Genomic DNA, 72,089 nt, shown 5'->3' with positions numbered 1-72,089 from the left:
GAACTGTCACTATCTAACGTATCATCTCTAGATCGCTAAGCGATCGTGCGTAAGATAATATATAAAATATATAAAAACCCAGCTAGTTCCTCTGGCAGTGAAATCCGTTTTGACTCTACCGTCGTCTCATATCGTAAGTTTACATTATAAGGAAGATAAGATTTCATCGCTAATGTCCCTTAATGTCTTTGAATGAAAACGTGTATCTTTTACTATACTCATGCGTATCTTATAGCTCAGAATGACAGACGTCACGATCCTTGCAACTATGAATTAATTTGGGCGGCTATATGCCGACACGCGTCCGGAACGGTAAAACGGCTTGGGCGACTATGTGCCGACACTCGCCCCCAAAGACTTAAAGAGTCTCGATTTGTTTGCGAAGGACGACAATGTGAATAACAAATTAACAGCTCGACAGAATGGAAAACTAACATAGATTTCGTTTCCCTCATAGAGGTATGCGCATTTCAACCCGTTCAAAAAAGCCGGAAACTTTTTTTTTGGTTTTTTTTTAAGAATGAGGTGGTTTAAAATACCTGTTGCATCATCAAAGCTACCGTCGCAGCAATGGTATATCCGGAGACTAAAAAACTCTCCCTCACTTGGAACCGTCGTCCAGCCTGGAACCGTTTTCGCATTACTTCAGAGTGGCGATCCATCTTCTTCTTTACAAAGGTCTGGGCCTATGTGTTTGCATCCAGGTCTCACTTTTTATCAGGAGAATTCTTTTCGCAAAATCACTGATGATCTCCCACATTTCCTCGCTATTTAGCATCTTGTCAATTACATTTTCAGTGATCATGTGACCGATTGCATTCTCCAGCGTTCAACGTTCTTGTTTCCAACGCATGCATTGGAAGAATGTATGTTCGGCGTCATCTTCGGCGGTATCCTCTTATATGACCCTTTGACCGTGAACACACTCACAATATTAGGCCGATAACAGACTCTTCTCAAACCCGCGAATTCTGAGCAAACTCCAGGATCCATCTTTAAGATGTGGTTTATTTAAGTGATGGTCACAGCCAGATTTGTCAAGCACGCTCACTATAAGAAATAACTCTTTGAATTATTTTCACAATTAATATCTTGGACGTCGACATCGAACTCATAACCTTCGAAATACTTGCCAATATCGCATGCACTCGCATACTCGACGCGCTCCCGCCAATTATATTTTCTGATCTGCGTGAAAGTGGAAATTTCATTAAGCTACGTACAACACACAACGTACAACTTGCAACATGTAACACAAGCTCGTGCGACAACCGCTGCGCATACCTCTGCTTGGTTAGTTGCTGTTTTTATTCACAGTTGTGTTGTTGCTTTTGTTGCTATAGTATAACAGTGCTAGTGTCCAAGCATCGGAGGTCACACACAAATTTCCACAATGGTTTTGGTTATGCACTGTACCTGCCCCTTTTTGGCTGCTATTGTTGTTTTTTTTTTTGTTGTTATGGTTGCAAATTGTAAATTAAAATTTAATTTCGCACAGTTACTCGTGCAACGTGTGGTAATTCCCATTAGTTCACACCCACAAAGTGTCCGCAAAGTGAAGGTCACTTTTTGGTGTGAAAGTTTACAAAAATTCCAATGTTTGGAGTTGGGAATTGGAAAACGGGGAAGTGTTGGGCATTATAAATTGTGTTAACCGAGTTTTGTGGTTTTCAGGATGACATGGAATTTTGTGGTAGTTCTGAAGTGCGACTGCAGTTTTGACATTATTTAGTTACTTTTCTAATTCGTTGTTAATTCAGTACAATTTTGGAAATGGGTTCCATTAGAATTCTGAGATGAGCAAATTGTACATATAGATACGATGCCTGATGAGGTACGAGAGATATGAGGTAGCGAACTTTACCTTTTGACTGGATTAAGAGTTAGGCATTTTAGTGAGGAAAATGTATCAAATGTATCAATCCAGAAGGAAAGAAGTTGAAGCGAATACTTAAATTTCCACAGCAAGTCAATATATTTCATATATTTACAATAAAAGGCCTTTGATAAATTTGTATCATATATTCATGGATATCTGTAGAAAACAGTACATATGATAAGGAGTATTTTGTGGCAGCGCAATCTCTGAACATTGCAAGTTCAAAGGTCATAAGCTTCTACGATTTTAGTAAAATTTTCATAGCATTTGGTAGATTGCATTAAAAATGTTAGCAGACCCCTTAAATTCATCAAACTCAGGTAGCAAATAAAGGAAGCAGCTGGTATAAATAAAAATATGCAAATAAACAGCTGCAAAAGAGCTGCCAAAAATGACATTTGCTTGGAAGCACTTCATGGGTAAAACCGCATTCACGCAGGGCAATTTTTGCTGCTTTAACTCGTTACTTGTGATACTTGTGCCCTGTCAACACCCTTTGTGTTCTCGTTCTACTTAATGTTGGTGTTGACTGTAGACTAAAACCATTGCCAGGTGTGTGCGGTGGGCGTTTACGTCCTTCGTTGGTTGCGCAACTTGATGTGTTTCCACAAATCGAAGGGCTTGCAGTTTTATGCTGCAACCGAATGGCAGATTGTTTCTTATGAGGAGCGTTTTCAGGGCAGAAATACTCTCAAAGGTTTCCCACTGCTTGCCGAGGCAGTCCTGAATAAGGGGTACTTTTGAAAAAATGCAGAAAAACTTTAAAAACAAAAAATCAGATGTACCTACCAAATTCGGCTTGGAATTACATATTTTAATGCTCAATCAACGGCAAGAGGAGGATCTGCCATGAAGTGTAGTCATTAATACAATTTCACTAAAATAACTCCGAATCGCGGATTGTAGATGCAGAGACCAGGCGAAGTGCAAAATTAGCAGAACGTTATGGCCCACCTACAACCTCAAGCAATAGTCGACATTGGCAAAGATGAAACGACAGGACGCCTGGAGATTAACGGCAGTCATAACAGGCTTTTGATCTGTTGGAGAACAAGCAGCCAAAATGGGCATCCCTCACAATACAGACAATCACTGTTGTAAACAACCGGAAAAAAGGAAACAATCTTCCACTTCCTCCGCGAACTCCATGCCCTATGGAAGGACGGAATGTTAACCCTGGGCAATCCGCTGTTCGAGAGTCTCGAACAACTGTCTGGTTCAGATGTCAACAACCTAATGAGGTCCTTAAACCGCACTGACTGGATATAGTCATGCCATAAATCACTGTTAAACAAGTTGGTAACAAGAATGTGGCAACAAAATGGTGTTGAAGCGCTAGTTGGATTCCAGACAAATCACCACTTAAACCAACCACCCAATCAACGGTAACATAAGTTTCCGCTCTCGTAAAAGAGGTGCCGCTGCTGATACTATTTTTGTATTTTGAAGGTCTATATGTGAGGTCTTGAACGCAGTATTTGGCATTCTTTTGAAGCGTAAATATCTTTTTTTATCTAGCGTCAAAAATGTATTCGTTCTTACCGAAAAAACAGCCTTTGAGGGAAGCCATCCTTCATTATTACCTTTTAAAGGACAGTGCAGCTGACACGTGTCGTATATTGCTCAATATTTACGATAATCCCGCTCTATCAAATACAACTTCTAAAGAGTGGATGACGTTTCCGAAGTGGCAACTTTGACGTGAATGATAAAGATCGCGAAGGGACACCGAAAAAATTCGAAGATACTCAACTACAACAATTATTGAATGAACCCTTGATGATTTGTCTAAAGAGTTGTATGTTGACAGATCAACCGTCGGTAAACGTTTGCACGCGATGGGAATGGTCCAGAAAGCAAATAACTGGGTTCCACATCAGTTGAAGGAGAGGGATATCGAGTGACGTTTGGTGACGTGTGAGATGCTTCTTGAGCAGCAGAAAAGAAACGGTTTTCTGCATCGCATCGTCACTGGCGATGAAAAATGAATGTATTAAGATAACCCTAAGCGTCGAAAATGTTGGAGCCTGTCAGGTGAACCAGGTCCATCGAAAGCGAATAAAAATATTCATGACTCGAAGGTTATGTTGTGCATCTGGTGGGATCAGAAGGGTGTCATCTATTCTGAACTTCTTAAACCATCTGAAACCACCACTGGCGATCGTTACCGACAGCCTCCAATGAGTTTGCATCGAGCTCTCAAAGAAAAGCGGCCGGAATGGGACGGTACGAGTAGACGGTAGACATGACAAACTGACTTTGCTGCATGACAACGTCAGGCCACACGTTACTATATCGGTCCAGAAAAATTAAGAGGGTCTTGGGAAATCTTACCTCAGCTGCCGTATTCCCCAGACATTGCACATTCGGATTACCATCTGTTCCGATCAATGCAGTCAGCCCTTATTGGAGACCGGTTCACTTCTTACGAGAGCATCGCAAAGTGGCTCAATGAATGGATCAAGTCAAAATAACACGAATTTTTCGTCAGAGGAATCCGTATGCTGCCGGAAAGATGGAGTAAAGTTGTAGTTTCCAATGGCATATACTTCACATAATATCATATTTTATGTAATCTTTTAAATAATTCGTAACTTTGACGATGAAGGGACGGAAACTTATGCCCATACATCAGAGCAACTACGCAAATTTTCAACCCTTTTAAGGGGTAAAGTCATCCCCTAACTACCTAAACTCTTGTAAACTAATTTATTTGAAGGAGAAACTTAGAATATTCACCGGAAAAATTAAAAAAAATTATCCATACGTTTATGAGATCGTTGAATCGGAATTCATTGACCGTTTGTCTTTGTGGGGTCAATTTGTCAAGGTCACACCGCAAAATGTTTTTTTTTTCTACCAAGTCGAACCTCCCCCCCATTGCGTGGCGGCCCTCTCACTGTGCTCTTAACGAGAAAGATCAACAACAAGAACAACATTCTTCAAATAGAGAACCATTTTTTAAGTTCAAAATATTCAAATTATCAATTTCAAATTAAGGGAATTAGAAAAAAAAAATATTAATTAAAGTGATTTAGAAAAAAAGCAATAAAAAGTATATTATACGAGTATTCAGCACAATCTCAAAACTTGTTTCACACCAATAAAATAATAGATCAAATAATAAAACAATATGTTAATATTTGGTGTGACCACCTGCAGTTTCTATTACCGATTGTAACCTGCTGGACATTGATGAAATTAGGTTTTTTAGGTCACATTCTTTTGAAATCTTTTCCAATTTCTCTTTGAGGCACCATATCAAGTTGTTTTTGTTGGATACCTTTTTGTCACTTTTATGGCTATAAAATTTCAATTGGGTTTATGTCTGGGCGATGGAAAAGGAGCAATTATAAAGCAGCCATATGCAAGGCCTATACAAGACTTGGGCTTAGATATAATTGCGATAACAATTTATTTAGATTTTTTGGATTAGTAAGTACAAATTTTTGCACACCTTGCTTCAAATTGTTACGAAATATGTTTAAAAAAATTTCTTTCATTAACACCTTCATCACAAATACAACCCAATACCGTCGCATATAGCTTTCCAAAATTCAATGTGGGAATAATGCTATGATTTTGTAAGGCTGTTCGCGACTCTCTCCAAACTCTGTTAGGTCCATCGATGTTATATAGCAATATTTTTGTCTCATTACAGAAACAAACATCATCCCAATATTGCATTGAGTGCGAAACATGAGTTAGGGCAAAAGAAAGAAAGATAGTAATGAGTTTTCCCGACACTTCTTGATGAAAATTTGTATTTTAACCCTCCGTTGGGTTAACCCGATTCTGGCCAGATTGGCTTTGGACGTAAATTTAACATATTTCTATTATAGCTAACGACTTGACCATCAGGTATTTTACTAAAATTTAAATTTCTATTGATTTTTGGATATAACATAGAGGATATAACCTAAAGGATCCCCGAACAGGACGCAAAAAAGGTGTCCAACGGAGGGTTAAGAGTATTCTTCAAACTGTTTCATGACCTACTTTCACACCCTGACTGTCTTCCAAATCTGCGGCGATCATTCTAAGGTAGCGTTGCGGTTATTCGTCAATTTGTTTCACTATTAAACTTTCAGTCCTTGGTTTGAGCTTTTTTGGTCTTCCATTGGAGTGTTTAGACGATAACCGATTTTCGTTTTCTGCAGCATTTTTAATGTTGCCTTGCATTAATAGAATACATACCAGCCGTTTGTTTTGCTGATGTTAATTTTTTCTTCTTCTTCCTTGCTTTTATCCCATTTCACGTGGGGTCAGCTCTCCTAGTACGTAATCTCCAGACTCTTCGATCCTGGCTCATGTCCGTGTCAAATTCACATGTTTCATATCACTTTCTATTTGCTTCGTCCGTGTATGTTGTGGTCGACCTGGCTTTCTCCGTGCCATGGCGCTGTTTAACAAGTTTTTGTCATATCTGATTTAGGTTTCCTCTGGACCTGCCCATACCAGCGAAGACACTTTCTTGTATTTTATATTTAATCGGCGCGATTTTAAGACTTCCACGAATGAATCGATTAGGTTATTTATCCAGCATGGTGCCTGAGGTTCACCAATCCAACATTTTCAACATTTGTGAAAAGAATTATGAGACAAACTGTATGCGTATAAATATGTATAATTATCATATGCGATCCATTATCATAAGACCAGACTTGCTTTCGAATTCGACTGACGTTAGTTGCACGCCAAAATGTTTCGTTATTGATAACCTTAAATTAAATTTATTTTAGTTTCCACTTTCATACTTTAATGAAATCCAAAGTCTACTCCAGAGGAGTAGTAATAAGTTGTGATAATAAGTAATAATGACAAAATATTTCCTCACATTTTATATGATATTACAAAAAATGGGTAGTTTGTTATGTTAGTATCACAGGTACACTACAAGTAGTACTAGATTGCCGTTTTAATACCATAATACAGACACTACCTGTGAAAAATTACAAAGAAGAAAAATAGAAACGTGATCTGGGCTGCAGAACTCCCTCAAGCTCTTTCCAAAGGCACCCCTTAATCGCATATCCACCACACCCGGAATCATGCGCACAGCTTTTGCAATGGGGGTTGCACGGAAGGCCACACTTCTCCGAATGAGTTCCGATTACCCAGTGACCGGCGAATACCGCTACGAACTTGGAAATTGAATGGCAGAGGCTCCTCAGCATCATAAGCGTGCTGCTTCTCTTCTACTGAGGTCAAAGTGATTTTGAGATAGCGCACGATACGACTCCATCTGTCTTGCGCGTTTTTAAAGAATAAATTTTGCAGTTTCTCTTTAACAACGATCAAGAAGACACCGGTGGCTTGGACGGGGACAACTGAAACCGGTTCTGTCGACACCTTCCTGACAAGTTCATCGGCAATTTCATTTCCTTCTATGTTCCTGTGCCCAGGAACCCAGATAAGGGAAATGTTTCCTGCACGTTCCAGACCTTTGAGTTCCTCCTTACAGGAGTTTACCAGAAGAAAGCTACAATACGTCGATCACAGGGCCTTGATTGCAACTTGGCTATCGGAAAATATATTTATGACTCCATCACAAAAGCGATCCCTAAACATTTTGCATGCCTGCAGGATCGCGAAAACCTCTGCGCGAAACACATTACTAGTTTTCAGCAGTTAAAAGGAAACTGAAATATTGACTGATTTAGAGATGATCCCCGCTTCAGCTCCAGATCCAGATCTTGGAACCGTCCGCGAAAACAGAAGTACTTATGACCGAGCAGACTCCCCCTCCTTCCCATCTAGCCTGCTTGGAAAGGTAGCCCTAGCACAACCCTCAAAACCCTGCTTGCGGATGCAGAGATCTATACGAAGTACAGTGAAGGAAAGAAAAACCTGCTTCAAAACTTCCCCTACAGGAGATTACCTCCAGAGGCCTTCCATCTAATAGCACGCTGAGCAACCATGCATTGAACTTGAAGATCAATGGGAGTAAGTGCGGAATTAGGTTAACTGCGACTTGTTTTGCACGACTCATTGATGCCAATACAAGCAGTCCTCTGCACTCTCTCTAGTTTAGTGGTGTTACATACCTCCCGAAGAGCTACCAACCAAACTAAGCAACCAAAAGTCAAAATTGGCAGAGCCACTACTAACAGAATACAAGTAGTAATTTCACGCCAAGCTTCCCTTCAACATTTTTTAGGAAAATTTCTTTTGCGTCCAAATATTGCCGTTTGAATTTTTAAAGTTCTTCAATAGAAATCGATAATTTCAATTATAACTCTTAAAAATTTTACAGGAGTAAACGATATACTCCAGCCTAATCACTTTTAAAATCATCCAATAATGCGCCAAATCCTATTTAAATTCAGTCTGGTGCAATCTTCCAAATCTCATCGCTCTTATCACTCCCATTAAAACAAAAAGGAATCATTTAAAGTGCTTCACTTTTTACGCACACACACATGCGCACACTGCTATTTACTTCTGTAAACAATCAACAAAAGCACACGAGGTTACCCTACTCAAGTAGAAGCGTAAACAACCAGATAAATAACAACAAAGTGACAACACACTGGAGGACAAACTCCCCCAGAAAGTAGCAGCTCAGCATGAAGTTCACACACTCAAGCCCACAATGTAAACGAGCTAAGGGAGGAGTTGGGCGCTGGGTGAAAGTATCGTATAACAGCGACGCTGACAGCGACACGACGGTAAAGCAAACAAATCTTTCTGGCGGCAACCGCAAACGCCACAGACAGACACCCCAGAGACACACCGAGAACGAGCTGTGCATAGACGTCGAGGCCAAAGTATGTTAGTGTAGTGAAAGCTCGCTGAGGGGAAGTCACTTTCTTCGTCATCGTATTAATCTAATCCGACCAATTGAAATTCTTACGCAATCACTTGACATCAACGCAAAGTGATTCCTGAGCAAAACAAAAAGAAGTGGATAAAGAATGAGGAATGAAGAGTGAAAGGAAGCTAGCGGGTTGGCGGCCAGTGGTTGCTTGGAAGAAGATAAGAGAAGAAAAATCGCCAAAGCCACGAAATCACAGAAAACTATTGATGAAAAAATATAGAAAAGAAAACGGTTTAAATCTATAAATATATTTGTATATGTATGTGTGTTCTCCTTAAAAAAACTCAAAATGTCAATACTGGAAGTGCGAACCACTGCCGGACATTTGCCACCTTTAATTGGGGCTATTATTTAGCATTTATAGCCCATTAAAGCGAAGGCGTTCGACACAATCTCTTGAAATGCGTTTTAAATATTTTATAACCGACACTTTTAAGCACAATTTTCTTGGCAATTTGTTGATGCCAATTTGTTGGGAATGTTGCATTGTCGTCATGGCCCAAATTTGCTGTAAATTGCGTTGTGGCAAAACTTTATCCTTGGCTTCTAACAAATACGCACAAAGACACTTTTCATCATATAGTTAGAGCATTACAAATGCACACACACACACACACAGTTACATATTAACTGTTCGCCTGCTCGTAAACTTAGAGGCATTTAAATGCTTTCACCAGCCATAATCGCCTTCACAAATTGGTCTTTATTTGCATCTTAAATGGTGTTAAAAACTTTTTTGGCAACATATTGCAACAATTTACTTTACATATATATGTGTGTATGCATGTATGTGGGTGTGTAACTACTCGTTGCAGAAAGCAGTGCAGAAAACTTTTGAAGGAAGAGCAGGCAGAGCGAGCAAGGAGAGAAGAAAGAGAAAGGAATTGGTGTGCCTGAAGGCGGAACGAACGGCGGTTATTCGCATGAAATCTATGAATGAAACTATTACTTATGAGGTTGGTTAAGTGCAATGGAGAAGGAACCTAGGGATTAAAGCCGTCTTTTAAAAATTTGTTTCCTATTTGTATTGAAGTGTTAGTGCTCTGCGTTAGCTAGAACCAGATTGAAATGCTTAGGAGCTCTACAATATGGAAAATTAGAATGCCTCTCAGGGTTAGGCCTTCGGAGTTTACTTAGATTCGCAACAGACGCAGACGTATTACTAGACGTCACTACAAAGAAACGTAAATGTCAATCTGATAACGCTAAGGACCAATCAGTCCATGTAATGACTTTCAGCCAGCCAAGTCAGCCACACCTAACCTACTTATTCATCATTGTTAGCTCAACAACCCGGTCCAGGTCTTGGCTTGCGGTAACATTTGTCTCCAGTTTGATTTAGCCCTCGCTACCAAATAGCTCAGCGAAACGATTTACGCCATCCAACCATCGGAGTTAAAAGTTTACAAAATTTAAGTATTAATAATTTAGACATTTTGGGATATTCGCTTAGATCAGTTGGTCCATTTCAAATTGAACCATTTTAACCACATTTTAAAACTATTTTCGAACTATATTTTCTATATGCTTGAAATCATGTTCGGCACCAACAAAAAGTAAATTAATTCACTATAATTCTTTGCGGTCGTAGTAGGGGGTTGATGCGTGACTTTTAAAGATAGTAATTCAACAAGAAATGGCAACAACAAATCGAAATCTTAAGCATATAAATGCAGACGATTTTTTTTTTTTTTTGTTCTCATTTTTATTGTAACTAGTTAACAAAAATAAACTAACGAACAATTTTCTTCGGTTTTTGTATGATACAATTAATATGATGGTGCTTTGCACAAAACTTGCAAAGGAGTTGATTACTGCACGAGGTGGTGCGGCTTTTTGCGTTTCAGCCTTACAAACCATTTATGTTGGTCAGTGAGGGCTGAGGCTTCGCTGTTGACATGATGAGATAGCCTATTTATATGAGATAGGGCATTTTTTTAATTACGACGGCAACTGGTTCTATGCCGAGATCGCGTTCGAGATCGCTGATGCGTACATACCAGGGCGCGTTAGTAGCGCATCGCAAAATTTTATTCTGGAACCTTTGAATTTGACGTATGTTGCTGGAGCTTGAGCAACCCCATAGTTGTATCCCATACGTCCAAATTGGTTTAAGTATTTGCTTGTAGAGAAGTACTTTATTGTTTATGGATAAAGCAGATGTTTTACCCATAAGCCAATACATGTTTCTGAATTTAATATCGAGTTCTTCTCTTTTCTTCTTTACGTGAGAAATCCATCTCAGTTTAGTGTCAAGAGTCATACCCAGGTATTTAGCCGTGTTATGATATGGGATTTGCACTCCATTTATATATAGTGGGAGATATCTGATTTTATTGTACGTAAAATCAATATGAACGGATTTGGTTTCATTTAGTTTTATTCGCCAAGTAACTGTCCACTCATATATTCTGTTTAAATGTTTTTGAAGATTTGCAGTTGACTCAATTTGTGTATTTCCAACTGACAAGATAGCGGTGTCGTCTGCAAACGTTGCTATGACGCAGTTCTGATTGGTAGGCAAATCGGATGTGAAAACTAGATAAAGGATGGGCCCCAGAACGCTACCCTGTGGGACACCAGCTTTAAATTCTTTCAGGTCAGAATACGTGTCGTCGTATTTAATTCGAAAGAAACGATCGGATAGATAGGATTTTAAAATGTTATGATATTGGATTGGTAATAGCTTTTTTGTTTTGTTGAGAAGGCCATCGTGACATACCTTATCGAAAGCCTTAGATACATCTAGGAAGACAGCTGAGCAGACTTTTTTCTTTTCGAAGGCATTTTCTATAACTTGAGTTAGCCTGTGAACTTGATCGATTGACGAATGTTTTGGGCGAAAGCCAAATTGATGCGCTGGTATCAGATTCCTCTGCTCAATAATATTGTTAAGGCGTTTGGCAAGTAGTTTTTCCAATAGTTTTGACAAAATGGGTAGGAGGGATATAGGCCGATATGATGAGACGTCGTGTGCTGGCTTTCCTGGCTTGTTGACCATGATCACCTCGGCAGTTTTCCAGTATATAGGGATGTGTTTCAATCTGATTATAGCATTCATAATTTTGGTTATTTGCCAGAAGATGCAGTGAGATACGCGGACGATATAGCGGCAGTCATACCAGCCCGGGGCAATTAGAACGCTAGGAGGAAGCTGAATCAATAAGGACACACATATGGCTTGAAGATCATGGACTAAAACTCGCTACACTCAACATCGAAGTCATTGTAATGACACGAGGTCACATGCCACTCGAGGTTAGCACGTAAATAGGCGACACGTCCCTAATGACCCAAAAAGTAGTGAAATCCTTAGGTATTTAACTTGACTGCAGTCTTACTTTATGTGCCCAATTACAGCATGCGGGTACCAAAGCAGGAAAGCTTACGGGAATGCTAAGCTGATTAATAGCAAATATCGGTGAGCCAACATAGATCTGGCAATCTTTTGAAAACGCTCTTGTCAACGGTAGCACGCGGTCAGCAGCCATAAAAATACTATTTTCACAGATGGGAAAATGTTCACTGTTGAAGACGTTTTTAATAAGCAAAACGACAAAATCTATGCCAAATCTTCTAAAGACGCAAAAAATGATGTTCCAAGGGTTCAACGTGGCTATGTAGGTTCGAATGCCCGTGCATGAGACACAACAATTATAATTATAGGAGACGTTTTTTCCTAATAGCGATCACTTCCCTGCAGGCAATAGCAAACCTCTGAGTGTATTTCTGCCATCAAAAACCTCCTAAAAAATATCTGCCGTTCGGAGTCGGCTTAAAACTGTAGGTCCCTTGATTTGTGTAAAGATATAAAGACGCATACCACTCAAAATATTACAGGAACAACTCGGCCAAACACCGAATAAAGGTTGTAGGCGGTTTTTATTTATATTTATCATATATATAAATTTCAAAGCAGGCCACTTATCTGTTGGATAATTTTCTTGTATTTTTAGGATCAATTTTATTTGCACAAATACTTATATTGGACCAAAAGCTCCGCTGTTAAAGCTATAAACACGGTAAATAAAGGAAAATATACATTTTTAAGCCCTAACAAAAGCTCTGCCAGCAGCCGAAAATGTAAATATTTCCAGTTTAAAAGAAGCATCTCCCACCTTCACCGAAGGTTTTTGAACTATCGACAGAAGCAAAGAGTCCCCGTTATGTGCTAGTGGAGTACGTTAAAGAATATTCTGCCATTAATTCCAAATCTTTGTCAGGTCAACTATTTCTCGAAAAGAAGGTGTGAAATGGTGCTAATGATGCAGATAATAATTCTGTTCTAAATGGTAAGTGTAGTTTTGCTGGCAGCACCGGTCGAATGGAGTATAAACAAAAAGTGTCGTATTCAACAACGGCTTATTCGTTATGTCTATTGGATGTACGATAACCAAATCGACAATACTACCCAATAATGTGTGCGAAACACTGGGCTTATAGTTGAAGTGCGAAATAGCTTTTGTTACCACATCCTGCTCTCTAGTGTCACCACATCCTGCAGTGCCACTCGTCAGGTTAAAAAATAACGTATCAAAAAAATTAAAATATTAAAAATAATGGAATAAGTAGGCTGATTGCATTACATCAATTTAAAATTCATTTCAATTCACTTAGAACTATTTTTTGAATCGAATAAAAAATAATTGGAGAAGCACATAAAAATTTCATTTTTTACATTTTGGAGAACGCTCAATCTTCTTCTTCTTCTTTATATATAAAAACTACTCAAAAACTGCAGGACCGATTATTATAAAAATTGGTATATATGTATATGTATTTTTCCACGGAGGTTTTTAGAATATGCAAATTGCCGCCACTCGCCACCAGGTGGCACTGCACAGTAGCAACTTCTGCCTCGTTCAACCGATTGTCAAAACAATTAGTATGATCATGTATTTTTACACAGAGGAAACGAATATGACATGTTCATAGATGTAACTCGCCACCAGGTGATTGAAGACATATATGTGACAATCGCTAACAAGGCACTGGTGCAACTGGAAATGCCTGCTTCAAACCGACCTGGAAAAAACCTTTTCAATCGTGATTCTGAACTGGGGACATTCGTTAGAACAAATCTTCCGCAGTTGATTCCAGAACAACGCATTGCGCTTGACAGAATTATGCGTGCAGTAACAGAACAAAGAGGTGGACTGTTTTTCATAGATACACCCGGTAGTACAGGGAAATTTTGACAACCAAACGATCACAAAATAATATTACACTGGCAATTGCATCATCTGGAATTGCGGCAACTCTTTTGGATGGTAGCCGAACAGCGGATTTAGCATTGAAACTGCCGTTGACTTTGTAAAATGCCGAGGCACCAATATGTAACACCAGCAAAAACTCTGGATTGGGAAAAGTACTCCAAGCGTGTCAAATTATCATATGGGACGAATGTACAATGTCTCACAAGAAAGCATTGGAAGCGCTTGATCGTATACGATTTGAGAGGATACAGACGGATCTTCGGTGGCTCATTCATTTTATTGTCTGGTAATTTTCGACAAACACTACCCATTATACCACGTTCAACACCCGCTGATGAACTTAATGCATGTCTTAAATCATCAGTTCTATGGCGTCATTTACAGAAATTGACTTTGAAATGACTATTGGATATTGGAAATGGGCGAATGGAAATTGATGAATCTACACAATGTATTACCCTACCAGCAAATTTCTGTAAGATCAAAGAAAGCATCGACGAATTGGTGCAAAAAGTTTTCCCAAACATTGCACATAACTAGAAAAACCATCAGTGGCTCAGTACGCGTGCTACATTAGGGGGCGTCCATAAATTACGTGAGATGTTTAAGGGGGGAGGGGGTCGAGTCAAATCTCATCTAATCTTACGTTGGAGAGAGGGGGCGGTCTCGGCAAATAATACGCAATTTTTTTTCTGATTGAAACAAAAAAAAAATTATACTATTTTGGTCCTTTATCCAGATTGTACATGCTTAAGATTTAATCTTAAGCGTAATGGTAGTATGATTAAGATCATTCACTAATTCGTACGAAAGAAAATAATTTCATTCATACTTCGACGTTATATATTACTGCTGTCAAACCACCATATTTGTTTTATACCAAATAGCTCAACTTAATCTGAATTTACGGTACAGTGTAGCCATTCGTTTGTTTTCGCGCCACTATCAGCCGAACGTGCGACTCGATGAACACGAGCGTACAGCTGAGTGGCAGCGATGCACGGACAGGTTCCAACCTTCTTTGTTTAGAGATAGCCAATATTTACTCCAGGTACATTGCAGTTGATTCATATCAAATTTTTATGCGTGCCTATTTTATGTTTTTTTTAGTTTTTTAACGAGCGCGAATGTCAACAAATTTTTATTAAGATTTACAAAGGGAAATTGTTTTTAATTTTTTTTTAGGTTGTGAAATGCGATGATCAGAACTGCTGCAGCCCACGCGGGAGTGATCTGCATATGATTCTTCACGACCGTTTTCTGTCACCTCCATACCCTATCACTTAGGTTGATTGACGTTTGAAATTCCAGACTTTAAAGAACATGACGGAAAGTCATTTTCTCCATTTCTAATACGCCTACCGATTCAACCGCTGAATGCCTTTATCAGCACGCCTTATGATCTCTATTGCCCAAGTATACGAGTTGATTTAGAGAAAATATGCTGCAGCACATGCGATATTTACTTCGCATCTATCACAAGAGCTGCAGAGCACAGGCGAGCAGCTCACATTGCACCAGCTAAGCAAGCGCGTATGTACCGCAAAGTGCGACCCGCACGGATTGTCGCAAGACGAGCTAATGAGTTACTGTGCGCAAGCGTCAACGGCTTAGAGTGGCTAGATCAGAACGAAGTTGAAGGAGCAGATGATTTTACTGAAAATCATATGGACATGTTGAGCCCAATAGTCTCTCTTGAAACCGCGCATGATTCTCCATGGACTGAATTAGAGTAGATATTCTTTTTTTAATCGCAGTAGTTACGATTTAAGTCTTCTATTGTTAAATTTTTATTACACTTATAACTCTGAGCAATATTGATTACTAGTCTTAACTAGTCGTAAATAAAAGCTCGAAGCAATTTTTTTTTCTTTTTACAATACCAATCTAACGCGTTTACATAAGAAACCCACATTTTGAAAAATCTCACGTTAGATTGGGGGATGGGGGAGGGGGTTGAATAAAATCTCACGCCATCTCATCAGGGGGGGAGGGGGGGCAGAATATTGAAAAAAACACCTCACGTAATTTATGGACGCCCCCTTAGCAGCCAAAAACATCGATGTCAATACCATCATCTTCACCATTCAGCATGGAATACCCAGTGAAACGACAACATATAAGTCCATCGATACTGAGAACATCAACACCTCGAGAATCAAGACGAGGTTGTCAACTATCCAGCTGAATTCTTGAATTCGCTTGATTTGTCAGACATTCCGCCGCACCTTCTTACATTGAAAATTGGTGTACCCATCATTCTTCTTCGAAACATAAATCCACCACGACTTTGCAACGGAACCAGACTCTCAGTCAAGAAAATGATGAACAATGTTATCGAGGCAACAATTTTGACGGGAAAATTCAAAGGTGAAGACGTACTGTTGTCACGTATCCCAATAATCCCGACAGATATGTCATTCGAATTCAAACGTTTATGACTACTCGTATTAACAAAGCACTAGAGTGTGTGGATTAAATTTGGAGAAGTCATGCTTCTCACATGGACAGCTCTATTTGGCTTGCTCACGTGTCGGAAAACCTTCTGATTTATTCGTCTACGCACCAGATGGAAAAACAAGAAATATTGTGTACGCCATAGCACTTCAATAAACATCGAATTGAAACTAAACTTTGTAATGTCACAATTTTTTCGAAATAAACAAAATCAATTAAATGGCTTAGAATGAATTGAATATTTGTGCACTGATTTTTCTTTAAAGTTATTTTTCTTAAAATTTGGTTAGTTGTTGGCATAGCAACGCGCGCCGGGTACAACTCGTGTTTAATATATTTCAAAGTTTACTATTTTGTCATAAAAAATGTTCGTTATGTATAAAAATGCTTTGAACACAAATACATTTTTACCATTTAAAATAGTTTTACCTTTTGTATGCCCAGGAGTGTCTTTACATTCCTCGTAAAACACCACAAACAAGTTTGTCCTGCTGCATCGCTACTTCGGCACACCTACATATGTATGTATATTCATTGCGCAAAAGTCACAAACTTATCGAAAATTCACATGCAACAAGAAAGTTTGCTTGAAAGAAAATCATTCCTTCTACGGCTGCGTAAAAACTAATTGTAAAATGATTCTATGTGTATGGGAGGTCCAATTTTGAACAATTGGTAGATATAAATCCATATAATTGTTTTATGCAGAAACTTTAATGCAAGACAAATAAATTATTGCATTCAAGAGGAAGGATTCATGCGCACGAAGACTTTCAAGCATAAAACTACCTCAAAATCGTCATCCGCTCTGCATTCAAAGCTATACAAAACTGACAACAGAGACTGAAAGTGTATTAAATTATATTAATTTTAACAATGTATGCGAAACTCCATTCATCATTCATTCCACAAACTTTCAACTACAACATAGACATGGTTTTCTACGGCAGTACCTCTTTGCCCCCTTTACACACACACACACATAACACTAATGGTGATAATTATAATTAAAATTACACCAATAAAGTTTTAAAAGCGTGTGAGAGTATATGGCCATATAGGCGGGGAAATATTTTAACTTGCAATGTTCACTACCTGTAGTAGAAGCACGCTTTTAGGCGCACATATTTCTAACGCGCAAATAGGATTAAAACTACCTGGCGTATACGTAACAGCCGCCGCATGTGTTTTGTGCTTGTTTTTAGCATATGGGCTGCGCTGTCGACTACCAGTTATGTGTTAATCCTGTGTTCTAATAACTAAAACAACAAATGTAAACAAAGAAAGTCGCATTATGACAAAGCGCATTAGACGCACATTAACGCACTCGTATGCTTTTATGAGGCCCCTTACGCGGCGTAGTGTCGCGTTGTTGTGCGCCAAGTTGTTCTATTATGTTGTCATAATCAAAAGTCAAAGTCGACAACATCAGCTGTCTAAATGTAGGAAGCAGCCAAACGTGAAGGTAAATATGACATATTCTTGCTTATAATTATATTATTAAAAAAAATTTTCAAACACCTTTTATTTTGCCACTCTTTTCTGAAATACGCCGACTGCCTGTTTCCTGCTACTGACATAAGAGAGCTTATTAGAGATGTTTCCTCTGCAGCGGTGTGTTTGTATATGGGAAGATATTATTAGGCTCCTTCTTTGTGGAATTAATAAATTTTTTTGTAAATATAAAGTAAACGCTAATGAAATTATGCCTATATATGTAAGGTGTGCTGGTAGAGAGCGGATATAGACCCGTTATATGGGTCGTCAAGAAAAATCCGAAAAACTTTTAAGGGGGCACGTAGCTTTGGTAATAGGTCCAAATTTTGATAAAGTGACATATTTTTAGTTTATTGTTTTCTGATTGACAGGGTGGGCCAAGTTTCTCGATAGTCCGTGCCATTTTTCGAAACTTGAAATTTGGCGCTAACCGCAATTAAATACGTATTTAAAAGGTATACAAAAAAGATATATGTTTAGTTTAGCTAAGATTTGAAAATTTTGGAAAGCGTTAATTTTATCTGTGTTAACTAATTTCAGCTGACCAGATGTTTTGCTGTGCGGCCGCCGTAGCCGAATGGGTTGGTGCGTGACTACCATTCGCAATTCACAAAGAGAACGTCGGTTCGAATCTCGGTGAAACACCAAACATTAAGATAAACATTTTTCTAATAGCGGTTGCCCCTCGGCTGGCAATGGCAAACCTCTGAGTGTATTTCTGCCATGAAAAAGCTCCTCATAAAACATCTGCCGTTCGGAGTAGGCTTGAAACTGTAGGCCCCTCCATTTGTGGAACAGCATCAAGACGCACGCCACAAATAGGAGGAGGAGCTCGGCCAAACACCCAAAAAGGGTATACGCGCCAATTACTTATATATAATATATAGATGTTTTGCTATTGCCTAAAACTGTTGTTCGGATCTGGCTTAAGCCAGGGCATTCGTCCAAGAGATGTTACACTGATAAATTTGGTCTATTGCACCATTTAGTAAATGACTATGACTGGGAGTTAAAAGATCAATTCTTAGACGCAAGGAAAGTCCGAAAATCGGTTTAGTCGCACGGGGATTATTTAATTTGTAGTAATGTTGATAGGTGGCCCAAATCAATAAGATTGCCGGCTAAGTAATCTGACACATACTTTTCTAGAGTGAGGTAGTTAAAAAAATGCAATGGCTGCATTTTCACGCTCATCAGCGACTGCGTTGCCTTTGATTCTAGCATGACCAGGAACCCCCATATCTTTTATTACGTGCTTTCTTTCCTATCATACCAGTAGCACATCTTTTTTTGGGCTCTGCAAGGCTTCAATAACGGATTCGCTGTCGCTGCATATTACATGTTTCTTTCTGCTTTAGGAGGCAAACATTACCCCTTCATGCAGTGCAACTGCAGCCGCTTCTGCTGTGAAAGCTGAGCAGCATGTAGACAGACCACCGACAGAAATTGTGGCACAGGCGCTATTTGTCACAGCAAATGTGCTGGTGTCCGATTTGGATCCGTCAGTGCATCCCGTTCTGCTAAGAAAAGTTCAATAGCTTCGCTGTAGTGATGTATGTATTCGACCGAAGCTGCCAATTTCTTTAAGGCAGAATAGTCCATTATAGAAAGAGGATTTAAGGGAAACCCACTGAGGGTGTGTTGGTGTTCTCGTAAGATTCGGAGTTCAATTCTTTGGCGAGTGTGATGCACCGCGACTAGACCGAAGGGTTGTAGCTTTGCAGTGTAAACTGTAACGAGCTTTGGACTATGTTGAATAGTCGACTGTGTGATATGGTGCTTGCAGTACCGCCAGATGATTCTTGGCACAGTGGCTGTATATAGGCAGAGCGACATCAATTTTTGATAATATTAACCCTTTCGTAATATTTATTAGGGTCACTTTTATGAAAAATTCTGAAAAACTACAAAAAAAATTATATGAATTCAAATTCAGCTCGGCACTTTTTTTTGCAGTTCTGGTCAACGGTAAACATAGTTGCATACGTTGGTCCTGGTCTTCTGCTGATAATCGACAATTTCCACGAATTATTGAGCATTCAGTTAAGGTTTATGATGGGCGCTGCTTCTCTGAAGAAGGATTTTACGGTTTATTTGTGTTTTTGGCAGTTCTGTTGAATCGAATTTTACCAAAAAGCATCACTCCCATCAGCTGCGAAGATATTTGGAAGAGTTAGCTAACCTTGGATTTTACAGGATCTCAAAACGATCCCAAGTATCGAAGCCGAAGGTATGTAGAGTGGAAACAGCAAAATGGGATTGAAATGTCGGATTGGCCTTCACAGTCGCCTCAAAATATAATATTTGGGCAATAGCTAAGCAAAAACTCAAAGGAAAACAAAAATGGACGGTGAAAAAGCTATCAAAGCAAATTGGACTGATTTGGAGTCGAATTACCGCCAGAACTTGCGCAGAAATCAACACAAAGTATGACTCGAGGATGTGAAGCCACGAATGGTTTCGCTATGTACACACCTTGATCAAAAAGTTCCCGAAACAATGACTTGATGACGCTCTAAGTCAATTGAAGTTAGTTCTGTTTTTTTTTTTTTTTTGTTAGGTTGCCACAGGTGCTCAACATTCATACCCAAATTTGATCGTCTTTGCTTCACATTTGCAAAAGTTATATGTCTATAGTATAGTAAAGTAAAGTAAAGTAAGTATATCTACTTCTGCACGTGTAGCAATTTTTTACAGTTCTAAAAATGGATTTGAACGAGTTTGTCTTGGAATGGACGCAATGGTAATGATGTGAAAGCCTTAGAAATGTTGGAAAACTGTTTCGGTAATGATACGCTAACGAAAACAGCCATTTACAAGTGGCATGAACGCTTCAGAAGAGATCATGAGTCCATCGAGAATGACGAATGAAAGCATCAATAAATGGTAAGAAAAATTGATAAATAACCTCAAATTAACCATCAGAGAGCTATCAGATGACTTAAACATTGATTATGGGTCCATTCAGAGCTTTGCAGTTAATGATTTGCATTTGTTGCAAAGTTGATCCCAAAGAACCTGAAAGAGAGAATCCAAAAGAGAAGGATTACATTTTTGCCAGAAGGACAGATAGTAAATAAAGACTATTATTTGGGCGTTAAGAGACGTTTTATGGTTTACGTGAGGCAATTCGCCAAAAAAGAAAGGATTTGTGGGAAAATAACTTGTGGCAGTTGCAACAGTTGCACGGCCGCCGTTGCCAAATGGGTTGGTGCGTGATTACCATTCGGAATTCACAGAGAGGTCGTTGGTTCGAATCTCGGTGAAACACCAAAATTAAGGAAAACATTTTTCTAATAGCGGTCGCCCCTCGGCAGGCAATGGCAAACCTCCGAGTGTATTTCTGCCATGAAAAAGCTCCTCTTAAAAATATCTGCCGTTCGTAGTCGGTTTGAAACTGTAGGTCCCTCCATTTGTGGAACAACATCAAGACGCACACCACAAATAGGAGGAGGAGCTCGGTCAAACACCTAACAGAAGTGTACGCGCCAATTATTTATTTTTTTATTTTTAGTTGCACCATGATAACGCGCCTTCGTACAGTGCCATCATTATCCGTGAATTGTTGGCCAAGGATGAAACAGACGAAACGAATACCATCCAACAGCCATCGAATTTACCAGATATATGTCGCTATAATTTTTTTCTTTTTGATCAATTCAAAAAACCAGGACGAGGAACGCGTTTTAACAGCCGAAAGGAAGTAAAGGGAACAGTGAAGAAGTGGAAGATGGTTCCGATGGCTATACCGAAAATAGAGTTCCCGAAATATTTTGAGAGCTGGATGAGACGCTTGTATAAGTGCGTTACAGTTGATGTTGAGTACTTTGAAGGCGATATTATCACTTTTGAGAAATAAACTTACATTTTGAATTTTCTGAATATATGCCGGGAACTTTTTGATCAAGGTGGTATTTTATTGAATTATAAATATTATAGTTCCTAAGTTACAGCGTTCACGGCTCCATTAGGCAGACTGTACATAGAGAAGTTCGCTGTCTATTTTAATAGTTCCTATTCCAATTTGATATATAAAATACACTAAAAACGCGCTTAAGTTTTGCCCAATCCTGTTTATGTATTTATTAAAAGATTAGCGTTTCGTGGTGAAACAAAAATTGTTTTTTTTTTCTTTTTGGCCACCTTTAATATTTCCATCGAATAGGTCAACTGTAAAGTACCATTCTGCAACATCGAAAAACAATAAAACGCTACAATGAATTCAATTGCAATGAAATTAAATGAAAATTTAATTGAAAGCACAGAAACAAAAGTGCCGGCAACAAAGGCAAAAAACACAAAAAAACAAAATAAGAAATTAAAGCAAAGGAAGCACGAAAACACTGACAATGCGGCGCACCAATACAGCAGCAGATGTTTTTACAACACGCTTTTGCCTAACCAAAAGTGAAACCGACGCTGGAAGCGAAGCAAAAGGATTCAATGGGAAAACACAGCGACGCACAAGCGACGAAAGCGCACAAAAAGTCAAAGAATAAAAGGCCACTGCTTATGGCAATATTTGTGCTTGTAACTGCTGTCCTGCTCCGCACTCACACACTCGCGCCCCGCGCCCCGCCTCTCGCTGCCCTTCACTTCCTACGCTGCGCACCGTTGCAATTAAATTAATTTGTTTATCACCAATTTTACACCCGCTGCAAACCGGAACGCCCGGCGCCGCTACGACTGAGAAATTATTACGCCACCAACTTTTTCAATGTTGCCACAGTACCAGTTTGTTGTTTGTGCAAACAATTGCACAACTGCTTGTTTGTGTTGTAGTTTTAGTGTTGTTTTCAGCAATTTATGTGCTGTTTGCTGTTTTATTTGCTAGCATTTTTTTTTTTTTGGTGGTTGAGTTAGTCATTTTGGGTTTCCTTTAACACTTTTGTTGACTTTTGGCCTTTTCAGCTCTTCGCAGCTGTGTGTGGTTGGTGCAATCGCAATAATTGCGGGACCGACCCTGGGTATATAAGTGTGATGTTGGCGAGGCGCATCTAAGTCCGAAGAAACTATTTTGTGGCGCAAAAGTTACAATATTTCATAAATTTTCGTTATGATTCATTTCGAGTTTATTTTAATTGGTTTTTGAATGCAGCTCAGGACTCGATAAACAGTTATTTGAATGTATTAAACGAAAAACCAATTTAGTGCCAGAAAATCGAATTCGTCTTTAAAACCTAATACTTATTTCAAAATCATACCCGAGGATTATTTGTAAATAAATAATGAGTTTAATAAGAATTTAGTTAAAAAGATAGAAAGTAAATAAATGAGAATTTATATAAATTAATCAACAACTAAGAATTTCCTCATACATTTTTACTTTGAATTATGAAATTTGGTTAAAACTAGGTTATTGTATGGATCAACCACATGGCATTATTCGCAATTCAATGAGCAACAAATAGTCAAAATGGCTCAATGCTGATATAAGGAAATTAAAATAGGATTGAATGGGTCATCCGCTCCGAAAAGATGTTAGTGAAATCCCCCAAACTGCGCTACATTGGAATGACCAAGGCAGACGAACTAGGGGCAAGCCGGGAAACACATGGCATCGTGCTGAGAACAAGATATCACTAGATTCGTGCACAGAGGACGCCGTAGGGTAGATTAATTTCGTCTCCGCTTTTGCTAGTTGCTATCGACGAAGCTCTACGGTGTTAAATAAGGATGGGGTTAAGGTATTGGCATACGCCGGCAGCCTGGTCGTAATGGCATCGGGACCATTTCCGTCAGTCATGACTGAGATTTTGGAGCGGTCATTGCTGTTGTTGTTGTTGTTGATGAAGTGGTTGAATATTTCCACTGAAATAATCCTAATTAGTGTCCAGCACCGTTTTACTACACCTGTCTTGTGTGATGATGTCCTTTTTTTTTTAGTCAGATCCATTTAGTGAGGTCCAAGTATAACAGCAGATCCTTTATCTCGATGTCTGAGATCTCCTTAATTTGCTGTAGGAAAGGCTTGCCAAAGGAGCGGAGTCGTGCCCTAGCTAGCCTCGGACATTCACATAAAGAGTGGAAAAGACTTTCCTTCGCCCCTTCCCCATTCAGCTTCTGCAGATGGGATTGAAGGGGAGGTTGAGTCTGGCAGCATGCTCCCCTACTTTTCAATGATCTGTAAGGGTTGCAGTGATGCGTAAGATGTTTGGTCGAGAACATCCTAACAGATCATTCGTCCTTTGGATTTTCTATGACGGCCATGTGTTTTTGTTGCAATACATGTAGGTATTTGCTTCCATCTTCTTTCGGCTAAAGCATGAGAGGGTGAAGCAATGGATGCTTTTAATGTGTTCAGTGGGGTGGAGACTACCACCGCCTCTACTAAGTCTAGTGTCGAACTTTCAGTGATGTACTCAGATAAAACGGAATGGGTGCTGTTTACCAGAAAATATAAACCTTCACACTTTAGACTTCCCAGATTGAATAATCACTTTCTACCGTTTTCATCCGAAGTTAGGTATCTTATAAACTCCATTGGAAGCTACACAAAAACCTGATAAAGAAGGCCAGTATAGCTTTCTACTCCTGCAATTCTATGCTCGTCGAAAAATGGAGACTCAAGCCACAAGTCACTCTTTGGACGGACAACGTAGTAGTTCTGCCAATTTTAACTGACTAACAAAGGACTGCTTACATTGATGTACCGGAGCATGCGGAGCTTGCCACAGTGCTGTCCTCAATGCCATTTTGCATTTAGGTCCCATCGACTTTGACGTTATTTCGATCACTGCTCAAAGTGCAATCTGGTTAAAGGAGGTTGACGTCTGGAGGCAATCTCTCAAGGGACATGAAAGCATTTTTGGGCAGTTAACACCCTACTTCTCTCGCACAGATCTTTCTATCCGCAAACCGGAGTTTGAGAGTCGAACCAGGGTAAACTTCCCAAGTAGACAGGAATGTCTGCAATCTGCAACGTCTGTCTTCACTGACGGCCCCAAAATGGAATCAAGATTCGGAGCAGAGGTTTTCCCGAAATCAGCCAATTTATCTATTTCCTTAAACCTGTCGAATACTGCTAGCGGTTTTCAGGCAAAAGTCTTTGCGAGTTTCTTAGAGAGCGTGAGAACGAAGGAGTACTAACATTTTTTTCCAATAGTCAAGCCGCAATCAAGGCTCTAACGATGTCATGGTGCAGATCCACACTAGTAAACTCCCGTAAGGAGGAGATCAAATATCGTGCGTGCGCAGGTAGCATTTCTCTAATATGGGATCCAGGACATACGAATGTAGAGGAAAATGATATTACGGACGAGTCGACCAGAAAGGGGTCAACTGAATTGGTCTCAGAAATCTCCTACCCGATCATCGGCACTGCCCCGACTGTTTCTGAAAGGTGATTGCTCAACTTATTTCTCAGAAAAGTGCAGATAAGCCTTTGGCCCCAGCACAATAAACGGACGACTCAGAAAGTCCCAGGGACTCGACGCCATTCAATTTCCGAACTCGAAGCTGTGTTTACCGGTCATTGGATAATCGGCACACATGCACAAAGACTAGGTTTACCATTTAATACCCATTGTAGGGACCTTTCAGAGGGCCAGAGCCAATAATCGGAATCAGTCCCGCAGGAATCAAGAATTGGATCAACGATTATGTAGGCAATCTACCTAAAGAGCGATGGTCTGGTCTAGAACGCTGCAGAACTGCAAAGTGTTTTGTGACAAATCCGAACAGAAAACTGTCAAACTTTCTACTAAAACTTAGAAGGAAAGACATTCGGTTGATGGTCGGCATCATTACAGGACACAACCCATGGGGTCAGCATATGACCACCATTGGAATCACCGAGGACCCGGTATGCCTGTCATGCTTGGAGGAGGTGGATAGCACTGAGCACTTTCTCTGTGAGTGTCCTGCCTTTGCTAGAGCACGGCTACGAGTATTGGGTTCCGATGTCATGAGAATGAGTAATATTCGTTCTTTAAAACTGGAGGATATTTACAGATTTGCCAAGGAATCTGGAAAATTCTCACAGGACTAACTATCTCTATCTCTGTCTCTATTCTTTCCTATCTCTTTCTCTGATACTTTTCTCCCTCCCTCCTTGACTATCTACCCCCTTTCCAGAGCTTTAAATACAATGGGCTTTTTAGCCTGAGTGTTTTAGGAGCCACCAAATCTGCTGGTGCTCCTTGGCTCGACCTTTTCAAATTCAAATTCAAATTCAAGGACCTTTCAGCGAAGAAGACTGGTGGGCACTTACACTCTAAATGTCCAGTTTTTTTTTTTGAGCTAAGGGGAGCTAAATGTCAGAAACATCATCACAGGTGCAGTTGCAGCAGTGATATGTGGCACACGAAGACAAACACCATTCCTGGAGGTACACAGTCCATGTATTTATCCTTGGGTGCAGATGACGCCAAAAAATTGCTGGAGCTAGGACGTCTCAAACTAGGATGGGTCAGATTCAAGCAGCAGATGTCTGGGTTTGGCAGCGAGACGAATAAAGTCACTGGGTGTTCCTTTCAGCGACGGCCTCGGGCAGTGCGCAACCTAAATGTCATCGACTGTTTCCAGCCACTCTGGTTGGCTGTAGACATCTGCCCGCTAGGTTAGGTTAAATGGCTGCCCTAGCTTAGGGCACACTTGGACAAATATTGAAAATTCGTTCGTTGTGATGCTATACATGGGAGAGGAGAAAAGAGAAGGGAAGGAAGGAGAAGCCTCGGGATTAGAGACGATGATGACCATGCATTTTACGACGACACTGTAGGTGGCTGATTTGCGTTCGTAATTAGCCACAACAAGCTACTGATCAGCTTCACCAAATTTATGAGGTCTCAAAATAGTAAAGTTTTATCCAATAAGAAGTGCTATTTTAATATTCAAAGACAAATTCTATTTTTTAATATAAATGATCAGTTGTTTATTTCATTATAAAGAGGAAGGTATGCCGTTAATAGTGGAAAATAATATCAGGCAAATGACTTCCACGACCACGCTTACATTACAATATCCTTTTCATGAAATTTTCCATAACCGAATTGCAAAGTGGCTGACCTATGTCCTCGATAGCCTGACGAATTCCTCCTTTGAGGTCTTGAATCAACACTGGGCTGTTGCCGTAGACCTTCTCTTTCACGTGGCCCCAAAGAAAAAAGACACAAGGTGTTAAATCACAAGATCTCGGTGGCCAATTGTGAACACCTCTTCGAGAGATAACTCGGTCCGGAAACTTTTCGTTAAAATATTAATGGTTTCGTTGCTTGTGTGGCACGTAGCGCCGTCTTGTTGAAAATAAACGTTGTCCAGATCAAACGTTGTCCAGATGTCCCCAATCCACCCCAGAAGGGTGTAAGCGCCAATAATATTTACATATAATTGAATTTGTTACCTTATTTTTATTTTTGCAATCTGGCAATAATTATAGATTTCTTAAATTATAAATAATAATAATAAAATATATAATATATTACTAATAAATAATTGCTGGGGTATGTAAAAATATGTATTCATTGTGGCAATCAGCCTGTGATCTCAATTTAACAACTATGCTTCGAATACTTGAAGGTCTTTAAAATATTGTACTTTCTTAAATTTTCAAATCTTCTCTCTTAAACACCTATCTTCCGTTTCATCAATAGGTAAACACCATTTATTTTCTTTCATTCATATTTCTTTGTGTTACATTTTCACCTGAATGGAACTCCTCGCTTCTGTTTCATGCCAAATCCATTTAAATGAATCTAATTATACGCATAACAAGTCCATAAAACCCAGCTGATCATCTAAATCACGTTCACTTTGTCTACTACAAATCACCGCCCAACAAAAGGAAAGCAGCAACAACACAAAAAGTGAAAGAAGCCAGCTAGTGCGGCAAACCATGAAAGGCATGCAACACGCCAAAAGTGGCAAGCAAACAGCCAGCTAGCCGACCTTAGGGAGGACACACCTTGAAGTATCAATCAATGTGAAATAATCTGCTAACACTCCAACGTCGACATTATGACCTATCCATTTCAGCCGCTTCTATTCAACAACAACAACATAATAATAACATAAAACAAAAACAAAGCGCCCACAATAAACATTGCAACAAAAGGTAAACCAGTTATAGTATCAGAATAGTAGCTGAAACAGAATTGTTGTATGCTTAAGTATGTGTGCGCGAGTATGTCGTAGCAACTGCCATAGAAAAGCATAGCATAGCATAGCTGTGGAGCAGCATAATAATAAAGGACACAAAGGAACTTCCGCCTCAACACATAAGCTGCTATCAGTCATCCTTAAGTACACATAAAGAGCACCTTGCTGACTTTTAGCAGCACTTCAGCACACGCTTCCTGTGGCTACTCGCCCTGCCACTGTGCTGTCTTACTACTTTATTTAGGATGAATATTTGGACCGGCAGCAAAAGTCAAGAAGTTTATAACTTCACACAAAAAGCTGTTCAGTGTGAAGTAGACGCGAGGTGTGTGGTGGGGAGAAGGGCGAAACATAAAGTGTAAGTGTGGAAACTGCCATTGGTCACATAAAGCATTCAAGGAAGCGCTCAGTGGGAAGGGAAAATAAAATAACTTGAATCAAATATAAACAATGTGCGAAGGACAAAAACCAGCGTTGTATAGAGCAGGTCAGAAGAGAAGGCTGCCAAGTGGCTAGAATTCCTCAGCAGGCACGCTTGCGGGTCGATAAAATGGTTAAGCGGAACAGTCAACACAGAGGAGAAACGACGAGGGCAGCATGGGAAGGTGAGCGTGGAGGATTAGCTTCATGATAAAGGCGCACGAATGTGTGTGCAATGGCCACCGTCTTTTGTGTTGCGGACGACTTGGGCTTGAACTGACAAAAGGTGTGATAATGTGGCAGCAAACCTGGGCATTATTGTGATAACTACACCGACAGGTTACTTTGGCCGCTTAGACGAGGAGTAGCTGTTGGTCGATGTTGACGAGCGTGGTATTAGTTGATGTTGTTGCTTGGTTTTCTTTTTTTGCTTCTTTTTTCGACAGGTGTGGCTATAAACTTTCGCTGCGGGCAAGACAAATTAGTTAATGGCTAAGTAGATTTTGATTCTCGTAAATTGGCATATGCGATGGATTTTGTGATAAGGTGGTAATAATTGGAAGTGGCCGCTTTTGATTGAGAAACTCGTGGAATATTTAGCTATAAGGTTTAAGATGTACATCTTTTTACTTTGCGTCTATTTATTTTTTTTTTATAAGTAAGCCGATTGCGTTGCCAAACCATTAAAGCAAATTTGGTTTTGTAGATTAAACTTAATAGCCCAGAGGTCAGTGTGAATCAGCGCGTACACAAAGAAGCTCTCGCTAGCTATCTAATGATCAACCATGATTGGAAAAAAACGACGAGATGACGCTTATGATGGAAAGAATAAAGAGATGACGCCTATCGTAGTATTGTTACTTTGCTCTCAGCGAATTTGACAATGAGTTACGTCGTTTTAGTACCAATATGGCCAGATTACCATTTTCGTAACTTGATTTAGCATTTTTTTGTTATTTAGTCTCGGAGTTTTAGTTCTTTCTTCCTGTTCTAATTAAACGTAATGTTTATAATTTTGTAAAATATACATTTTTTAAAAATTAGTTCAATAATTCACTCTGTTTTATTTAGCTTTACTTTTTTTAACATCTGGTAGCATTGCCCGCGATTGCAGTTGTCGTTGGAGCTCTTCTGCTTTCAGCAGTCAAATCTGTCTCTCGCTACTGCAGTATTGCCTAGCTTTGGATATAAAACCGCACTAAAATGGCCACTTTCTATGTGTGACAATTTGTTTTTAAAATGTGCGCTTTTTTAAATGAACGTGTTATGGTTATGTACAATTTAATTTATGAGTTTTTTGAAGTGAAACTTCTTAGGCGTCGATGGACGAGCTAGAATGGAGAGCAAAATTTCAAGGCCATGCAACGTTTTGGGCTCTTTCGTTCCGCGAGGGAGAAAAAAAGATATAACATAGAGGAAAAGGAGAGAGACAGCTATACCTTATACATATCTTAGATACACCTTAGGCTATTTTTCCTGAGTTTTTCCTTGCGGTTGTTAATTTCTAGTGACAAATAACACTGCCTACTTTTTGGCGCTTGTTCGTTGGTGCAAACTTGTAGGAAATATATTTTTGGTGCCTACTTTTTGGCGTTATATTTTGTTGGTGCCTACTGTTAGGGGCGTTTTTTGTCCCCAATTTTTTGGCGTTTTTTTTGGTTCCTACTTTTTGGCGCTTATTTCCGTTGCCTGGCTTGTGCTAGTGCGTATTATTAAGGGCTATTCATTTCGGCGTCGGATTTATTGGTATTGCCTTGCGGTAATTTGTGCCGTTGCTGCGGTCCTGGAATCGCTGCGTTTGTGCGGATGGTAAACGCTCGGAGTAGTGCGCGTTGTTGACACGGTTTGTGTCCGGCGTTTACCTACTATACACCGGTCGACCCTTCTCAGTTTTTTGTAAATTTTATCTATTTGTATTCTCTGCAAATGTTGTGAATTTATTTAGATATATATTCTTTCTCTCTCTAATACTCTTTCTTTGTCTGCCTTGAAAGTTTCAGTTTTGTTATATGTACTATGCTACACGCACTTTTTTTTAATTTTGTCTTTATGGTTCATGATCTTATATCAAAACAATTAAATCGCATTGAATAATTTCCCAAATAATGGATATCAAAATGTCGGTAACAATTCAGTGCAGTAACAACAGCTGATACTTTAAAATATTGATTTCGACTAAAAGCTGCTAGCTGTTATTGTATCCTCAACTTCTCTTCTCAGACAAACAATAACCGATTAGTCCAATTTATAACAAAGGCTCCACAGCACACAATCAGAATCTATCTTTGAGCCCAGCTAAATGCTTCCTCTGAAACGCCCTGCTTCTGCAGTCAGTTTTAGTTCGCCTGGTATACTTTGTAATATTTTGCATACTAATCGCTCATATCCTGGCAGCCGAGTAACATTTTTTATGTTGCAGTGCATGCATATTTCGCATGAAGTAAGGATTTGCGCCTTAAGTTATGCTACACCTTTTCAACACATTTTCACCTTACTGCTCTTTCACTACAGACTGCACTGCTCGGGGGGAGTGTCATTCTACTTTAGTAATTTTCAAGACTTCTCCTAACATTCCATAGAAAGTTGTGTGTTACAATTTGTGTGGGTACGTGGATATTTGTTGCACTGGTTGTTGTTACTGTATGTATGCAGTAAAAGTGCCCTCACATGGAGTACAATGACTACAAACCGATTGTACATTCATCTAATTGTGGCTCCTGTGGAGAAAGTGTGCTTTAGCCCTTTTGTTATGAACTCTGTTTATTTTATTTTGTTTCTCTGCTTTACTTTTTGTCGCTTGGAATCCTTTTATGCATTGTGGATATTTTACAGTTTTTGACCACAATGTTGGCTTAGTACCAACGCTTTTGGCAAATGGGTTGACGTTGTGGCTGGTGGACTCTTCAAAATACAGCTGTGCTCGCAATATTAGCAGCGCGACAAATTGCAAAACGAGCACTCAATTGTATTCTTCTTATTTTTATTTATTTTATTTTCTTTTTTTTATTTTTTACTTTTATTATTTTTTGTTTTGTAAATGAAAACTTCAAGCTTTGTACTAAATTTAAAAAAAATTCAACAAATTTTCATTAAAATTTAAAAATTTCAAATCTTTAATCTGAATTTATAAAAATTTCGAGTACATAGTTTTATAGCCCATTGAATTTTCGTATAGTAAAATGCAAGTTTAAGTTCAAACATCGCGTTTATTTTTTATAAAATTTTTGGTAGTAGTTTTGTCCATTGATTTAGAACAACTTAGTTAGTTTTCCACTGCATCAACACTGTCGCGCACCAACAAAGCAAATCTACTGAGACTGCAATACACAGTCTTGTAACCATTATTGAAAAGCTATTGAGTCAAAACAAATCGCAGTTTGCACTTTTATTGGCATAAACGGAGTTGTAGTTAATACATCCTATGAGGCAATCAACAATGAACCATTCCTAAGGGACGCATCTACACTTATACCAATTATGCAGTCTAGAACAATCAGTGCAGAATTAGTAGAAAGAATAAAGTCTATGAAGACCACAAGAGGTTTCCCGCAAAATGGAGTCCTCTCTCCTCTGGATACTAGTAAGAGAAGAATAGATGAATCGCTTGGCTGCCGATCCGGTGTTGAATAATAGGATCCACATCAGTTGAACTCAAGCCTTCTATCAAAGCGCAGATACATTGTTAAGGGTTTCAGATATGTCAAGAAAGACTCGCAGCGCTTTCTCTATCTGTAGCAGCACTCTCAGGAGAGCCGCTTCAGTGGGCAATCCCCCTTTGTGTAACCGTACTGATTTGGTGACAGTGGGTTAGGTTCAGTGCTTTCCTTAATATACGAGTCTAGCAGTCTTCTGCACGTTCTGCACAAGTGGCTGTTTTTACACGGTTTAGGTATAAAAACACCTTTAGCTAATCTGCAGCTTCTAGGGACGTAATTTAGCCTCAGGCAGCACAGGAATATTTCTTTCAGTCGGGGTGCCAGCACAGAGCTTGCTTTCTCCAGCAACTCTGGAAAAATTCCGTCCGGACCCGGGGATTTAAAGAGGTCAAGAGACTTCAAAGCCCAATCCGACTTCGTTGTTGAGTTCAGATCTTCGATTTTCTCGTCATAGCTTGTGCTATGCGTAACTGTAGAATCATTGGGAATGGCGCTGCAGCCCGCAAAGTGAGTATCTATCAATACTTTCAGTACTTTCTTGCATTCTTGTGCCCATTCTCCTTTGACTTTTTAGATTCACGGTAGAAGATTTGGCAAGAAACTTCCTAAGCCTTGATGCTTCAGAAGTCTTGTCTATGTCGCAGAAACTCTGTCATGAGCTTCTCTTGGCTCTCCTAATTCGCTTCTTATATATTAGATGTACAGTTATGCTTTGTACTCTTTCCAGCATACATCGCAATCGGCGACCTTAACTATGTAGATTAAGGAATTCATTTAATTCTCTTCTTTGTTAACCAAGAACCTTGTTTCAACATGGCGGTTTTGGCTTTTGCTTCCGCCTGGAAGGTGGCAAGATTATTGATAGGCTAGAAAAGTTTTAGAGATAAGAAGAACCCTTGCCGTCTCCAGAGCTCGCTAGTGGAAAAACAGATATGGATGATGGCTTCAGGTAGCACTTCGAGAGTTTCTCGTAACGAGTTTTTCTGTGGACTTACAAGGGACACATTAAAGAATTTCTCAGAAAATGGGAGAGGATGAAATTTAATGAACACAACGAAACTCCATCGGTCAGCGACAAGGGAAACAATTCCTAACGCCGGACAGAAGAATTTCTAATTAGCTACTTTCGCAGACGATCATCTGTCATTCTGTACCTCAGCAGGGTACCTCTGCCTTTTCTAATCTGGATAAAGAAGAAAAGTAAATGGGTCTGGCGATAAACGAGGACAAAACGAAGTATCTCCTGTCATCAAACAAACAGTCGGCGCACTCGCGTTTCGGCACCAGCGTCACTGTTGACTGTTATGATTTCGAGGTTGTGCGAAACTTCTTTTATTTAGGAACCAGCAATAACGCCAATAATAAAATACAACGTAGAATTTCTCTTTTCAGCAAGTGCAAAGTGGACTAAGTAGGCAATTCAGTAGTAGAGTCCTCTCTCGACGAACAAAACTAACACCCTACAAAGCTCTCATCATGCCCGTTCTAATGTATGACGCTTGGACGCTGACAATATCCGATGAGACGTCACTTGGAGTGTTTGAGAGGAAGATTCTGAGGAAGATTTTTGGACCTTTGCACGCTGGTGACGGCGAGTATCGTAGGCGATACAACAATGAGCTGTATGAGCTTTGCGACGACATAGACACAGTGCAGCGAATAAAGATTCAGCGGCTTTGATGGCTGGGTCATGTCGTCCGAATGTATACAAACGCCCGGGCTCTGAAAGTATTCGATGCAGTACCAGCTGGTGGTAGCAGAGGAAGGGAAAGGCCTACTCTGCCTTGGAAAGATCAGGTGGAGGAGGACTTGGCTTCACTTGGCGTGTCCAACGATTATCAGATTTTATATTTGTTCCAGTATATGGAAAAAAAGTTATAACACAAATTTTTAAACCGATGCAATACTACACAAAAAGCATTAAAACTGAGTGTTCGGAGAAACTGTATACCCAGAATTTTTCGAGAAATTATAATTAAACATTTTTAGCATTTCTATGAAATTTGTTGAATTTTTTTGAAATATGTGAAATTTTGCACAAAATTTTAAACTTTGAGTTGCATGTTTTTTGTTGCAATATAAACTAATTTTTAAAAGAAATATAAAAAAATAAAAATAATTATTCAAAGCCCTACAATATGCCGCGCTGCTACTATTGTGCACACAAGTGTAGAAACTCATTTTCTGCTACATGTGTTTGTTTATATAGTTTTTTGTTTGCTTAAAAGCTCCTCAGACACAACTTACGCTGCTCATTTTTTTTATTTCTTTTTTTACCAAATTCTGTGGGTCAGTCGAGCAGCCTTAGCCAGCAGCCGACTGTGCAAGCAATCTTTTGTTTTTCTCGTTTTATGGATACTTCTACTGGCAGTGTAGGAAAATGGTTTCCGTTATATTTTAATAAACACATATGCGCGTATGTATCAACAATAAAACCAGAAAGGTCTTTGGTGCCAAAATCAACTTAAACCTAAAAAAAGTGCAACTTCATCTCTGCTTGTGGGTCGATTTTCCCACTTTTCTTTAGTGTTTATCATTTGTGTACTTTAATAGTACAGCTCTGTGCCATTTGTCCATTCGGCAGTTGCGGGTTTACCTTTTCTCTTCATTTTCATTTTCCTTTTTTTGAACCGCAAACTTCCGTTTTGTCATATTTTTTTATTGTATTTTATTTATTTTTGCAACGACTTTCGAACTTTAAAAGCCGCTTAAGTTAATAACATTTTGCAAAGGTGCTTTGCAGTCGCACCTTTGAAAGTGGCGGCGCCAAAGTCCAAAAGTCGCTATCAGTTGAGGATAAAGTGGACTTTCGGAAGTAGAGTTGTGGTAATTGAGTAAAAGGAAGCGGTAGTTGGAAAGTTTCTGATGCAATATGATAGCAAAAAACTAAATGCACAACAGCCAAGGACATTTGTAGTGGCGAGGTGAGAATAAGTGATATTATCGATTTTTAGTAGGACAAAACTGCAGCACCAAATATTCACAAAATTGTGTTAGTATTTAAATGGTTTGAAAAGTATTAAACTGGTGTTTCACCAAAAGAAAGATGTTTTCGATTATGTGATTTTTCTTTTTTATTTTATTTTTTTGTAATTTTACATACAGAGTGTTTGGTTTCCTCAGAAGCTCGATCACCAATTTCAGCAAAATCAAAAAAATTTTAAAGAACTTTACTCACACATTGGGTGCCAAGTACGTGGGAAACTTTGGGTTGCAATATTGATCGATTTCCTGCGATTCAGAGGGGTGCCAGACTCGGTCACGCGGACGCAGAAGCACATCCTTTTCGTCCACTGCTTCGAGCTTAGCTCTTTTCCAAACCTCCTCCACCAGAACTACTGTCGCCTTATACATGGCGGCCGACCGTTCAGCAGCGCCACCCATCACTCCTTCCTTTCCACGTCGTCTTTCTCCGCACCACTGAGTACCTGGTCCACTCAAGCGCCCTTAAGTACTTCTCAGGTACCTGTGAAGCATTTTGATCAACATAGCATTCCAGGATCTTTGTAGATGTAATTGAAGCGGACTCCCACTCACACCCCCCGGGACAAGCTCCATGTCGACTCCGACTTCCCCCCAGAGTCTCACCCAGATAAGGCTTTAGGCGTCGACTTCACTTGCTCCTCGGATGATCCCGTAAGTAAGAAGGTTTTGGTGTTCGGCTCCTAGTCCCCGCTAAGACCTACGGTTTTTGTTTTTGGTTTTGTGGTTTGTTTTTGTATTTTGTATATTTTTATTGTTATTGTTGGTAATAGTGTTCAGGAGGGTACCCGCTTGGAGCCGCTATCTAAAACCCGAAGTCTAGTCGTCCCTAAATAATCCCATGGTCATCTATGCCAAGGCAGGGAGGCCTTGCGAGGGTTGACGCTTGCTCTTATGAAACATTTGTTCAGAGGCAGACGCGAATCGGGAGTCACCTCAACCACACCTAAACCCCCAACTGAATGGAGACGGGTTTGGAACGTACTCCGAGGTCTACCAGGGTTTCAACGGGACGAGGACAGTCACGGTATTTGCCCACCAGCCATTTCAGATGAGTTTCATCTCAACGTACGCAGATGGCAGAAAGCCGCAACCACCAGCTCAGGGCTCAACTTTTTTTTCCTTTATCTCCACGCGCTTACTGCGTTTCGAGTAGTATATGATTTCAATCAGTTTACTTTTGTTTTTTAGTACAAGTATTTTCATACATATGTGCGGTATGACATTCAGACAGATTACAAATATTTTTTAATTATATTACATATTTTATAGTTTAACAAAGCCAACTGAAATAAAATGCCTGCTATTGGATACAAGCAGTTAGATAGTTATTCTACATACTATGCATATTACTATTGTATTGTGATTAAGACATGAGGTAGGAATGTTTGAAGTATTGAAGTTTTTTAAATTATCAATAGTTTTTTGACAACATCATTTGCTGCCAAGACTCGAATGATTTAAGACATATTTACCGTATAGCATAGAGGAAATGCAGTGTATACTAAATCGACCTCTTGATTTGCTGCTTCTTTTTTCTACTCATCTGCGGGCTCGTTTCCTTCAATACCGATGGGTGATTTAGCCCAGTAAAAGTCAATCCTGTGTCGCTTGCGAAGAATGTGTAGGTGCTGATGAATTGATGCAATTAAGGGATTAGGATTGCTCCGATTTTGGATAGCTTGCAAACAAGAGCGAGTGTCGCTACATAATATGACTAGTTCTTCCGATTTCAACTCTTTCTGAGCCCACTTCAGTGCAGCGTCAATTGATAAAGCTTCAGCCTGGAAGACCGTGCATATGTCATGTAATTTAAATTTATGTGACGTCCAGTTGTCATCTTGCTTATGAACGACAAAAGGTGATCCACAAGCTCCTGTTTCACACTTGCTTCCATCGGTATAGATATTGGCCGCATTGTCTGCTTCCTGTTGGGTTGCTATACTTTCAAAACGTATAGACTAACTCTAGGTAGGATGTTGTTAATTTTTTGGAGCAGTACGTTATTCAAGCATAACGTTTAATGTTTCTTCATATACTCCAGATAATTTGACACTTTCTATATGCATAATTTCTTTTTATCTTCAGATGCAGCGGGGTGAATCCTACAAGCGGCAGAGCCGAATTAGCCGAAACTGTGTGAAAGCCTGATTGCTCATATAGCGAAATTTCTTTGGAACGAGCGAATATAATTATATACTTGCAGATAATTGTAATATCTGTAAGATAATTTGTAATAAGCCTGTAAATACTAGACGGAATTTGCATTCGTTCTAGCTGATTTAAGAGCGCCGGCCACCAAGCGTAAACGCACCTTTGATGTCTAGAGACACACAAATGACCTGTCACTTTTTCCGCTTCTCCTTCGCAATAGTTTCAATTGGGTTACGCAAAGTATCCAAAGTTGAGGTCTGCTCTTTGAAGCCATATTGTTTTCGGGGCCATAATTGATTGAATTCACTACAGGCATTTGGTAAAGAGTTTCTCTAACAGCTTTCGGATCACGGGAAGGAGTCCTATGGGGCGGTAAGATCCTAGCTTATTAGTTTCAACTTTGTCTGGCTTTGGTAAAATTTTAATGTAAGCAGTTTTCCAAATTTTTGGAAAGTAACCCACACAGAGGCACGCATTATAGAGAGCTGTGAGAAACTTGGGATATTTCTTTGTAAAAGCTAAGCATATGTCTGAGGTGAGGTAATCTAAAACTGGGGCTCTATTTGAATTCATGGTTACTAACGCTTCGAGTACTTCTTCTCCAGTGAATGGTTCATTCTTAGATGTGTTATGGTTAAATTTGTTTCTGTTGCGACGGTGGAGGTGTTCACGCGAAGAGTCAATGGTGTCGTTAGGAAAGAAATGCTGCAGGAAGGCTTCAGCTGTGCCGGCACTGTCCGCTATATCGAAGCGTCATTGGATATTGATGTAATGGTGCATCCTTGATTAATCGGTATGTCAGTGACCATTTTCGTGCATATGTGCGTTAAGCATTGGAATGTTCCATAGCAACTGCTGTCGGTCTCAACTATTAAGTTAAAGTAAGGAAAGGAAGCCCTAAAAAAAGACCGGTCACATAGGGAATAGACCAAGGCTGGACACTTTTATATCGAAACTGATAATGTGTCCATCAACATCAGTTCGAGTGAAAGAGTTCTGGATTACTAATATCCTCACTACTAACCCCCTACTGCGCAGAAGCTTGGACGATGGTAATATCCGATAGAAAGAAATATTCTGCGCAAGATTTTTAGTCCTTGTCACGTTGATGACGACTATGGAACAATGAGCTGTATGAGCTTTACATAACAAAGTGCAGCGAATTAAGATCCAGCTGCGACGTTCGATGGGTCATATGGTCCGAATGGATACAACAACGCTCCAGCTCTGAAAATATTCAAATCCGTGCCTGCTGGTGGTACCAGAGGAACAGGAAGGCCTCCTCTACGTTGAAAAGATCAAATGGAGAAAGACTTGGTTTGGTTTCCAACTGGCGCCGGTTAGCATGAGAAATACATGACTAGAGCGCTTTCTTAAACTCGACATAGAGCTCCAAAGATCAAAGCGTAATCTAGGTCAGAAGAAAAGTCACACAGATGATCAAGTTCTTCATCAACAAGACCAGGCTTAAAAAACTCAGGAAATAAATTTGCCGCTTCACTTGAGCTTCGCGCTTACTATTAACTAAAAAGCTGCCGGTGGGAACACTGGCACTAATTTGTAATTCCAGAAGATTTTGGGATTTGATTTTATGTTCAATTCCATGTTATGGATATAGTTTTTATAGAGAGATTTATCTAAATAGACATCCTTAAATAGAAATAAATGAACTCCTTTAATGTTCATTTATATTTAACGAAATACAAATGATTCTTAGTAGAATCAAATGAAAAAAACTAAAATTAGTTTACATAGTATGTAAACATGTGCGTAATTTCAAAATAATTGTTCCAGAATAAGATCCGAAGTGAGCTTTCAAGTGAATGGATGAAAGTCAAAGCAAATTAAATTCTTGGCTTATTAGCCACTCAAGAGTCAATATTGTGCCATACTTATGATTTTATTGATTTCATATGAACTGCAGTGTGGCATTTGTTCAATAGAAAAAAAAACAACAACCCCACCACTCTTTCAGCGTATAAAAGCACGCAGTTCAATAAAAGGAAAAGTGGTTATAGCCACGAGGTTGGCGGCGAGTATGTCATTACGTTAATGGAAAAGTGAACGAAATTAATTGATTGCCATTGTTTGCGGTTGAAACAAAGAAATCGAACAATCCATTCCAATTGTCACAAAAGTATTAAAGAAGGCAAGAAGACAATTTTATTACACACAGATATGAAATAAAGTGTTTAAGGAAAGTAGATAGCGAAGGTGGGGACGAAAGACAAAACAATGTAAAAGGATATTCATGCGAGGGTCGCCACTTAAGTTGTGAGTGTGACAGTGTCAGGGTTGTATAACCGTAAGTTAGAACAAATATATTACTAAAAACTCCCTCGTTGAGATACCATTTAGGGGAGATATAAAAGGAAAAGAACCAAATAGGAGGCGAAAGAAAGAAGCGGCTTTAAGCGGATGACAACCAACAGTGGCTAATTGCGTTCAAGCTACTGATGACATTCACCAGGTGTGTGATATTTAAACCTGCAACAACCACAGGTGTAGCAAAAAAGTAAGAGCTCAGATGTCTAAATATTTGCCCGATTAGAGCAGGGAAGCTGGGGAGAAGATGTTGAGATGACTCCAACTCATCCTTCAGACAGAATTACTAGAAGCGATCCCAAGTATCCATGGACATCTAGCGGACAATGTCCGGTAAGGATACCTACCAAATGCGAGAGCTATGGCTCTGTTAGCCTTAGAAGTTCCCTCGAGCGTCCCCGATATACCCGTGGCCAAAAGGATCTCGAGACTCCGCACGTTTGCATACTAGCCCAGCGCTCGCTTAGTTGACGCGGCGCTCATCTTTCAAGGAGCAGACCACAGGTTCTCAAGGGAACTCCAAACCCTCTCGTTTTGCCATGAAACCGTCTTTCTCCTGTTTAGGCAGCTTATCATACCCGCAGTTTCCTTCTATGCCACTGTGATCGAGAACGCAAATTTTTAACAAAAAATTAAATAAAAATATTTTCAAAACCGTAAAAACAAATTTTTAATAAAAAAAAATTATTTTTCCCCAAAAATTTTAAAAAAATTTAATAAAAATATAAGGTTTTTCAGTAAGAGCGCTTCAACTTTTGAACTTTTTTGAATAAAACACAAACGGTTTGACTTTTTTAACTAATTTTTTTTTTTATTATCGAGTTTGAACATATACATTTAAGTATGAAATTCGATTTCTTTTGCATGACCACCGCGTGCACGTTTTACGAAGTCCAATCGTTGAACCCAATTTTCGACCACTCTTTTGCATAAATCAGCCGAAATTCCAGCAATTTCGCGCTCAATATTGGCTCTGAGCTCACAAATCGTCGCCGGCTTGTTACTGTAGACCAATGACTTCACATAACCCCAAAACGGGACGGCTTGTTAAATGGACCGTAAAATGGCCGTAATGCTCTTAAAGTAGCAGCAACAGAACGATTATTTTCATAAAAAATTTGCACGATTTGCAATCGTTGCTCAAGTGTGTAGCGTTCCATGATGAAATGTATACTAATGAAGTTTACAAATGACAAGCGAAAAATAAAAAATATTGCGTCGTTTGCCCCCCCTATCGGAAAAAAGTTGAAGCGCACCTATTGAATAACCCTATATAAATCCATATATAACAAGGAAGTTATTTTTAAAATCCTAAAAAAAAATTTTTGACAAAAAATTGTTAACAAAAAAATTTTATTTTTACCGTAAGAAATTTTGTAGGAAAAGTATATTGTATTCTAAAAAATTAAAAAAAAAACTATTATTAAAAATATTGCAATGAGCTGAATATATTAAGTGCGCAACTAAGTACTCGCTTTTTTTTTTTGATGAAAATACAACTTTATTCTGAAAAAATGCTTACAAGTGAATCATTGAAAATATTGCCCATCGCTAGCTACTACTTTTCCCCACCTTTCTGGTAGATCACGTATACCGTCGCGGTAAAACTGTTCATCTTTTGAGGCCATCCACGGATCAAGCCATTTTTTGATGTCTTCATATGAATGGAACTGCTGGTCAGAGCAGACCATGTGCCATCGATCAGAACAGGTGATAATCGGACGGCGCAATATCTGGAGACTATGGCGGGTGGGGTAGGATTCCCCGTCAGTGTTTCCAGATAAGTTTCAACGGGTTTGGCAACGTGAGGTCGAGCGTTTTCATGCCTCTCCGCGTTTGACACGGATCCTCATTGAGTAATGCCTCCGATTCGGCGTCTTCGAAAGTTTTTGACCTTCTTTCACGCGGGCGGTCGTCAACATTGAAATCACTGTCTTTGAAGCGACGGAACCGATCTCGGCACGTGGTTTCACTTAAAGCAGCATCTCCACAAGCTTTTGTAGCTCTCGATGCGCTTCAGCCGCCGTTTTTTTCAAATGAAAGAGGAAAATCAACACTTCGCGCAAATGACGATTATTCGGCACAAAATCAGACATTTTCACAAAACCAAAAGTATTTGATACCAAAACAAAATCACGAATATGTCCAAGCTCGGTTTATGATGCTTAGGTTATGTTAAAATCGACTAGCACACACTGCTGGTGGCATCTATTGACAAACAGCGGGAACTTAGTTGCGCACCTAATATTTCAATTTAAAGAACTCTATAACAGAATTTTCAAAATGGAATGCATCTAAAATTGGTACAAATTTCTTAAAAATTTTTTAAAGTGTTTTTCAGGACAACAAAAAAAAATTTTGGAACAAAAAAAAATTAAATCCCTTAAAAAAGTTTTAATAAAAAAAAATTATATTTTTCACCAAACAATTTTTTTTGGAAAACTATATTTTATCCTAAAGCCAAATAAAAGCTGCTCCGGAAAGTAAAAACGAGCTTATGGCAGTTCAAAAATTGTACACCAAAGCTGTCTTATGATTATGAAACGCACCTTATATTGATCCGCGAGGGCAATATTTTGAAAATAAATTGAGCCATTTTCGGTAATAAATATTTATTTTTACTAGCCTATCTCAACCCTCGCAGCGCACGTACAATACGGAGAGCAAACAAATCGGCTGGCACAAAATATAGAAACTGTCCTTGTTTTTTTTCTTCGTATTACCATTGTTACGCTTTTACCTTCTTGTTGGCCATGTAAGACGACACTTTAGCGTAATTGCCTACTTGCGGCCCAACGTCATGACATATCATTTTCTTTAAAACAAAACAGACAATGTAGGTTATTGTTTCGCTTGGTCATTTCCGGCAAGAAAGCACAAATTGTTTTTAATGTATGTGACATAAAGCCGGCGATGTATTGCCAAGAACTAAAGCAAAAGTTAAAATGACAATTCGAATTTCGTATGAAAGCAAGAGGAGAAGGAGGAGGAGGAGGAGGAGGCGGAAGAAGGCGTCCAAAAATAGAAACAGAAAAAGGCTAAGAGATAATAAAAGGTGAAAAGGTGCACCTTAGTACCTAACCAAATGGACGAATGCGCACATACTCCCATATATATACACACACACACATCCATATTCTTGTTTAATGCCTTAAAAGCCACATTTAGCCGCAATTATGCGAACATTAGCTGCGAGTGACAAAATGGAGACACGGCGACATGGCGACACATAAATAAAGCACTTAACAGTAAAATAAACTCCGCGCCATGCCACACACATAAATATGAGTACAAGTGTTGTTTGATTGTATGTGGATGCCACTCGTTGTATGGCTGTGGCAAGCGCACTAAGCACCACTCACCAGCAACTCCATAAGTCGTGCCACAAAGATTTTTGGTTTCTTTTTGCGTTACTTTTTATTTCAATTTGCTGGTTGTTTTCTTAACTTGGCTTTTGTTCTAAGTAATTCTTCCTGCCACAGCACATAAATCGCATTTCGCGCACTTTTCTCTTTTTTCTTTTGCCTGCCGTCACTTCCAGGTGTTGAATGTGAATGTGACGACGTCTTTGGCGATAAGAATCATAATCGTTCACAAGCTGACAAAGTGCCAAGCAGGCAGACGCCACGCGTACGTGCAACATCATGCGCTCAGCGGATATAGAGGATTGCAGTGTGGCGCGTCATCTTCATTATTATGACGATTATTTAGCAAAGTATGAAAAGCTGCGTTGACTTGCTACACTCACTCGTGATGTGTTGCCGAACAGCTGGTGCCACAGTCAGCAGCAAAACGGTGCAGGCAACACGGGGTAAGTGCCATTAGGGTGAATACTTACATACACAGCGGCAGCAGTCGTAAGGGAATCCAACATGTAGGCACTCCACATCTCTCCGGATGTTGCCGTTATGTTCATGTTATGCGCATCAGCTGCTGCTGCCAACAGTCGCTTACGAGGACATGTCTTCAGTCGCCTGCGACTGCTGTTCTAACTTTCTTCAGAAGCATACAAGCCACACACACCTACATGCCTAAGTATGTTTGCTTCATACAAAGTCCAAACGTTTCTACTTAGCTGACGCTTTGTGCTCAGTTATGTCGTTTGTCAACGTCGTCTAACCATCAAATGGCAGGTTCTAAGTTCATGTAGCTTTTAGCGCCCGGTGTCTTGGACTTACTCGCATTCACTATTCAGCATGAAGTGGATGCTGCGTGTGACAGTTATGAACTGTTCGCGAGCCATGTCCTTGTAATGTCAGTTTATTACGTAATAGCCGAGTGAATGGGGGCCGGAAGGGTGGTAAATCTGGTTTCAGTTGTTAGCAAATATTCAGACACTGAGTGACTGTTCGTGGAATAAACTGTTAGGCGGCAAGCGAGCAGAACAGCTAAAGTTGAGACAGTTTGTGGTTGGTGGTAAAGTTGAAAAAAAAAACTTTAAATTTTGTGCATATGCGTTTCCTCTTACTTGATAGAACATAAAGAAAGATTTTGGGCAAAAAGATGTTGGTTGAGTACTTAAAAGTGCATCAGCCACTATTTTCTGCACTCCAAGCAATGACGCAAATTGCAAGCTCCAAGTAGAGACTGAAATAAATAATTGCGACGAACTTGAGATCCTGGCCCCGAATTCAACTAGAGAGCTCGGCGGCTTACAGAAGGTTTCAAGACCGGGGCGTTTTCCTGTAAGAACAAAGACGGCGATCTGGGGACTCATATCCAGAGCATACTTAAATTATAGAGGGAACACTTCTCGAACCTGTTAAACAGTGACAGCTGCGCATGTCACAGAGAATGTGAAGATCCCGATACCCCAATCGTCGACGACGGAATTGTCGTTCCGCTACCGGACCATGACGAGGTGAGAATAGCGATAATGCGGCTAAAGAACAACAAAGCTACGTGCGCCGACGGACTGCCGGCTGAGCTATTCAAACATGGCGGCGAGGAGCTGGTAAGGTGCATGCATCAGCTTCTACGGAAAATATGGTCGGATGAAAGCATGCCTGCCGAATGGAATTTAAGTGTGCTCTGTCCAATCCATAAGAAGGGTGATTCTGCAATCTGTGCCAATTACCGCGGGATTAGTCTTCTAAATATCGCCTATAAGGTTCTAGCGAGCGTATTGAGTTAAGACTGAAGCCCACCGTCAAAGTATTCGATGCAGTGCAAGCTGGTGGTAGCAGAGGAAGAGAAAGGCCTTTTATGCGTTGGAAATATCAGATGGAGAAGGACTTGGTTTCACTTGGTGTTTCCAACTGGCGCAGGTTAGCACGAGAAAGAAATAACTGCGCGAATATCGCGTCAATCAAGAAGAACAAGAAGTTAATGTCTATGAAAGAAAGAAAAAAAGTGTTGTAAACTTAAGAAAAATAGCAGAACTATATTCCGTTTTAGTTTTTGTAGACTTTCTCATATTTTTATGCAGATTTGGTCTGAGAAGACCCCTAGTAAAATTTCACTAGAAACCATTTTCTGCTTTATTTTTCAAACTCCTTCAGAATAGGGTAACAACTACCCTAATTTGAGGAAGCCAATGTATTAAAATAGTCGACAAAAATTCTCCTCGTGAAATTCTACTATCCGCTCCCAAACTAAGAATTTCGACAAAGTCAGTATCTTAGCAATTTTTCAGCTTTTTCGAAAAGCGCTCAGGTACGTATATTAAAACTTAAGTAGACTACAAAAAAAATGTTCACTGAGATTTCATCAAAGCTTTAGAGATTTTACTATTTGGACTGTGGCTGTGACGCTGTACAATTAACTTAATTTATTAAAATTTGGTGGACAATTTCTTCAAAATTCTTCTGAAAGAACTAATCTACTGTGTAAAGAGACAAAGATAAATTAAATGTTTTAGACCATTTGGCACCAGTATCTCGATTCTGCATGCAATTTCTGTAAATAATCGTTGCACAAGTCATCAAAGACGCACTCCAAGAGCTCGGGTGGAAGGTCCTTCAGCATCCGCCGTATTTTCCGCACCTTGCACCGACCGATTACCATATTTTCCGCCAAACAATATAAAGGGCGTTACCTTCGATACGCTCTGGAATCTGCTCTTTCAGATCGGAGTATGAAAGAAGAAACGGACGTTTGGTCCAAAATGGGTTAAATTAAAGTTCTTGGTGGTATTTTATCTTAATAAAAAGTAAGTTAAATTGTCCATTTTTTTTAGTTTCAATATATTTTTTTTTGACGGACGATTCACTGATACCCCGAGTGGCGCTAGAGCGTATTTTATGAAAAATATCAGACTCTTATATTATATTTATTATTTAGAATCCGGAATATTTATATTAGAAGGGATTACATTTGGACAAAGTTAGCTACTATTTTGGCCAACCCTGCGAAGGTAAAACATTTGAAAGTAGTAATGTAAGATTTTCCGCCTGAACGGCTTTTCTCACTAATCTGCAAATCAATTTTTCTATTTATCCTAAGCCAGTAAGTACTTCGCCAGAACTCGGAAATAATTGAGTTGCAACTCAATTGAGTGGAATAAATACACTCGAATAGTGTAACACTCTGACACACTACTGCATATGTATGTATGTATGCACAAACTATTGCTCTCAAACATGCAAACATACACATGCACATCTTGCGCCAGTTCCTCGACGATGTCTATAATCGATTAAATCAAATGGAATAACGACGACGGATTTATCTATGTGGCACAACGATTTATTGCACTGCGGCAGACATACACACGTGCATACATACGAGTAGACGACTAAGCAGAAGAATATTCCTTCAATAATATTTCGATTTTTATTATCCTTTTTTTTTTGGTTTTTTGGATTATTACTCTAGTCGATTGAGCAACTGTTGTTTTCCTGCCGGCAATGCACTTCCATTGTTGCAATTCATTTTATATTTATAACCGTCCAATCGTCATACGTTGCATTTGAAAAAGAAGATGTCAGCAATTCATAAGCCAACGCACATTGGGACCAACCCACACAACTCGGTGGTCAAAAATCTGTAAAAGGTATTTTTTACTAAAAATAATGGAGGTGCATAAAAAATGAAATATGCATCTTCTGATATTTATTAAATTGAATGATTTTTTTTAATTACACCAGTCACCAAAATATAGGGTTTTTCAGTAAGAGCGCTTCAACTTTTGAACTTTTTTGAATAAAACACAAACGGTTTGACTTTTTTAACTAATTTTTTTTTTATTATCGAGTTTGAACATATACATACATTTAAGTATGAAATTCGATTTCTTTTGCATGACCACCGCGTGCACGTTTTACGAAGTCCAATCGTTGAACCCAATTTTCGACCACTCTTTTGCATAAATCAGCCGAAATTCCAGCAATTTCGCGCTCAATATTGGCTCTGAGCTCACAAATCGTCGCCGGCTTGTTACTGTAGACCAATGACTTCACATAACCCCAAAACGGGACGGCTTGTTAAATGGACCGTAAAATGGCCGTAATGCTCTTAAAGTAGCAGCAACAGAACGATTATTTTCATAAAAAATTTGCACGATTTGCAATCGTTGCTCAAGTGTGTAGCGTTCCATGATGAAATGTATACTAATGAAGTTTACAAATGACAAGCGAAAAATAAAAAATATTGCGTCGTTCGCCCTCCCCATCGGAAAAAAGTTGAAGCACACCTATTGAATACCCCTATATATGTTTTTTTTTGAGTTTTTATAATATAAAATGGTGGGTGCCTAATACAAGTTGGCACCATCACCGTATCGGAAGATGTATAATTTACAGTTATACATATTTGATACTTGTGAACTAGACTGCTGCAGTAAACAAACAGACAAGCAGTGGAGCGCGTAGAGGTGAAAATAAAATGTAAAGGCTAAATAAGAAATCAAAATAATTTTTTTAATTAGTGAAAAAGTTAGTCAAAAATAAAATTGGATGGTTCATTTTACGCATTTTGGGGATTTAATGTAAAAGTAATGTGAATAGCAAGGCACTGCTCTCCAAACCTTCACCCATTTTCCTAGGCTTCTTGCCCGGGGCTAAGGTTAGGTTACGTTTTTGTGGCAGAAAATGGGTAAAATGGTATCTACTCAACAACCTTGCTCTGCTCCCAGCTAAGGCTGGACAATTTCAGAGGAAATTATTTACTATTTCTTCCTATTCCTTGTCTCTACAGCTTTTGCAGTATTCTCGAGAAAATACGCCTAGCCTAGAAGAGTGCCTACCTAACAGCCAATGACTGGTAACATAAGCCACGACCTTCGAGATATTCTCTCTTGAGAGGTTGAGCAATTCTCCTAACCTTTTCGTATCTATTTGCGGCCAAATTAGCCTTGTTAGACCATAAATGATTTTTTTTCTCTATGGCCTATTGGCCTCCTGGAGAATATTATTTTTTATTCTTAATTTGCAATATTCCACAGGAGTTTCAATATTACCTTTCCTTTCGAGCATTGGAAGATTAGTACCCTTCCTAGCTAGCTCATTGGCCTTGCAATTTCCTTTAATTCCCTTTCTGGACTTGGTTCACCCTGATTTTGCTAACGAGGCTATGTCGGCGGAATCGAGCTGGTATAACCTTTGCATCAGCGAACTAGAAATTCCTACGTCTTGCAAGCCTAGTAGAAAAGCCGGCAGCACCGGACCCAGGCTCTCATGTAGAAGGCTAATCTTCTACTAATTTCAAACTTTTGGATTACTGAAACCAAAGAGATCCTATATTCCACCAAGAGATTCTATATTCCACCTGGGAACCAAAGGGGATATATATATATATATATTTTGTAAGAAGGGGTTGGAGAACCAAGTGTGCATACGCTTCACCTAAAGGACAAAGTCATATAATATAAGAGGTGGTGTTTAAATATAGAAATACTCGATCCGATTATGCAAATTCAATCGATTTATTTATGTGCTAGTGTTTGTCTCGCGCCCAAAGGGGATGGCTAGACCGCGCAAAAGATGGCTAGACTGTGTCGAAGCTGATCTGAAAACAAATTAGAGTGAAAAATTGGCGGCCAATCATAGAGAAGGCTTGAATGGAATAGTGGAGCAAGGCAAAACCCACCCCGGTTTATAGCGCTGACTGATGATGATGGTGATGAACAGTGTTTGTCCCATTTTTAGAAAATACTGCCGAATGAGTTCATGTGTGCCTACGAATCAGTGGGTCCAGGTGGAAACACCATTGTAGATATGAAACACCAAAATGAAAGAAAAAGGTTTATTATAATAATCGGCAGGCAGTAACAATCCTCCGAGTACATTTCTGCACCAAGCAGCTACTCATAAAAATAATCTACTATTCGGAGGTAGAATAGAACTGTAAGTCGCTCATATAGTAGAACAACATCCCACTCATACCATAAATTGGAGCATTATTTCAATATCAAATATTTCCATTTAAGCCCTTTATATACCCTTGATTGCCTTTATTTTTCAATTTAACTACGAATTGCTGTCAATGTGTTTGCATAAAAATATATATTTATTTATTTATTTAAATATACAAACCACTATGTAGAAACTAAATCAGAAAAAATATAATAAACATTTCTAAAGCATTTGCCTAACTTATGCAACAGGATTTGTTTGAAAGAAAAACAAAAAACTACTTTATCAAAAATCAATTTCTTAGTATCAATAGAACTTTTAAAAAGAGAGTATGAAATAATGAACTTGAAAGATCTATGACACCTCTTTCTCTCTTTCTATATTTGCCTTGCCACTATTTGGGTTCCTTGTCCTCATGTTCCCAGGTTTCTCTGCCTTGTATCGTCACATCCTCAAGGCCCTGTTCTCTTATGTGCCTTTGTATTGTATTTACCCAGGTCGATTGTAATCTTCCTCCAGTGCTTGTTGGCTCAGCTATGTCCATAGCGAGTTTGACGATGTGGTCCTCGTCTCTACACATTATATGTACGTACCATCTTAGCTTGGCTTCTCTCATTTTCTCCGAGATTGCTGCAATTTTCATATCTTCTCATAACTTGGTGTTTTCTGCCGATATCTGGTCAGGCCCACATACAAAAGGTATATGGTCATTTTCCTCGTTCAACTGTTTATTGTAGTATTGTGCCCAGCAGGCTTTGATGCTTGCTTCTGTCGTCACAGTGTCGCTATATTTGTCCTTGATGTATTTCTCAGTTTTCATATCGCTAGCACCCATCTATCTCTTTTTATTAATTTCATATTTTAATTTTTCACCTCCGGACTTGCTCAGCGTTTCGAAACCGTCTTTAAATGCTTCTTCTTTGGCTTTAGCTACCTCAACTTTTGCCTGCTTTTTAGCTGCTTGGTTTAGCTCTTTGGATACCTAGGTCTGTAGGATTCCAGTCCTTAAAACCCTCTTTCGTTTTCTTAAACACATTATTCTTAAGTTACTTGTACACCACCAGCTGTTTTTTATAATTTTTTCGTTTATATAAATAATGCGTTTTCCATTGTTGATACGCAATATTTGCAGCTTTTCCCATGCTTCGTACATAGTTTGATTTTCCGCCAATTCCCCCAGATTTTCTTAGAGGTATGCTTTAAGTAGCTTAATAAGACCCACTCTGATATGTTCTTCAGTATATGTAGACTTCCTATTTTCCAGTTTTCGGACAGTTTTTCTGTGCTGGAATATAAGCGGCTTTCCCGGGATTACCTCTATCGCACATAATGCAAACTACTTGGGTGACATTTTTCTCACTTTTGTACGGAATCAGATGTTCATTTTTCTTTTTGAAGAAAGTATTTATGATGGGCAGGTTCTGGGAACACGCAAAGTCGAGGATGGTCCTGCCTTGCTGATTGATGTCACCATATCCCATTCCACCTTGCCATATTTTAATTACGGCATTGATCTTTGCAAAGTGCCCATTCAGATCTCCACAGATAGTTTCCGTTTCTATCTGGTCTCCACTCTCACATCCGGGCTGTGGTGCATATACACTAATTATGTTTAAATGCCTCCCCTTTGTAAACGCTAATTTGAAGTACATTAATCGGTCTGTTATTTTTTAGGAGGTGATCTGTGGCACCTCTAATATTATAACGAATATAAATAATACTGCGTTCATAATACACCCACTTACGCGGCCTCGGTAGTCTAGCGTAAGTGGACTAGCCCCTGCCATCCCAGAGGCTGTGGGTTCGAATCCCACGTAAAACGCGATCCTCGCACTTTTCCAAATTTACTACTATTTACTTTCTCTGTTCCAATAAAAACAAATCTCATTCCTCAACCCCAAAAACTTATCCATTCCATTCTTACTCCCGCGCTAAAACAAAGAAAAACACAGTTACACATTGCATCAGTGGCGCCAGTAAGAGGAAGCGGGCAACCGCGGTAATAGCGCAGACACACCAAATTTAGCGATGTCCTCAGCCATGCGATCCGTCTGGCAGAAAAATGTGAAACACAGATGGCGCTCCAAGCAGTAAGAAGACGTTGTTCCTAAGCAACGACAGGTGGGCATTCCCACTACTTAGAAGTGATAGCGGCAGGCTAATCACCTACCCTAGCAGAAACCAAAAATAGATTAACGAAACCTACGCAAGACTGAGTCTTGTCGAGGCCCTATGCTCCCTAGTGGAGTGAACAAGGAAAAAACAAATTTCCCCCCTTCACTCGTAATTACAACGGTACTTTTTTTTTAATTTAAACCAATTTTCAGCAAACGTTTTTGGAACACTCCCTTTTAGGACAGAATACCAGTGTGCAATGTTCTTAATAAGAGATAAACACAGCATAGTTGTACAAAAACAAAACCTAAATCCTTCCGGCAAAATAGCAAAGGATCGCCTGACTATGATTTCCACTCACACACATTCACGCAACAGCGGCAACATCTCCAATTTGAGCAATGCGCAGTGCACTTGTGCTTGATTGCACAAAATCAATTGCAGCTAACGAATAATGAAATAACGAATAAAGGGCAACAACAACAACCAATAGCGCATTACTTCAATGGCTAATATCAGGGGATATAATAGCGTAAACATTGTAGAAATTTTTGAGATCAAAAATGTATTGTAATTTTTTATATTTTTATTTTTGCTGTTGCTGGGAATTTGTATATAAAAATACATGCAAGTGCGCTTTGAATTTTCCGAAGCATTTTCATGGCGTACAATGCCGTTAACAGCATCACCCTTTTTGCCACAAATTTTCATTCGTTAGTTGCAGCCAGCTGCTCAACAGCGGCATACAATTGCATTTTCGCTTCCGCCTTGGGCAATAAAAGTTGCAGTCTTTAGCGCACACAGCTCGTTTGCCAAATAACGAAATTCGGAAGTCTGTTGCCCACTTCGTCACGCTTCGCCGTTAAACTATTTGCCTCGGCGGCTGCATCTTTAGCCAATATTACAGTCTGCAATTGACAAGATTCGCACTCAGCGCGCCAATAAAACTGATGGCATAGCTTGAAACAAAAACAAGCATTAACCAGCGGCAACAACCAAATACCGCATGTGTGTGTGTGTGAGTGCGCGTGCAGCGTACGGCCAAGTTATTATGGCTACTTTGGAAAGTTTTCCCATAATCAAACTTTCGACATTTACAGCGCCAAAGCCATTTGGTGTGCATGTCTGTCTTTTGTACATAGCAGTGCGAGTGTGTGAGTGGAAATGCCTCGATATTTCTCTGCCTCCAAATTGATTCAATTGTCAAGTTACTGCAATTGTCGCATAGCTTCCCGCTTCGCGCCTCTGTCATCGCCTTAAACTTTTGCAAAAAACTTTGCTTTTATGTGTCTCCATTTCTCCGAAACTCGGGCGTAGCTTTCTGCAAAAATTTCTGCGATTATTACCGTGCATTAGCCGTTATGGGCTTTTATCATATTAGCTGCCTTGTATCCTTGAAAAAGTGGGTGTGAAATAATTTGGATGAGTGTCACTAAAAATCGGCACTCCAAAGAGAGGGTGAGAGAGAGAGAACTCTGGTAGGAGTTTGAAGGAAAAGGTAATTAGGTATAAATATCAGTGTAGACAGCCACACATTTTCGTCACTCATTTGCGCGAAGAATAACTGAACTCAAAAACTAGAGAATCGATACGAGCTGTTTTGAAGTCGCAAATTTGCAGTTGCAAAAATGAATGCATATTTTCTTTCTAATAGATATCGATCGCTTTGCGTTTTTATACAGTAAGCCAAAAAGTATCCCGCAAGGCCACAAAATATTTGATGGGTCGTGGTTTGTTTATTTCTAACATCTGGAAATATAAAAGATGACCAATTTAGAGATATCGGATTTTAAATTCAAATAAAACTAACGAAAACTGTAATTGATTAGGCTTTCCTTTTTATTTTTGTGTAGAAACATTTATGCCATTTATTTTTTAAAGATAATCCCTTTCAGGATCTCTCTTGTCAACAAGTGCTACTTAGGACTAAGTAGGCAACTGAGTAGTAAAGTCCTCTTTCGACGAACAAAACTAACACTCTATAAGGTCCTCGTCATGCCCGTCCTATCGTATATCGAAGAAGCGTGGTCGATGACAACATATCGAATATCGGCGAATATCGCAGGCGATGGAATGATGAGCTGTATGAGCTTTACAACGACATAGACATAGCGCAGCGAATAAAGACTCAGCGGTTACGTTGGCTGGGTCATGTCGTCCGAATGGATACAAACACTCCGGCTCTGAAAAAATCAGGTGGAGAAGGACTCGGCTTCACTTGATGTGTCCAACTGGCACCGGTTAGCACGAGAAAGAAACGGCTGGCGCGCTTTGTTAAACCCGGCCAAAATCGCGTAAGCGGCTATGCCGCTAATTAAAAAGAAGAATCCGTTTCAAGCGTTGACCGCAACAACGCTGTAATTCCGCCATCCGTAAAAACCAGTTTTAAATAATATAATTCGCTGGAGGGCTTCGGTCGGTATCTCGAGAGTAACTTTAGTAATGTTGGCTTTCAGAGCCTCAATCGAAGCTGGTTTATCCACAAAGCACTTAGGCTTTACAAACCCGCACAAAAACTCTTAAGGCTGTGATATTACACGGTATTGGTGGTCAATCCACTGGACCGAGACGACAGATGAATTGCTGACGACGCAGTCAATCTATTGTTTCTGGCACTGTTTGGCAAGTAGCGTCGTCTTCAAATGTTGTGGATTCGTAGACGTTGTTGAGGCGTATTTCTTTCCACGATGAAATATCAATGAATACTGAAAAAAATTATGTACTTGTATGTATTTCCTTACTTAGAACAGGAAGAATGGACGGAGGGCTACACTCGGCTGCAGTGCCTGGTGAACTTGTTCACGGATGGATCGAAGTTGGAAGGAAAGGTTGGCGGAGGAGTCTTTTGCGAGGAGCTCCTCATCAGACTCAAATTCAGGTTACCGGACCACTGCAGTGTGTTCCAGGCAGAGGTAGCCGCAATCAAGGAGGCAGCTGACTGGCTGCTTAAATGCGTACTAACGGTTTAGAAAGGAAATATTTACTCCGACAGCCAAGCGGCAATAAGGGCTCTCGGGTATATAACGGTGCGTTCGGAATTGGTCAAGGAATGCTTCTCCTCGCTTTCGGCTGCGTCCGAATTCTTTGACATCAGCCTCATCTGGGTTCCTGGTCACAGCGACATTGCTGAAATCTGTGAGGCGGATGAGCTGGCCAGACAAGGGACATGTGAGGTGATTTCCCCGCGAAGGGAGAGAATTGGGATCCCCCTGACTACGTGCGGTCTGCTCCTGGAAAGATGGGCATCACACCAACTCAGCGAGCGCTGGGCAAGTACACAAACGTGTAAGGTAGCGAAATCCTTCTGGCCACGTGTGGACCGGAGGCGCTCGAGCGAGCTTCTGAGGCTGACAAAATATCAGCTCTCCATTCTCGTGGGTTCTCTCACAGGACACAATGCGCGAGGAATGTATGCTGTGAGACATTTGAACGTGCTGTTCAATCATGTAACTTGCCATGATGATTTGGCATAAGCAACTGAATAATAAACAAAAGATTTGACAGATGTCACCAAAACAAAATGGCTCCCACAGAGCGCCAAAATCGACCCGCGCCAATTGAAAACCCCTTTAGAACCACCGATTTTACGTTGACGTCGAAAGTCAGCAACTTCATCCGTCTGGATATGTATGCCGATCTCCTGACTTTATTCAGCATACCAAAGGCAGAACGTCCTTTTGATATGCGTTTACAAATCCTTTACATGGCTGATTATTACTTCGAGCACTCCTTTGCAAGCGAGAGCACTCCAGATTGTGCCATGCCCTAAAGTGTCAAAGTATCCAGCGATGAAGCAAAGATATAAAGGTGAGTGCCACTCCTCCGACTGCTCAACAATAACTCCTAAGGTGTTTACTTGATTGACGCACGAGCGACGTGGACGAAAGCCGGTTTGTTCATTGCGTAAATGCTGCATCAGCGAGATGGACAGCTTTTTTGTAAATTATATGGGCTGTAATTTTCTTTATCACACTGAGCAACGTTAACCCTTTCCAATTTTTGCACTCGAATTAATTACCTTTTTTTGAGAGCTCCGATGGTATCTTTTCGGAGGACCAAATGTCTTTTATTAATTTCATAGGAGCCACGCGCTTATCCGCAAATCTGCTTTGAGTAGTTCTGGGCTTATGTTATCTGAACCGGGAGCTTTGTTATTTTTTGGCGATCCGCTGGGTTGGATTTTTTCTCACTAATCAGGGCAGGTGGTAAGTATATCGCGTCTTATGTGGTGGCGTTGGCAGCCACACGACTGGAAAGGTTGCTAAGGTGTACCTGAGAGTAATTTCTTGTTGAAGCGCTCCCAAATGCTGACTTTGTTGTCTACAGATGTCGTCAACTCGCCAGCTTCGTCTTTGGGCTGCTTGGTGGTTTTAAATATTGTAATTAATTATAATATTATAATTCACTAACTAACCTTTATTTTTATTTGTTACTTTTTCGTCTTCTTCTACTTTATTTTTAGTTTAATAGTTTTCTGAAGTCTAAGATAATTTTCAGATATATTTCCTTTTCTTTAAGCCAATTTCTGCTAAATTTATTTATGTGAGTTTTCTTTATGTGAATAAAACTAAGGCATGTTATTATGTTACCTAATATCTTTCAGTACATTAAATTAAACAATTCATTTTGAAATTTATTTTATCTAAATACTTCCAAAAAAAAGTGTAAATAAAATCTTTTGCTCTGTTTGTGGGAAAAAGTTGATGTCAAAGCAAACAGTTTTAAGTAAAAAAAAATACATATTTTTGTATTATGGCGTTCTTCTAGCGAGCGAGCGATGTCTGCTTGTGCAAACATACACACATACACTTACGCATACATATGCATCTACTTAGAAGTGGATAGTTTCCCATAAATCTCACCAAATGTGGATGGTAAATTATTCACTTTACAAAAACTAACGGATGCAATAATTTATGCTGACAGTTGCTACTTTTTGTTCCTCAGTTTAACTCACCACCTTGTTAAATTAAGAACAATAAGCGAATTGTACACACCTAAGCACACAAATAAATCAAAACTTAATGGTTTTACGCGATGGTAAAGAAACCCGAATGAATTTTGGCACATCTAAGTAATAGAATTAGAATGATAATGAGAATAGAATAGTGTAAGCCTCACTCGGTAACCTGGATACTAAGGAGCGAGAAGTTGGTTGTTTCATGGCACACCGACGACAATTTTTTGGGTATAAGTTCTAGGTATAAGTAAGTTCTTGGGGTTATAGCCAAGAATGATAAAAGACTGCGCCCATCAGAGAGTGCGTGACGTCACGTTTTGCCGAGTTGTGCAGAATTGCCAACCATTTGCTCCAGGCAATAAATTTAGTGTTTTTTTATATATCATAATGCGAAAATGTTTAAGTTGGCGTTTGTTTCTTATTTTTAATTTAAAGCTACCGAAACTATAAGTTAAAAAAACTTTATTATTAAACAAGAGAATGTTATTGTAAAAAAGGTCAGTCTCAATGAATTTACTAAATGCGGATTAAAACCATAGAGGTGTAATCGTTTCTTCCAGCCATCAATCTTTAGTGGGACATAGGGCATCAAGAGTTACATTCATAATAAAAATAAGCACAAAAATACCAGAATATATTGAAAAAACCATAACGACATTTTTACGAAAAGAGTACCTTATATTGTTATATAACCTCACATATAGCAAAAAAGTCTTTCCCTTAACAAAAGAGTTTCGCTTAACAAAACAACTCATAAATTATATTGTACATATCCATAACACATTTATTTAAAAAAAAAACGCACATTCTAAAGACAATTTGTCACCCATACAAAGACCTTTAAGTGATTCAATAAAAATTTCGTGTTTTATTTTCTTTAAATGGGCATTTTAGTGCGTTTTTATATCCAAAGCTAGGCAACATTGCAGTAGCGAGAGAGAGATTTGACTGCCGAAAGCAGAACAACACCAACAATACCTGCAATCGCGGGCAATGCCACCAAATGGTAAAAAAAAAGTAAAACTAAATAAAACTGAGTGAATTATTGAACAAATTGTAAAAAAATATATATTTTACAAAATTATAAACATTACATTTTAATTAGAACGGGCTAGAAAGAAGGTGATGAGGAAAGAACTAAAACTCCGAGACTAAATAACAAAAAAAAATGCTAAATCAAATTAGGAAAATGGTAATCTGGCCATACTGGAGCTAAAATCACGTAACTCGTTGTCAAATTCGCTGAGAGCAAAGTAACGGGATCACGATAGGCGCCATCTCATTGTTCCATTATTCTTTCCATCATGCTATATCCCGAAATAGTTGTATACATTCGATAAATATTTATTGATTTATGTTATAAGAACATATTTCTAACTGAATACATCAATAATAGTATATACCGCCACTGTCGTACTCCTATATCAGGTATAATACGCAAGCAGCTGCACCCTAAATTACTCGTTTTTTTTTAAGGCCAGATGGATTGAACTTGAAAGGTAAGCGAAAAGGTCGGTATTCCTAATCTTTTATACCTGAGGTATGTTCGAGAACCTTTTGAAACCAACATGGCTAAACATTTTGAAAAGAAGTAAGAGTCAGTTTTCATCGTCGAAAAAGCAAGACGTAGCGATGCGCAGTCATTACTAAGATAGTTTGGATACTTTAGAGTACGTGAGCACGCGTGAGTTAATATTTTATTTGATTGTGTAAGTGTTTATATTGTGTGACATATTTTCTGAAATTTGTGTATACTCTTTGAAGTTTTTTATCTAAAATAAGAAATAAAATTGTGATAGGTGCAAAACCATGGAGGAGTTATCGAGATTGGATTTTTTGAGGTAATGTAAAGAATTTTTGTAAATACGATATCAAAAATATTTATAATACATTTATTTTTTATTTAGATTGAGCGAAGCTGAAAAAGGTGGGTATTTGAAACAGCTACTAAGCGAGGACGATGACGATAGTTCGGAACTTTCGGACAGTGAAGACGGCGAGTGGTTTCCAAGCGGCAATAGAACGCATAATTCTCGTGATACTAAAGCGTCATGTTTCAAGAGCGAGCTTCCAACCAGCAGGTTATGCGAAACCACGCAACGAGGATTGCAGTCGAAAGTTGCCTCGAAAAACCAGTAGCGGTGGTAGTACCTGCTGACACCCAACGTCGAGACGTCACTGGCAGAAAGGTTGTGGTGGGGTCATGCTACATTTGCAACGAGCAGCCTATTCGTAAGCAAAGAAAGACAAGGAAGTGTTGCACCGAGAGCGAAAAGTCCGTTTGTGATGAGCACTCAGTAAAGATCAATAAATGTTAACATTGCGATCAGTAATTTTGAATTACGCTAAAGATTAATCATTACGATTTAATTATTTATATGTATTTCTCTATTTATTACTTTAATCACATTGCAAAATGTAATAATTATTATTATATACAGTATATTTGTTCAATAAACCATTTAAAAAGAATAAAATATATAGTTAATTACTAATAATACTTATTTACTTTTTATTGGTATAAATAAAGACATTTTCATGACATAATACATGAATCTCGTGTTTTCTATATAAGGGTACCCGGGTGGCTTACATTTACTTTTTTTCAAATGTCAATACATTTTTCAAAATATGTTAATGCTTATTTCGGTACAAAATAAGTTAAATAATAGGGATTCATGAGGAGGTTGGTCTATCTCTCATAGGAAAAAAGTTATTCAACAAAATGTATGCCGATGGGCACTTGGGTACCCGGGTGGCAACACAATGGTTAAAAAACGCCAAAACAATGGCTTACCTTGAACCTGGTGCCTCAACCGGACAAAGCGAATATTCTATTTATTATGGATGCTGTGGACTCTCAGCTCAGACCCTTTGATATGTCCGACAAGTGAAGTTACGGTGGCCGCCGTAGCCGAATTGGTTGGTGCTTTACTACCATTCGGGAGTACATAGGTTCGATTTTCCATGCATGAAACTCCAAAATGATAGAAAAAGTTTTTTCTATTAGCAGTCGCCCCTCGGCAGGCTAAGGCAAACCTCCGAGTGTATTTCTGCCAAGAAAAAGCTGCTCATAAAAATTATTTACTGTTGGGAGTCGGCTTAAAACTGTAGGTCCTTCCATTTGTGGAATAAAATCAAGACGCACGCCACAAATAGGAGAAGGAGCCCGGTCAAACATCTAACTGAAGTGTGCGCGCCAATTATTTATTTTATAAGTTACATAAATTTAACTGCTCCGTCAACCTTTTTAAATGTACTCGCTCTGTCAGGCTAGTCAGTTGGCATCACACAAAGTGTCTGTAGTGTAATTAATGTATTTAGTAGTTTATTTAATTAGTGAAATAAAAAGTAAGAGTGAAATAACATACTAGGGTTGCCTTTTATATTTTACACCCATAAAATATTGATAAAAATAGCTTTATTGTTATCCAAAATATATTCTCTTGGAAGTTAATTCAATGCTGGATTCAATTTAACCAATTTTCAAAGCACTTTTGCCACTCAGAAGTGGATACCTCCCAAACGAGCTCTTCAACTACTTTTTCAAAAAACATTGAGTTCTCATTTTCATGTTGGGCAACAAAAAAATATCATGGCCGGTCTATAAAGTGAATGCACCATTAATTCCGTCTTTTGAGTGTTCAAAAACTCTATAGCGTCAGCCGATACGTAAGCAATCCCATGGCAGCCGGTTCTACGTTACCGGAATGACTCGGGTTTTCCCGACCTAGGAGGGCTGCCGCCCCAGTATACTAGCCATGTCTGGTTAACCGTTTATTAACTCGCATTACCTTGGAGAAGGATAATTTGCCTTCGGCGAATGGTATTTCTGAATTCTACGAAAACTTTTGGCAAACAAATGGAATTGTTTTTCAACTTTCTTTGGTTCTACAGTTGCGACATGACCATTTACGTTGAAGTGTTTCTTCAGCGAGCATTTTTTATTGAATTAAGCTCATCTTGGACCGCCCATTCTGTCGATTGCTGTTTTGTTTTCGGCTCGTATGCATAGATCCAAGATTCGTTATCTGTGAAGATTCGTTATCTGTGCTTTGAGTCCCCACACATTTCTTTAACATTTCTTTAAACAAATCGCCACGAGTACTTTCTTGGGCAATTATCAAATTATGCGGTATCCAACGAGATACCAACTCTGTAAAAAATATTGAGTATATGCTGGTACTACTAATATACAAGGATGCTCTATGACGTGATGATCTTCCGTCATTAATGGACACACAGAACTGATTAGTTCTGACACAACAAACATTTTTGGATGGCCTTGACGAAATTCATCCTGCATGGATCGACGGCCACATTGGAAGTCATTTTACTAGCGTTTCACAGCCGCTAAGCCGCCAAGCCAAAAGTCGCAGTAAGTTAATAGCGCATGTCAAAAATCGTAATAAATCATCACATGAAAATATTTACGAGTGAATTCCATCTTTTGGGAGAGATAGCTTTTTGAACTCACTGAAAAAAAAAGAAATAATGCTCGTAAGTGAAATCGTTGTACGTAAGTTTATGCTAAAAAATACCACAACTTCCGAGAAAAATATTGCTCATACTCCTAGTATGGCAAGGCGACCCTCATATTTGAGTCCCAATTTTAAGCACATTGTGCACATATGAAGTCAATGAATCCCTCTTCTTCTCTCCACAGGTTCTGCTACCATTTACCTGGGGGAGCTGAAACCAGAAACTTTTATCAGTTGCATGTCTCTTTTGTGACCTGCGGGAGACCAGTAATGGTGTATGGAATGTTGGGCAACGCAAGCTAAGCACATCTAAAAGATGGTCATGGTGGAAAAGAAAATGCTTCACTGGACAACAGGAATAACGAAAGTGGACAAAGTGAAAAACATCAAAGCACGAGAAGGTATGAAAATTGCACCAATCGCGGAAAAAATGAGAGAAGACAAGCTAAGATGGACACATAATGTGTAGAGTCGAGGACCACGTTGTCAAACTCGGCATGAACATAACTGAGCCAATTACACTGGTCGACAAAAAATGATTATTTTTCTGATTCAAGCATCGGACCCGGCCTATCTTATAGATTTTTCATCGCTGAATACGAATCTGACCTTAAAAAGTTTCCATCACGTCAAGATTTTGAAAAAAATTAGTTCAAAAAGTCAAAAAAAACGTGTTTTTGACCATTTTTGACCAAATGTAGTGGATGAACCTGAGGTGATGGAAGCCTGAACCTTCAGTTATAAGATCCAAATCGAAAATACCCTGAATCAATTGCAAATTCTGATGTAGCACAATTTTTTTAACTGCTCGCGCACGATTTTCATAGGTGCAGCCATGCAGGCTAGTTAGCCTTATCATAGTGGTGCGCTGACTTGTACCTTTTACCTATCATGTTTTTAGTTATTGGGTTTGCTTAGCACGATTCGGAAGTTGTAATTTCAAAATTGAAAGTGTCGGATTCAAATTTTTTTTTTTATATGTGCTTTTTTTTATATTAGATATATATGTTATCAGAACTGCACTTTACATATCTTTTGTGATAAAAAGTTCATTTTTAATTGACACTTCAACATAAATTGGTCAATCAATAATAAACAAAATAATTAATAAACAAAAAAAAAACAAAAAGGAAAAAAAAACAAACAAAAAAAATTTTTTAAAATAAAAAAGAACAAAAAAAAACAAAAGTGGAGTGTAAAATACTGACAGCCTCCTCGTGGCACATTCTGGGGTCGTGAATTTAATAAATTTATTATGCACTAAAATATTGGTTCACCAGCTAATGTCAGATTATAAAACTTTATTACTACTGTCAAAAATTAGTCTAATATAACTATATAAATTCATCTTTCAATAGTTGTTCGTGAAGTAAAAAGTAATTTAGATCACCATATTGGTTTTGCCTTTCTAAATTATGATGTCATATTTGTCTTCAGCGCATCGTAAAACCAAACATTGAAAGAAATTTTAACTAACTAAAACATGATAGGTAAAAGGTACAAGTCAGCGCACCACTATGATAAGGCTAACTAGCCTGCATGGCTGCACCTATGAAAATCGTGCGCGAGCAGTTAAAAAAATTGTGCTACATCAAAATTTGCAATTGATTCAGGGTATTTTCGATTTGGATCTTATAACTGAAGGTTCAGGCTTCAGTTTAAGGCTAGGTAGAAGCTTCCATCACCTCAGGTTCATCCACTACATTTGGTCAAAAATGGTCAAAAACACGTTTTTTTTGACTTTTTGAACTAATTTTTTTCAAAATCTTGACGTGATGGAAACTTTTTAAGGTCAGATTCGTATTCAGCGATGAAAAATCTATAAGATAGGCCGGGTCCGATGCTTGAATCATTTTCAGTGTCGACCTGTGTTATTAGAACTAGTGGAATATCACAATCGACCTGGCTAAATACAATACAAAAGGGCATAAGAGAACAGCGCCGTGATGATGTGAGGATGCAGGACAAAGAAACCTGGCACATGAGGACAAGGGGGGCCGGCCCCGAATAGAGACAAGGCAAAGAGTGAGTGAGAGAGAGAGAGAGACTTTAAGTATTTTTCTTGTTGTCTTTAGAAAATCTTCTACTTGATTGGCGTGATAACCGCTTAAGCGGTTTTTAGCCGAGCTTAACAAAGCGCGCCAGTCGTTTCTTTCTCTTGCTAAACGGTGCCAGTTGGAAACACCAAGTGAAGTCTAGTTTTTCTCCACCTGATCTTTCCAACGGAGATGAGACCTTCCTCTTGATCTGCTACCACCAGCTGGTACCGTATCGAATACTTTCAGACCCGGCACGTTTGAATCCATTCGGACGACAAGGCCCAGCTAGCGAAGCTGCTGGATTTTTATTCGCTGAACTCTGTCTATGTCGTCGTATAGCTCATACAGCTCATTGTTTCATCGCCTGCGATACTCGCCGTCGCTAACATGCAAAAGTCCAAAAATCTTCCACAGATTCTTTCTCTTAAACACTCCAAGGTACGCCTCATCGAATGTTGTCATCGTCCAAGCTTCTGCGCTAGGAGGATGATTACGCGTGTAGAAGTCCGCAAAAGTGGAGAAAGTTCCTAATTGCTATTCACTTGGAAGTGGCCAAAATGATTATTTCGCATGCGACCCAAGCAGTTCACAACTTACGTGCATCGCCCAAGTATCCTCTAGGTAGCTCCTGAACACTCGCGTGAGAGCGAGCTAGTGTGAGAAAGCGAAGCATCCCAGAATATCTGAATGCGCCCTGGGCTTGGGGCCCGCCTTTTAAAAATCATTTTCCTGTAAAAACGACAACAAAGCCTACTGCATCTGCTTCCAGCTTTAAAAGCTTTATGCGCTCCGTGTAATTTATAGCAGTGTAATTTGCAGCTGAGTGTATTTCATTATCAAAGACTCAATCAGCTAAAACCCATGATTCTTAATCCGGTAGGTAATAAGCAATTAATGAAAAAAAACGGCCGTTTTTATTTAAGCGCCGCTCAAAGGAATTTAACATCAACAAAAGAACTCAAAGGCAACCCTCATATTTTCATATTTGTACTATTAATTTTTATTTATTTTTTTAATACGCGAGTATTCGCATTTGCACAAAAGCTATTTATGTGTATCTGAATATTCTCAACCGCACACGCAATCGACCCGCAGCCATACGCCGATACACTTATTGTCAGCTCATAAATACATACACACCTACTTACACGAGCAACAACAACATGCCATGCAATCATAAAAGTTCAATTCATTTACACTGATTGACTTTCAATTGAGTTCAATTGCAAAAACAATAACAATAAATAAAAAATCTGTATGTATATAAGTAAATATATCAGGAATATTCGCTTGCTACAAAAACTCAATAAATATGTGCATACATAAATACAAAATTGCACAGCAAATAAATACAAATATATTCGAGCACACATACGGCCATTGAAATAGGTAAGCTGCCTTCATCTATCGACTTCCTTGTGCCGCTCGGAAAATTTTAAAGCTGATTGAAACTTCGGGGCCACTGAAATAGATTCGTTGCGAACTTTTTTCACAAATGGGTCTTGCGAAGCATAGCCCACTTGAGGAGCGAAGGCTTGTGGCCAATCTTCGAAAACAGCAAAACTTGTGCAAATTTATCGCTGAACCACTTGTGCAGTCTAAAAATGTTTTATAAATACCCTTAAGAATCCACAGAATGACGTGGTAGCAAAAAGAAAACGACTAGCACTACTGAAAATTTAATTGTAACTCTTACCAAGAAGGATCCTTCTAAGTCATCAAAGCCCATTTCAGCTGAAATCAACAACGTAGTATCATTCGTTCAGCCGCTCAATTTCCAAACTCGTTGCTGTGTTCACTGGTCATTGGACGATCGGCACACACGCAGCAAAGTAAGGTTTACCTTTTGCCGGCAGTTTAATCTCCAAAAGTCTTCCAGGCTTCCTAGTCACTGCAGCATATTTCGCGCTGAGATCTATGCTGTAACCAAAGACGCTGAATTAGCGTTAGAATTTACTCCTCTCGGGACTCGCTCTTAATCGATAGTCAAGCTGTTATTCCAGCAATAACGGCTGTAAAGACTAGCACGGAATGCGTGCAAGACTGTAGATCCAAAATGTACGAGCTCTGCGGGTTTAAACAAGTCGTAATTTACTGGGTACCAGAGCACAAGGGAATAGAGGGATATCAGAGAGTTTACAAATTTGCTAAGCCAATCACGTGCTTGCTTAGGATGAGTACGACGAGCATACAGGGTTTGATTGAAAAGTAATGAGCCTTCCCGCGCGGAGCGTCTGCCAAGCGATCAACCGAATCGGCTGGTGGGGGAAAAGGATCGCCGGACCTTCCCCTTCCACTACAAACCGGTCCCAGTTCGCTGGCAACAGCGGTGCTGTCAACATCGCTCCGCGCGTGAAAGCTGTTTTAAAAATGTGTTAGGATTTTACAGTGGCGAAAATGCAGCGATCGTTGGAGCAACGTTACTCGATCAAATTTTGCGTAAAGCTAAACAAAACGAGTACCGAAACCATTGGGCTACTCAAGGAGGCTTACGGGGACCAATCTCTGTCCAGTGCCCAGGTAACACGGTGGCACAAGTCGTTCAAGGAAGGCCGGGAGGACGTCGAAGACGAACAGCGATCTGGAAGGCCTTCGACGATGCAAACAGACGAAGATGTGAAGCGGGTTCGTGAATTTTTGAACCGTTGATAGTCTACGTGAGATCAGTGAAGAGTTAAATTTAACTTATTACAATGTGCGGAAAATCGTGACCGGAAAACTTGAAATGCGCAAAATGTGTGCCAAATTGGTTCCAAAGGTTTTGACTGATGAACAAAAGCAATTGCGTGTGGAAAAGAGTTGTGAAGTATTGGAAAGTGACGAACAGGGTAATACTTTAGACCATTGTATCACAGGAGACGAAACCTGGTGCTTTGAGTACGATCCTGAGGGCAAGAGAGAGAGAGAGAGAGTGCGGAGTGGCACACGAGGCGTTTCGACTCCATCGAGGCGATCCAAAAAACTGTGACAGCCGAATTGAACGCGATTCCGGCGGATGAGTTTAAAAAATGTTTGCTGCAGCGGAAGGACCGCTACCGGCGGTGTATTGACGCTCAAGGATCCTATTTTGAAGAATATTAGTTGTATAAGTCAAAAGGTTTAATAAAACTGCTTAAAAAAAATATGGATCATTACTTTTCAATCAAACCCAGTATATCCCTCACTCTCAATTTTGAAAACGGCACTGGACGAGAAACTAAATATGAAGGCACAGCTCGTATGGAAAGCCTCGATCTCCCACAGGATTGCCAAAATAATGCTACGAGCTTGCAACACGAAAACACTCAACTTTATTATATCACTCCCAAGGAAGAAATGTAAAATATTGTTTAGAGTACTGACGGAATATTACCTCACTCCGTATCAAGCAGCTAAAATCGGATTGGTCGAGATCGATGCGTGTAAATAATGCGGAGAAGAAAGTGGTACGTTGGAAAACCTCCTTTAACAATACTTAGCTCCAAGCAGAGCTCGTTACAACTGCCTGGAATTGGTATACTTTTCATCTCTGAAGGATGTTGCCAACAAGAGCTTGAACTATTTATTAAAACTTGTCAAGATATGTATCACAAACTATGCTTAACACGACTCCAACAATGCTAGTAGTACTACGGATTCTTGTGACCTGTGTGAGATCTTTTCAGATCAGCCTGATATGCCTAACCTAACCTAGCCTTGCCATTTAATCTCCATTGCAGAGGCTTTGAGGATCTTTCAGAGAAGAAGACTGTTGAGCATTTTCTCTGTAATTGTCCGGGCTTGGGCATCCTGAGGCAGTGCTTCGACCTTCATCCCATCAACCTTATTAATTGCATGAACATCTCTGCCCGTTGAAGATCTCAAAATGGTATCAAAATTACGCTACTTTTGAAGTGCTAGACTGGTACTTTAACCATTTCACCTACCTAACTATCAGCGAGAACTGCACGGCGTCGATAGTACAACATGAACCTACCAGGCAGAATAGCTTGTGAAGTTCCTCTGCAAATTTAAGGAAGAGGAAAAGTTTTGAAAAGGTATGAAAAAGTTATATATCATACTTTGGAGCGATGAAACAAAAATAAATTTATGTGGAAAAGAGACTGGGCAGAATGTGAGACGTCCTAAAGGACAAGAGCTCTCACCGCGACTCACAAAAAAACAGTCAAGCGCGGTCCCGGCAACATAATGATTTGGGTACGTTTCTCTTGGTATGAAGTAGTACCTATTAACACCTCATAACCAATAAAATGGAAAATTATTTGCAAGGACAAGGACTGCAAGAAGTGCCACTGCCATTTGCTGAGGAGAATTTGGCAACTTCGGTGACTTTTTCTCTCTCTTCATCCTTTGTCTCATGGAGCTCTTTTCTTTTTTATTATAGACTTCTTGCTTGTTCTTCTTCACACAATCTAAATTGCATTTCATCACACGAGTAAACATAAAATAAAATTCATCACAGTTTCTTCTCTCTCTCTATCTCTCTCTCTCTCTCTCTCTCTCTATTTTCTTAGCATCATAGTCCTTGGTGAGCCATTGCTTTATTCACAATCTTGCGGTATCTGTCTATCTAAAGCTACCTCCTTCCGCCGTCGCTCGTTAAGCTTTTCTAGGTCAACTTCCATGCCTTCAAACCATCTCTTTCTGAGGCGTCCTCTTCTTCCGCCTCCAACAGGGCGTAATTCCACTGCCTTTGGAGTTGTTTTCTCATTCTAAATACGTGTCCGAGCACTCTTATCCTTTCAGATTGTATTAATCTTATCACAGTCTCGTTTTTTGCTAATAGTGCCAGCTCATGATTACTAAAATCACAGTTCGAATGTAATAAAATAAAAAAATGAAATAAAATAGAAGGAATTTTATATGTCTATCCAGTTCGCTCCTTCCTTTTGGCGATCTTCTCGGTACAAGCTTTCTGATTGGTTTAGAATCTCCATTCCAAACTCGTTTGGTTTACCCAATCTAGACGTTTTTTCCTGCGTTGGATCGTAAAATTTGCGTTTCTGTAGTGGGTAGCATTTGATTTGTTTTTGCATTTTCAGTTCGCGCCTCTACACCATACTTGAGAATGCGTTTTATCACAGATTTGTGTATTCGGATTTTACCATCCACTCTGAAGTTCTTACTCCTCCATACTATGTCTCTAAGGCATCCTGGTACCTTGTCACCTTGAACACATCTTTCTTGCACTTCCTTAATAATGATGCGGCCGCTGGAGATCTCCACCCCGAGGTATTTAACTTCACCACTTCGTTCAATAGCAATTCAATCTATTTCCAGTTTGCATTTTATTGGATTTCTTGAAATGACTTAATATGGCTCTTTGTCCTTTCAGTCGATATCTCTATATTAAATATCTTTCCAGTGACTACAAATTTGTGTAATATAATATACCTTGTAGGTCGTCCTCTGAGTTAGTCATTAAAAGAACGTCGCCCGCATAGAATATGATGGGGATGCTTGAGTGAGCATTCGGTAACCTTCTAATTGCTTGACCTCATTTTTGTCTGTTGCAGCACAACATCAATGAAACCACAGAAACCAGCCGTAGAATTACCAATTCAATGTCAAATACCAATTCAATGTCAAAGTGATTATTGATAAACTTCGATATTTTATACACTAATAAAATCACTAAGTTTACGTTGTATTGATATATTTCTAATTCGTACCTATTTTAGTGACCCTATCTGTATATATGCACACCTTTACATACACATACGCCGCCCTTACATTGAAATGTTGCATGAAAAAAGAAAGGCGGCGAGCGAGCGCTTTATTGAAGAGCACCAGCTGGTACGTAAGGCTGCGGAAATCATGGGATGTAGAAACTCTAAAGTCGCCCTGTTTGTAACCGAGTGATGTCAGCACAACATCTTATTTTTGTTGTTGTTAAGTTTTTGTTTTTTACCCTTGCGCGTTGCCTCTTATTTACGATACATGCGACACATCTACAACATCCAGTTGACATTCATAGCACCATCAGCCACGTCACCATCACCATCATCTTCATCGTCATCATCATTCACAGCGTACTTAACACCGGCTACAGTGATGACATTAACACCAACAACATTGACTGATGCCATAGTATTGTTGTTTTTACTGGCAGCAGCAGCATGTCTCCAAGTTTCCCCGTTGATGTAAAAAACGTAGCCCAGTCAGATGACTCGGCTTGTATTGCCGCCTGCAAGATATGGATAGTACAGCAAGTCGGCACACTTCCCAGTCGATGTCAGCCCTCATACCTTGTTTTAACTCCAATCAAAATCAATTGAATTGTTTTTTTATTGATGCATAAAAAAGTTCTCTTCACGCGGCAGGAGGCATAGACTTCCATGCGTACTGATTTCGTCACCGATGGTGGGTGTCTCATTGAAATGGAAGCATACACCTTAGGCGCTTTATTATTTTGCGTGCTGCCTATAGACGCCGCACTTTCTGTTACCCTTCGTTGTTATTTAATAAATTTTCTTATTTTTAGTTGTAATATTTTCACCCATTCCTTTCTTCTTCCTTCTTTACCACCTCCTCACTGTTCATGCTGCGTTTATGTAGCCGGATGAGACTTTCATTGGCCTCGTGCTGTATTTTACACGTACTGCGCCTTACAATATGCTACGATTTTTTCATTCATGCAAGGTGCTCCTTTATCTTTGTAGTTGTTTTTATTGTATTTGTATTTTATTTTATTTCCAGCGGCGCTTCAAGTTCAATTGATTCAATTGAGTGCTATGAAGAAGAAAGAAGGATTCACAGATGAACTTACCGATATTTATGTGTGTGAGTGTGTGGGGGTGTTCAGAGGTAGACAAGCGACTTAACAATATATTTATAATCTTCCATTTAGTAGGTTTGAAGAAGAATTTGACATATAAATAAAATGTATCGTAAAAGGTGGGCTAGAAATTATTTTGTTTTATTCCATCACGTCTTTTTATGGTAGTCACTGGCATTTGAAACACACGATTCCTCTGCAACCCCGCATGTGGTGAGCTAAAATTTGATCTTTTTATCGAAAAGCTTGGTAGTTTTTAGCAGAAGTTTACATATTACATGTTCACGTACGAGCTCATAGTTGAAAAATTCAACTCGCCCGAAAGATGGAATTAAGTAAGGTTAGGTTAGCCAGACAAGACACTCGATAGCCCTAAGGCCCATTGTGATACCTGCATTGGATTTCCATCCCCTAACTTAGTTGACTAAACCATTTAGATCTTTTCAAAAAGGTAAATAGGCCCCCCAGTGAGACACTTTACTAATTTCCCAGGTCTTCAAAGAAAAAATCGCCAAAAATTTTGTCACGGCTTCTCTGAAGCGCAGGACATTCAGGAGGTGTTGTACCAACTCAATTTCTTCTTCATCTTCGCAAGCCCTGTAAAAGTAATTATGAGATACACCCAATCTACTGGCTAGGGTGCCAATAGTGCAGTGACCTGTTATAAAGCCTATGAGGACGCTGGTAGTTGATCTGTTGAATCCAAGCAGACAAAGAAAATTTTCGTGCGATGGTTTATCACAATTCTCGACATGGATTATCGAGGGAAAAGCGTATTGATTAACTTATGTTACTTCGACATTAGGCTTTAAAACTTAGCCACTGGGAAACGCTGGTACAGTGAGTTCCAACGTGGCCGTAGATCCTTGCAAGATCAATTTCCTGAGCGCCATCCAGAAACGTTTGTTGTGTCAGTGGAGACCATCACACATTCAATATTGCATGAAGATTTAGTCGTCAAAAAGGTTTGATCTCTTTGGATATCGCATAGTTTGACAATTACCCAAGAAAGTATTCGTGTCGTTTCGTACAAAAAGATCTCACAAATAGGGTTGCCGAAATTAACGAAATCTATTAAATCCACAGGTTGGTTCAGAGAAGTCTCCGGAGTGTAAAGGATGAGCTGCAGTGGTATCACAATGGGACTATTAAGACCTAAGTGTGTCGACAGTATGAGTTCAACTGTTGTCTGCAGCGGCACAAAGCTGCGCTCATGGTCTTAGACAGCCCTCCATTCACTTCAGGGGTAGTTGCGTCCTATAAATCTAGGTTGAACTATGTCGGCAGACATAATCTTCTGATGTTACGAGATCTCTGACTGTTTAGCCGGAATGGGCTCTGAGGCCAACTTCCTTGACCCGGAGCACGTTCTGCCATCCCCTTCTGCAACCATCGAAGCCACGGTTAGCAAACGGGTTACTCTAACCCACAAGCGGGCTGGATAACCTGAGAGATGCTGCAGGTGGACAAAACTGATGTTACCTGTCATTTCCGACCGAATTCCTTCTATCACTAAGTAGAAGAGACTCTAGGCAGCTAGTTGAACAGACGACGGACCGCTTTCTGTGGGCAAAGCACATGGAAAAGATGGGCATCTCAGACTGGGCACTCTGCCCAGCATGTGGAAAGGGGGATGAGACGGCGGACCACTTTCTGTACGTCTGCCCCACCTTCGATCGAATCAGGGTTGAGGTCTTTGGCACTGATGTGTCAAGAAGCGACCACCTTGGCTCCTTGGCACCACAAGACCTACTCAAATTTCTTCGGAGCTCGAGTAGATTTAAAGAAAATTAAAAAGGGAGCATGAGAGCAATACATTGGATTTAATTTTGTCTGAGCGCTACACTTGCTAGTCTTTCCCGTCAAAAAATAAACAAAAAATGAGTTCAGCTTAATTCAGCAAAAGTTGCTCCCGGAAGAAACACCTCAAAACCAATGATCGCCTAATTTTTCGGAAAATCTGGCCATGTCCCAACCGTACTACCATAAAAACATAAAACAGTCAATTTCGAGTGGCACACAATCATTTATTTGCCAGAAATTTCCAAAGAGTTAAGTAAAACTAACCTCCGAAAAAGAATCATCTTTTACTAAGGCAATGCGAGCTCTTACGTATTGGCTCACAAAGAGAGTTTTTGAGCACTCAAAAGATCGAATTATTTGGTCATCCGCGAATTTCTTTTTGTTTCTCTCAAAAATAATATGAACAAGTTGACCTTGTTGCAACACCTGAAAAAAATGTTAAAGCCATTAAGAGGCTCGTTTTGGGGGTATTCACTTCTGAATGGCAAAAGTGCGTTGAAAATTGTTTCAACCGAATTCAGAAGTTGTAAGAGATAACTGTCGTATATCATTTATAACAGGTATGCTGACAAAATTAGACATGCTGAAGCACCAGAGATATTATGGTTTTTTTCTGACGAAACAAATTTGCACCGAGACCAAAAGATCAACCACAGAAATGATAGCTGGCTATGTTCCAATCCTGCAGGGGTTCCTGTTGTCACCGAAGTTTTCGAAGCCACTGGTTTCCGGTGTTGTGACAAGAAAGGACGTGTCAAGCGACCACAATTATTTACTCAAAGATTTCGAGTGAATTCAGTTGAATATTTCGAGGTTCTAGAGACAGTAGTGAATCCCTGGATTGATAGTGTACGAGATAACAACCTATTCATCTTTCAACAAGACTCTGTTCCTCGGTTCCTTCACACAAAACGATGGCGACATAAGCTTGGATGGCTGAAAATTTTCTTGGCCACATATGTATATATGATATATAATTTCCTTTGGCTCCTAGGCCAAATTATTGAAATCATTTCGATTGTGAGCAAGATGTTCTAAGGAATTCCAAGTAGAGTTTGAGTTTGTTAGATCCGTATCCAGCATGCGTCGCCAGGAGGTTTACAAACTTCGCCGGCATCTTTGCGCAAAGTGTGGTCT

The sequence above is a fragment of the Anastrepha ludens genome, chromosome 3, assembly GCF_028408465.1.
Source record: "Anastrepha ludens isolate Willacy chromosome 3, idAnaLude1.1, whole genome shotgun sequence".
Classification (NCBI taxonomy): Eukaryota; Metazoa; Arthropoda; class Insecta; order Diptera; family Tephritidae; genus Anastrepha; species Anastrepha ludens.
The sequence above is the reverse complement of the archived record's forward strand: the minus strand, read 5'-3'. Positions refer to the sequence as shown.